The sequence below is a fragment of the Phoenix dactylifera genome, unplaced genomic scaffold (genome assembly GCF_009389715.1).
Source record: "Phoenix dactylifera cultivar Barhee BC4 unplaced genomic scaffold, palm_55x_up_171113_PBpolish2nd_filt_p 000146F, whole genome shotgun sequence".
NCBI classification, from domain to species: Eukaryota; Viridiplantae; Streptophyta; class Magnoliopsida; order Arecales; family Arecaceae; genus Phoenix; species Phoenix dactylifera.
In genome coordinates this window covers 635,726-700,729 of record NW_024067700.1, presented here as the reverse complement: position 1 = coordinate 700,729, position 65,004 = coordinate 635,726, and the positions used below count along the sequence as shown (strand labels likewise).

General features: G+C 38.2%; 2 protein-coding genes across 6 annotated transcripts; one reads left to right on the top strand and one right to left on the bottom strand.

The window, feature by feature from the left end:
* The first annotated feature begins 16,847 nt into the window (after positions 1-16,847).
* LOC103705600 (acyl carrier protein 2, mitochondrial-like) lies at positions 16,848-19,311 on the top strand. The gene is made up of 2 exons (XM_008789372.4): positions 16,848-17,259; positions 18,945-19,311. The coding sequence occupies exons 1-2, from the start codon at positions 17,020-17,022 to the stop codon at positions 19,119-19,121; spliced, it is 417 nt and encodes a 138-aa protein (XP_008787594.1). The 5' UTR covers positions 16,848-17,019; the 3' UTR covers positions 19,122-19,311.
* A 5,514-nt stretch (positions 19,312-24,825) lies between these two features.
* On the bottom strand, positions 24,826-55,062 carry LOC103705599 (DDT domain-containing protein PTM). Of its 5 annotated transcripts, XM_026804077.2 has the most exons (13): positions 53,684-55,062; positions 52,970-53,584; positions 49,297-50,422; positions 48,908-49,193; positions 48,691-48,815; positions 48,113-48,579; positions 45,672-45,700; positions 40,824-41,423; positions 39,721-40,482; positions 39,532-39,633; positions 39,394-39,421; positions 26,754-26,906; positions 24,826-25,136 (listed from the first exon to the last, which is right to left on the bottom strand). In XM_026804077.2, exons 1-9 carry the CDS (start codon positions 54,877-54,879, stop codon positions 40,022-40,024), a joined length of 4,905 nt encoding a protein of 1,634 aa, XP_026659878.2. In that variant the 5' UTR covers positions 54,880-55,062; the 3' UTR covers positions 24,826-25,136; positions 26,754-26,906; positions 39,394-39,421; positions 39,532-39,633; positions 39,721-40,021. The 5 variants fall into 5 exon arrangements, with proteins under 5 accessions (XP_026659878.2, XP_026659876.2, XP_026659877.2 ...); XM_026804075.2 differs by having other exon boundaries at positions 39,394-39,633; XM_026804076.2 differs by having other exon boundaries at positions 26,754-26,903; positions 39,394-39,633.
* Between the last annotated feature and the right edge of the window lie 9,942 nt (positions 55,063-65,004).

The window sequence follows — 65,004 nt, the reverse complement described above, 5'->3', positions numbered from 1 at the left end:
GTTTATCAGTATTTATAAATATCATTTTTATATCCCCATTTTAAGCATGATCTCTTATGAAATAATGTATGATTTCTATATGTTTAGATCTTGAGTGTTGTATGTAATTTTTAGTCAGATTTATGGTACTAGTGTTGTCACACCTTATAGAAATTTTATTTTGTTTTATGTCATAGTCCTCAAGCTGTTGCTTAATTCATAGGATTTGGGCACAGCAACTTCCTGCAGTAATATATTCAGCCTCAGCTGTAGATAGTGCTGCGGAATTTTGTTTCTTGCTAAACCAAGAAATTAAGTTTGTTCCAAGGAATTGACAAGTTCCACTTGTACTTTTTCTGTCTAATCTACAACCATCAAAATCAGCATCTGAATATCCAATCAAGTCAATTATAGATGCTTTAGAATACCATAAACCTAAGTGTTGTGCTCCTTTTAAGTATCTTAATATCCTTTTAACAGCAATTAAGTGTGATTCTTTAGGATTTACTTGATATCTTGCACACATACAAATACTATGCATTATATCAGGTCTACTTGCTGTAAGATAAAGTAAAGATCCAATCATTCCTCTATACAGCTTTGAATCAAAGGATTTACTATGCTCATCTTTTTCTAATTTACAAGAGAAGCTCATAGGAGTACCTATTGATTTTGAATCTTCCATACCAAACTTTCTTAAGATTTCTTTTGTGTATTTGCTTTGGCAAATGAAGATTCCATCTCTTGTTTGCTTGATTTGGAGTTCAAGGAAGAAGTTGAGTTTACCCATCAAACTCATCTTGAACTCACCTTGCATGAGCTTAGCAAATTCTTCACATAAACTTTCATTAGTAGCACCAAATATAATATCATCAATATATATTTGAACAATCAGAATATCAAAATTTTTCTTTCTAATAAACAGAGTTTTATCAACATTTCCTCTTAAAAAATTATTCTTTATTAAAAAATTGCTTAATCTATTATACCAAGCTCTAGGAGCTTGCTTCAAGCCATAAAGTATTTTGTTCAATTTAAAAATATGATCTAGAAGTTTATGATTTTCAAATTCAGGTGGTTGTTCTACATAAACTTCTTCAGTTATGAAACCATTTAGAAATGCACTTTTGACATCCATCTGAAATAATTTAAAATTCATGAAGCATGCAAATGCAAGTAATAATTTAATAGCTTCAAGTCTAGCTACAGGTGCAAAAGTTTCATCAAAATTAATTTTTTCTTCTTGATTATATCCTTTAGCAACTAATCTAGCCTTATTTCTAATTACAATTCCATCCTCATTTAATTTATTTCTGAAAACCCATTTTGTTCCAATTACAGAAATATTTTCTGGCCTTCTAACTAAATTTCAAACATTGTTTCTTTCAAATTGATTCAGTTCTTCTTGCATTGTCATTAACCAATTATTATCTTTTTCAGCTTCTTCAAAAGATTTTGGTTCTATTTGAGAAACAAATGCAAGATGATTACAAACATCTCCAATGGAGGATCTAGTCCTAATTTCTTGTGAAGGATCATCAATTATTAGTTCTCTAGGATGACTATGTGCATACCTCCATTCTTTTGGTAGACTAGTTTTATCATTAAGCATTTGATCTTCGTCTTTCTGATTTTCATCATGCTCTAAATTTTAAGATGCAGACACATTCTTTAGGGTCAATTCTTTGGCTTGCTTATTGAGTTCTTCTGCATCATCATCGAGATCTAAATTCTTCCTTGATGAAGGGTCATTAGATTCATCAAAGATAACATGTATTGACTCTTCTACGACTAGAGTTCTCTTTTTAAATATTCTATATGCTTTGCTTGATGAAGAGTATCCAAGAAAAATAGCTTCATCTGATTTTGAATCAATTTTTTTCCAAATTGTGCTTACCATTATTTAGAACAAAACAGAAGCAACCAAAAATATGAAAGTATGAAATATTTGGTTTCTTATTTTTCAAGAGTTCATATGAAGTTTTCTTTAGTATTGACCTAATAGTAACTCTATTAAGAACATGACAAGCTGTATTTATTGCTTCAGCCCAAAAATACTTTGGTAAGTTACTCTTACATAACATTGTCCTAGCCATTTCAGTAAGTGTTATATTCTTTCTCTCTACAACACCATTTTGTTGCGGTGTTCTTGGTGCAGAAAAATTATGATCAATAACATTTTCAGTGCAGAAATTTTTAAAATCATGATTTTCAAATTTAATTCCATGATCACTTCTAATCTTGATAGTTTTCAGTCCATATTCATTTGAAATCTTTTTATACAGTTTAGTGAAAGCTGAAAATGCTTCACTTTTGTGTGCCAAGAATAAAACCCATGTATACCTAGAAAAATCATCCACAATAACAAAGTTATAAAGTTTTCCTCCTAGACTTGCAATTCTAGTTGGTCCAAATAAGTCCATATGCAGAAGCTCTAAAGGCCTATTTATGGAGATAGCATTTTTAGATTTGAAAGAGGTTCTGGTCTGTTTTCCTAATTGGCATGCAGAGCAGATTTGATCTTTTTCAAATGATAATTTAGGCAAGCCGAAAACAAGTTCTTTTCGGATAAGTTTTGAAATTAAGTCCATGCTTGCATGAACTAATTTTTGATGCCATAACCAGCTGGCTTCACTATTTTTGGTCTTCATTGCTACTAGACAGTCCATATTTTTCATGAGTATTTGATCTAAATCAACTAAATATACATTTTCATGTCTATGTCCAGTAAATATTATACCACTATCATTACTACTAGAAACTAAGCATAATGATGATTCAAAAGTCACAAAATATCCTTTATCACAGAATGGATTAATGCTTAGCAAATTATCTTTCAATCTATCTACCAATAAAATATTTTTAATAAAAGTAGTTGGTGTAGTCTGAATATTACCAATACCAATGATTTTGCCTTTTCCATTATCACTAAAGGTAACTATTCCTCCATCTTTCTTTTTGAAGGATATGAATTGGGATTCATCCCCTATCATGTGTCTAGAGCACCCATTATCCAAGTATCATTTTCTGTTTGATACTTGGGATGCTAGACACACCTACAAAATAAAAATTCAATTCTTTATCTTTGGTACCCAAGCTTTCTTGGGTCCTTGAATGTTAGCAATGATGATTTCCTTCAGAACCCATATCTTTTTAATTAAAACATTGTTCATAAGATTCTGACTTATAGGATAGTAAGTGGTATATTTCTATTTCAGTTTGTCTAATTTGAATGGTACAGATTTCGGTTGAACATAAGTGGGTTTCACAAAAATGTTTTTCAATGATTTCTGTTTCTTCCAAAGATTATATCCTAAACCAGCTTTATCATAAACAGTTTTCTGACTTTCTAGAATTAAATTTAATTTTTCAGAACTTAGGATGAATTTATCAACTATAGGTTTCAATTTTCAACTTTATTAACTAACTTCTGATTTTCTTCATGCAGTTTCTTCTTATTATTCAGAAGCAGAGTATTTTCTTTTTCTAATGATTAGTTCTTAATCTTCAGTTCCTTGTTCTTTAAGCTAAGCTTTTTATATTCAATCATAAGCTCAGAAAAAGCATCTTGAAGCTCATCGAAAGTGAAATCATATTCAGTATTCAGATATACCTTATTTTTGTGTTCCATTAGACACAGATTTGTAGCTTCTTGTTGCTGTTCTTCTTCTTTCGAGTTGGATTCATCACTGTCACTCCAAGTAGCCATTATAGCTTTCTTCCTTAACCTCTTTGGAGCCTTTTTTTTAATAGAGGACAGTCTGTTCTAAAGTGTCAGACTTTTTGCACTCGTAACAAACATATTGCTCCTTATTTTCTTTGCTTTGCTCCCCCTTGATTACAGGCCTTTTTCTGAAATTTTCTTTGTTTCTTCTGAAGAATTTTCTGAACTTTCTTATAATCAGGGCCATTTCCTCACTGTTATCAGGTTCAGAATCCTCACTCTCATCCTCATGCGGAGTGGATTTAAGAGCGATGGTTCTGCACTTCTTGGGTTCATCCTCCTCAAGGTTCTGTTTCATTGAGAGCTCATGAGTCATTAAGGAACCCAGCAGTTCTTCCAGTGGGAGAGAGTTGAGATCTTTGGCTTCTTGAATGGCAGTGACCTTTGCTTCCCATGCCCTAGGAAGAGACCTAAGAATTTTCCAAACAAGATCACTGTTAGAGTAAAATCTACCAAGGCTTTTCAGGCCTTTTATAATATCAGTGAATCTAGTAAACATTTCAGTTATAGATTCACTATTTTCCATTCTAAATAATTCATACTTATGCACTAGCATACTGATTTTAGATTCTTTGATCTGGTTAGTGCCTTCATATATAACTTCCAGCCTATCCCAAATTTCTTTAGCAGTCATGCAAATAGATATATGATTAAACTCATTTTGCATCTAAAGAACAGTAAAGAACATGGCTTTTGCATTCAGCTGAGCCATTCTTTTAACATGGTCATCCCATTCAATCTCAGATTTGAATAAGGTGATGCCATCAACAATTTTAGTTGGTGTGTGAGGTCCATTAATAATAACAGTTCATAAATCATAGTCAAGTGCTTGAATAAAAATTCTAATGCGAGCTTTCCAATAAGTAAAATTTGTGCCATTGAAAAGAGGTGGTCTATTGGTAGATTGCCCTTCGGCAACAAAGGATCCCATAGTGGCTGCCATGACCTTTAACTCTTGATTGTTAGATCAAAAAAAATTTGGAAGTACCAGGCTCTGATACCACTTGTTGCCCAGAGGTGCAGCCAAAAAGGAGGGGTGAATTGGGTCTCTTTAAAAATAATTAAAGTTAAAACATATGGAGAGTATGAGTTACTGTTATCTTATAGATTCAGCAGCGGAAATAAGATTGCACAAATACGACAGTTAATAAAGTTAGGAAAGCAGTTAGAAATATACAAAGAAAAGGAAGAGAAGAACCACAATCACAAACACCAAGGTTTATAGTGGTTCGGTGCACTCCCAGCACCTACGTCCACTTCTCAAGCCTAGCTTGAGATTTCACTATAACCCAGCAGATTACAGCCTGATTATTTTTCGAGCTCACAATCAAAACCCGGTTGGTTTTTTCAGGCAACCAATCGAAAACCTTTTATTTTTCGGGATCACAAACAACCCAGTTGGTTTTCAGATAAACCAACCAAAAATTTTACACCGTTTATTTTTTCGGGCTCACAAACAATCCAGTTGATTTTCAGATAAACCAACTAGAAACTTTTTTCTTGCTGAATATTTTCGATTCAGCAACTTCCAATCGATGCTTGGAAGAGCCTTTATAAGTTTCAAATCAATGAAACTGTTAAAACAGCAATTAATCCAACTAAAAGAATGCTGTAACTAGAAAACTTAAAACTTCAGAGCATATAAAGAATAAATCAATGAAAGTAAAAGCTGAAACCGATGAAGAAGTTGGTTGTGGAAGGATGTTCCAATGTCCGAACAGCAGCTCTTCACGATGCAGTAAGAAACTTCGACTGATCTCCTTACAAGAGAAAGTTTCAGATTACAATGCTGGTGAGGATGATGAACTGTTAAGCTTTTCTTCTCTTTTTCTCAGTGGAAACCTTTTATTTTCAATAGAATCTTTTTCCTTTCCCTTGTTGTTTCTATTCTGAGGTTCCCTCGTATTTATAGATAAATTCTTAGACGGGATTTGAATTCCTTTCTTCTCGTTCTGATGAGAATCTTTTTCTGTTACAGAAGAAGACAAAAATCGTTCACGGCTTTCCATTGTAGTCCCAGCAGTGCAAGGATCGACCCATATAACTCAGGGGTCGACTCATGTTCATCGGCACTTCAAAATGTGGAGAAAGCTTTTGTTGTGTCATCTTCAAAGGGTCGACTCTTAATTCTTAAGGGTCGGCTCATCTTCATCAGAAGTCGCCTCTTTAAACACAAAGGTCGACTCATCGTCTTCAGGAGTCGCCTCTTTAAATGCAAGAGTCGACTCATACCATAACTTTCCGGCTATCGCTTAAACTGAGCTGGGGTCGACTCTTCAAATGCAAGGGTCGACTCATTTTGAACAAGGGTCGACTCTTCAAGCTTCTCTTAGACGGTAAAAACTTTCTGTTTACTTTAAACTACACAAAGATCGACTCATGTTTTGCGGGGGTCGACTTATTGACTGTGTTCCTTGAATAAAACTTATCAGAATCAACTTAAACTTGTCCTCTTTGCTTAGGGGTTGACTCAAGTTTTTCAAACAGAAAACTTTAAACTTCATCTCTGATCTCCATGGATTAGATTATGATCATTTTCTTTTGGAACATGTCCAATGAGATGTTTGCGAAGAACTTATGATTTTGCAATGCTTCATTCCTTCGGATTTTTCTTGACTTAGAAATCTTCATAATTAGGCCAATATCATTTGTACACAATATGATCTCAAGTGTTTTGTAATCATCAAATTCATCCTTTAGGGTTGACATCAAGCAATGAAGACGCCGATGTACGCAGTGCAAAAAAAATCAGCGGGTGTTGATTGCTGAACCCGGTTGTGAGACGAGGCCATAGGAGCCGCAGATGCTGATGGCACGTTGTTGGAAGACGACTCCGCTGGTGGTGGTTCAGATCTAAAGGCACGGAGGGAAGGAACCGCAAGTGGCGCATGAAGAACGGGAATCCTCTTTGGACTAGAATTCCTAGTTGGAGTGGTTTGGAGCTGTGTGAAGGATGGCATGAAGGATGGCATGAAGCGACCTCTTGCTGATCAAGGAGTCCTCTTTTGGTGGTTCACAGTAGAGATGAGAGAGGAAAGAGGCGTGATGGGGAGGAGTCCTTGTTGATTAAGGAGTCGTTGAAGGGATGGGCTCATGCGTGAAGTTAGGGGGCGGCAGCATGCACAAGGGGGAATCCTTGTTGGACAAGGACTTCTTGTTGATGGCGATGCCTTTGGGGAAGATGAAAATCTGAAGTAGATGTTCCTTTGATGAAGATATTCCTTTGAAGAAGTAGAAGAAAACTGGGAGAGAAGAAGAGGTTGTAGAGATGCAAGAAGAAGAGGCTTTGGAGACGCAGGAAGAAAGAAGAGAAGAAGGGCTCATGCCTAACGTGAGGAAGAGAAGAAAGTCGGCCAAGCCAAAGAATTTTTTTTTCTTTGATCAATGCCCTAATTCATAAGGGGTGTGGCCTTTATATAGGCCTTACATCTAGTCCATTAATTGATGACATACCAAACTTGGGCCCTTACATCAATTCAATCAATTGACTAAGTCAATTAATTGATTATATACCAAATTTAGACCCTTACATCAATTAATCACTTACCAACATTGATCTAATTACTTGATCTAACAACTAACCAAATTAACTCGACCAATAACAAAAGCAACTAATAATGCAATAAAGTAGAAATGACGCGGACTCGAGTGCACCCGATCTGGGGGTCCAACTTAAATTGATGTCAATCTCTGGTGCGACATGAGCTAGTGGCTCTAATGGCTCCATCATCTAAATGAAGGGCTCTGATGTTCCCATCAATTTCAAGGGTCAAACTTCAAAGAAAATTAGAGAGAAAATAAAGAAAAATTAAAGAAAAGAACAAAATGTAACAAATTCTTAAGATGTCATTCACTCATCTATCTATAAAAGGCTTGTAGGCAATAGACTATACAATAGGGTAGCCCTTCTCCTAATACTCCTAACAACTTAAAGTAAGGTGGAGATAGTATTTTACCATTACAACTAGCAAGAACTTTATCAACTTGTAAACTAGCACCTTCCTTGATACAGTCAGGGGTGGGAGATTGCTGAATCTTGGGATGATGGTGGCTGATTTTCGATCTTGTTTTTTTCTCTTCTTCTATCAATGGAAGCTAGGGGTCATGTGGATGGAGAAAGGAAGAAGAAGGAAGATGGAAGACGGCTAATTTTGGGTGCTATTGGGTTCAATGGATGACGACTGAATTTAGGATTGTGTTTGCTTGGAATAGGGCTAATGGAATTGGGTTAGGACCCAAGGTTGGATTGGGTTGGACGTGGGAAGTTGAATGGCATGAAGGGAAGAGGAGTCCTAAAGGGTTTACGAGTCTTGGTGGCTTTGGTGTGAGCAGAAGAAGGGGTTAGGGGCATGAGAATGAAGGGATAAGAAAAGATAAGTATGGATGGATGAGAGAGTCTCACTCTCAATCCAATCCAACGGTTGACATAAAGGGGAGCGTCTCACCAAATTCCTTCAGTCCTTCTTGGCATCGCAGCAAGGGAAGAAGATTCTCTCTTCTCACGTGAAAGATCACAAATTTCTCAAAGGAATCCAATTTGAATTTTATTCTTCAACCTCCTCTATTTATAGAGTAAGAGGTTGGGTTAAACATGAACTCTTACAATCAGAATTTTAGAAAAAAATCGAACTCCTATTTTAACAAGGACTTAATCATTTGATTAAATCAACTAAACTAAGACTTCTAAATAACTAGGACTCTTTAAAGACACATGGACTAATAGTCCAAATCAGCTAGGACTCTTTCAACGACACATGGACTCAATAGACAAGACTCCAAATAATCTAGGACTCTTTCTAACTTTAGACTGAAAATTCTGGACTCAATGTAGCATCAGACACACCCAATGTTGCACCCAAACTTCTTAACTCAAGACTCCTAATCAACTTGGACTCTTTAATTAACACATGACTAAGAGTACAAATCAGCTAAGACTCTTTCAAACGACACATGAACCAAATAAACAAGACTTCAAATAAGTTAGGACTTTTTTAATGCCTAAGGACTTAATTGAATTAGGCGTTGAAACCCTTAGACCCAATGTAGCTTGATGCTGGAACTTTTGGACCCAATGTATTCTGGCGTTGGAGCCCTTAGACCTGATATAATTCAGTATTAAAACTCTTGGACCCAATGTGTCTTGGCGTTAGAACTCTTGGACCCAAGTCACCTAATGTGTTTTGATGCTGGAACTCTTGGACCCAATGTGTTTTGGGCACGCCCAAGTAAGGATCCAAACTCCACTTATGTTCATGATGACTTAGGCTCTTGCTCCTGCATCATTTCTACTTTTCTCTTGGTATAAATTTGGTTTCTTAACGAAATGCTTTGGAAAAAAGAATCAAAATTTTTAGTAAAAAATGTGTTCTAGCTAAAGAGAAGGTGGGAAAACTAAAATAATGTAGAATAGACTTTTCAAATTTGACTACAATATTTACTTACTTGGAAAATATTTTTTTATTTTTTTCATTCTTCATAATTTTTTAAAAAACAAAACATATTCTTCATAAGTCTTTTTGTTGTAACTATTAAACACATAGCCTCCTATTCACCTTAACCAAACCTAGACTTAGTCCATATTTCCTCCATTCCTACCACTATTCTAGGGGAACAGGGGTTATATCTTTCATGCGAAAGAAGGATTAACCTTCCTTTCCATGAATCCACCGATGGATTGTGCAATGATCGCTTTGAGATCTATGCATGCGGATGAATGAGGGAGTTCAAAGTGCTTTGGGATCTGCATAAGGTATGATTAAATGGTGGGCATTGCGAAAGAAGATCAATCATTCTTTTGCACAGAAGATACAACCTGAACCCATCCCAAGGTTATATGGATGCTTAATTTTAAGAATTTATCGAATCCATAGTGACTCGTCGGAGGCCAAAACCAAACCAATCCATTGATGGCTGATTTTGGATAATCTAGCTGGATTATTTTTAAAAACTTACTAAAATCCATTTATTTAGCATAGATTAATGGATCCTAACCCGTCAACCTAATCGTGAACGACCCACTTTAAGCAGGTTTGAGTTTGACATCAATGGATTTGGGTCATAAATGGATCAAACTGTCTAAACCTATTTATTAAATAGGTTAGATTCAGGTTTAAGCCTTTGACCTATCGAACCTATTTTAACCCGTTTAATAATTGGGTAGGGTTATGACCCAACTCGTTTATCCTATTAAAAACTTGTGTATTTGTGACCTATTTAACCTATTTAAATGTATTTAACCCACTAAAAAAATCTATCTAACCTATTTAACCTATTTAATAAATAGGTTATATTGGTCGGGTCAGATTACCTATTTAATAAATAGTCATATTTAGATTTAAAATTTTTACATGTTTAATAAACAGGTCGGGTTCTAGTTGATAAATTTTTGACCCAACCCGATCTGCCACCTCTACATGCAATAGGAAATATGTTGTCATTACCATCTTTTCCCACTACAGCTAGCAGCTTCCCCCAAAAGGATCCCTTTAGTTAGCATCCATTGAGTCCAATGATGAGTTTGCAGCCTCTTACATGCCTATGCTTGCATGCTGCAAGACAGCAGTACAACCTCCTAAAAATGGGTTGACTAGCCTCATCCAGCCTCCTGACATCCAACAACATCGTGCTCTTGGTATTAATTTGCCTAATGATCTTGCAGGTTGGCGTACTATTCCTTGTGGCTCTCTGAATGATCTCTAGTGCTCTTGTCATGGCTCTATAGCACTGGATCCAAGAAACATAAATCTTGACATCCCCTCTCACTTGCTCCTTGAAGCCTTTGACACTCCACTTTGCATCAGAACTGATCTTCTCTAGGTACTTCTCCACAAAAAATCTAGATACCACATTATGATTTTCAAATTGCCTTCTACACCTGCACTAACGGGAAGGCCTTAATCTGAGAGGTCTCCTCCCTCTATACCAGTGAAGCATGTATCCTCCACCCATAGTCTTTCTTGCATATAGCACTAAGTCTGTTTCTCTCATTCTTTTTGTACACAAAATCAAATCCCTCCTGAATCGAATAAAGCTACAGCACCTTCCTAAACATAGAGGTGGAGTTGAACCTCATTCCAACCGCAAGCTTGATTGTCTGATTAAATTCAGGATAATCTAAATCCCGAATCCCATCATCAGAACCACTATCACTAGCCATGCTGCGGAGGTCAGAGCTATCACTACTCTCTGGTTTTCTCTCCACAGGCCACTCCTCTTCAAGAAAATCTGCATCTACGCTAAGCCTAGAATGCTCTTTCCAAGCTCTCATCTTCTCCTTAATAAGATCTTTGTAAACATGCTCATCAAATAAATCATTGTCATCCTCATCGTCCGACTCCCTTAGCTCACTAAGAGATGCATTGTGTCACTACCGGTGCCACTGCCATTTGTAGACTCGATATTGGCAACACCACCTCTCTTCTTCACCTTCCCAGCACTATCTCTTCCTTATGTGTGGCTGCAACTTCCTTCCCCTTGGCATCAACTACTTTACCATTTGACTACTACTCTTTTAATCTTGGTCTTGGGCTTGGATGCAACTGCTTCCTTGAAATGGCTATAGAACCTACTACCTTAGCCTTATTGCTCCCTTGAGGAGTCATCTCTCCCCTAGATGCTACCATGGCACCAATTGCTTCATCCACCTTGTGCCTCAACATCCCTCACTCACCTAGTCTTCAACATTTCTAAATGTCTCTATCACATCTAAGTTTCCTTGAGCCATTCTCAAAGGTGCGCCCTTGCATAAGGTAGTAGAAACGGGTATAATTTTTGTACCTAATTGGCCCAGCATATCTTCAATCTCTATCATACTGAAACTATCTAGGTCATAATTATCGTAGGGGCTGATAGATCCACCAATGTAATGATACTGGGGGAGATACTTGGTGGATCCCTTGTAGTGAATCTATATGGTGAATAAATAACTATCTATCCCTGCAAGAATGGCCATAAAATACAAGAACTTACATGAAAATAGATAACTTATAGAAATGAAAATGCATGAACTTAACATGAAATAGATAACTTCACAATCTTCTTACATGACATAGACAACTATATAAAATGGCACATTGCAACTTATATGAAACCAGTGATAGGTGCAGCCATAACACAGAAGGAACTATAGTTCCATTGCAAGAGATAGTTTTAAGTGTCTTGCGCTCAGTTGAAAATTATTGCGTGCATGCTTTGACTCATGTTTCAGAGGTTAAAAAATTGAAATACAGTGCTCCAATCAACTGCTTTTTATCGGCCAGTTTAGCATAAAAAAATGCAGCAGTGGTTAAGACTTTTTTTTATGCTTCCACCGTGCATTCAAAAAGCCACCACGTCATTCAAAAATCATATGCACTTAAGGCTTACACTATGGCTACCGGTCAAAAATATAGTTTAGCTTCCATGGTGGTTACTACAGTCAAAAAGGCTTTTTTTATGCTTCCACTATTGCATAGTTAGGGTGAAAAGGGAATTTACGCATACAAGACATAAGGGACCACAATATATGGGCATAGAGCCAAAAAAAATTCCTTAACAAGGGACTATCAGTCACCAATTGTTGGACCATAGGTAAGAGGGACCACAACACAACACATACCAGTGAACATTGCATGCACGTAAACATCATTAAACCATGGAACCATAAAAAATAATCAATCGCATGCATGAACATATATTGAGCACAAACAAACCAAAATTCAGCCTCTAAATCAAGGATTTTGATGGCTAAATAGAAGTTGACCTCCAAACAAATACCACAACGTGTGTTGTGCGATAAATCAAGATTCTTCAAGGAAAAATTTCATTGCTAGCCGAAGAAATGGTGAAGCTCCCTTCACGGCTCGATGGTGATTTCTCGAGCTCTTCGGATGCTTACTATGATGGTTCGTAAGAAAGGAGGGATGATCGGACCCAAGCGGAGGGTGGGATTGTCGGTGCTCACTAAAAAATTGTCGAAGAATGGAGGATAGGAGCAGGGGATTTAAATGGAGTAACCCTTGAAATTGAGAGGGGTAAGCCAACATCCATTGGCATCTTCATCAGCTAAAACGGCAGGATAACGTCATCTGCTGGTCGGAGAGCCGCAAGACAATTTTGTAATATTTTGAAAACTTAAAGGGTTAGTTTGGCATATCTTAAAATAAAGATGGTGTAAGAGTGGGTGGTTCTATATACACCCCCCCTATTGCTCAGGACACCCCCCAAAAATTAAAAAAAAATTAAATACTCTCTACACCCCCCCATTTGCTAAGGACACCCCTAAAAAATTAAAAATTCCTAAATTACCCCCCACCCTCCCCACCCCCTCACCTAAATTGCTCTCTACACCCCCCAAACCCCCCCCCACCCCGCTCTTCCCCTCCAAAACACCTCGCCAACGCCCAAAACCCCCCCGTTCCCCCTTCTCCCTCTCATCGCCGGCATTCTCCCGATCTCCGACCACCTCGCCGGCTTCTCCCGGAACCACCTCGCCGGCTTCTCCCGAATTTTTTTTTTTTCACGGTTCGTGCTCCGTTCGGCACTGGATCGCCGAACAAAAGGCTTCTGTTCGGCTGAACAGTGCCGGACAGAAGCCTTCTGTTCGGCACTGTGCAGCCGAACAGATCTGTTCGGTTGAGGGTTGCCGAACAGAAGGCTTCTGTTCGGCACTGTTCAGCCGAACAGAAGCCTTTTGTTCGGCGATCCAGTGCCGAACGGAGAACGAACCGTGAAAAAAAAAAATTTCGGGAGAAGCCGGCGAGGTGGTTCCAGGAGAAGCCGGCGAGGTGGTCGGAGATCGGGAGAATGCCGGCGACGAGAGGGAGAAGGGGGAACGGGGGAGGAGGGGTTTAAGGGGGGTTTGAGGGGTGTTTTTTTTTTTCTTTTCAAAACGAAACGGAGGAGGAGGAAGGGGGTGTATGAGAAAATTTCAAGGGCAATATGGTAATTACACTAAAGGTTAGTTTGGGTATTTTTTTTTTGGTTTTTGGGGGGTGTCCTGAGCAATAGGGGGGGTGTATATAGAACTACCCTGTAAGAGTGACTTGTCTATATTTGAAGGAGCATCTCAATAATTTTGTTCAAAAAAAATCTTTCTTAATCTTATATATATTGTTGGGGGAAAACCCAAGTCGCGCCAGCCCGGAGGCGCTTGACCAGAAGGCGCTGACCAGAAGGCACCCGACCGGAAAAGCGCCCGACCAGGGGGCGCCAATCTCGTGACACGGGAAAACCCAAGTCGCGCCAGCCCGGAGTCGCGCTGACCAAAAAGGCGCCCGACCAGAAAGCGCCCGACCAGAAAACGCCGACTAGAACGCGCCGACCTCACGACGCTCGAATTAGAGGCGCCCCACTGAGCAACTGGCTCGGCTCGGCACCCGGCCAGGTGCCGAGCCCTAGAATGCCTTGTTCAAATATTCGACCCCAGCCTGATTCCTTAGAGAGAATCTGACAACCAGATATCCAGCTCCATCGTACTCTGCTACTGTCGTCAAGCCATTAAAGCACGTGACCTTCGCAGGCATCCGGCACACCCGATCATTAATGCGTATGGTCTCTGCAGGCCTCCAGTGCACTCAACCATTAATGAACACGGCTCGAGATGATCTCCGAATCACTGGACCATCAAAACGTATGGCTCTCCCTGATCACCGGTTCACTCAGCAATTAATGCACTTACTATCTACGAATCCCAGGCCCACCACGGCCGGCGGTTGAACCATTCCACCAGGTCCGATCGACCATGACAATTCGCTGACTCTGGTCTGATCCGGTCTCATCCTCCACAACGCCATTAATGAGCATGATCGTGCCCAATTATCACGAAGAAGACAATTTTCCCTGTCACCTCCCAGGTAATATAATATCCTTCTATAAAAGGAAACCTGGGGAAAAGGAGAACGGGGACAAGAACAAACATTCTCCTTTTTTACTCCACTCATATACTAGCCCCCTCTGACTTAAGCATCGGAGGGCCGGCGCCGGAGATCCCGGCTACCGGCTTCTTGCAGGTTCTCCAGGAGGACGCCACCAGCTGACGCACCGCCACCTATCATTCCAGCAGCGGAGCTCCTCCCCTCTCAGCCGACGGTCGCCCCCGGGTCCAATTTCCAGCAACATATATATATATATATATATATATATATATATATATATATATATATATATATATATATATATATATATATATCATGACACTATGGGCTTTTTGTTGGTACGGCTTGGATGGAAAATTAGAGAAGAAGGCTCCGTGGCAACATTAGAACTCGAAAGGGTTTATCACCAGTTTTTTTTTTTTTTTGATACGCCGGCTCCTTACACCATGCGTATATGAGTACAACTAATAAAATCAGAAAAAAAAAGCTCGCTAAGCAAGTAGGGAATATCCGCCTAGTTCAGCCAGAGGAAACTCCTCGAGTAATGCGCCGCGTAGGAGGCCACCCAAGCAGCAGTTGTGTTACCTTTCTAATAAACATGAGTGGCTTTGAAGGAGCCACAGTCTTCTGCTATCCTTTGTATGTCCTGGAGCAAAGATTGCCCATCCATCTCGGTGTGTCAGCTGCGGATCCCCTCGATCACAAAGGTCAAGTCACCCTCTAGGTGGATGCAATTCGCAACCAGAGCGTGCCTCGCATAGGAGACGCCCTTCCATGCCTCCCTCAACTCTGCTCCTATGATAAAGGTATCATAGATCCGTCGTCTACCAGCCGCTACAAATCTGGAGTGGTATTCTCTGATAATAAAGCTGACACCCACCACCACCACCACGCTCAGCAGTACTGCCATCAAAATTCACCTTAAGAAAGCTAGGGGGTGGGGACTCTCAGGAAATAAAAACAAACCTGATCACTGACTCAACTGGATGAGAGACCCAGATGTCCCTAGCCGTCTCAGAAAAAGAGGATAGTGCACTGGTGATGAACTTTCGATACATGAAGAAAGACTCTGGCCGCCACTATTTTTTGATGTAGCTACCTATCCTCGAAAAGCCACGTTTCTATCCGATTAAGTATGGTAGGCCAAAAATAGGCACATCGGACCCTCCATCATATTTGGCCTTCTCAAAACGCCCTCAGCCGCATGATAAAAACCTCCAACGGAACCTGTTCGGGTGGTTCTATATACACCCCCCTATTGCTCAGGACACCCCCCAAAAATTAAAAAAAAATTAAATACTCTCTACACCCCCCCATTTGCTAAGGACACCCCTAAAAAATTAAAAATTCCTAAATTACCCCCCACCCTCCCCACCCTCTCACCTAAATTGCTCTCTACACCCCCCAAACCCTCCCCCCACCCCGCTCTTCCCCTCCAAAACACCCGCCGGCTTCTCCCTTCCGCCCAAAAAACCTCGCCTCAAGCACCTCGCCGGCGGCCAAACCCCCTCCGTCTCCCTTTGAACTGTTCCGCCCAAAGCACCTCGCCAACGCCCAAAACCCCCCCGTTCCCCCTTCTCCCTCTCGTCGCCGGCATTCTCCCGATCTCCGACCACCTCGCCGGCTTCTCCTGGAACCACCTCCCCGGCCATCTCCCGAGCAACGAGCACCTCGCCGGCGCCTCCACGACCACCTCGAGGTAGCTCCCCCCCGCCTCCCCAAATCGTTCGGCACTGGTTCTTTGAACCAGTGCCTTCGGTTCGGCCCCATGGGGCCGACCCGCTGCAATTGGCACCAGAAGCCTTCTGTTCGGCTGCACAGTGCCGAACAGAAGGCTTCTGTTCGGCTGCACAGAGCCGGACAGAAGCCTTCTGTTCGGCACTGTTCAGCCGAACAGAAGCCTTTTGTTCGGCGATCCAGTGCCGAACGGAGCACGAACCGTGAAAAAAAAAATTTCGAAACAAGGTGGAACACGTACCTTTGCGGCCGATTCTTCGTCCCAAATCACTAGTTGCTTGTCCATGCTTCGAATGGGGCTTAAATCTCCTTCAAAGATCGCCTAAACGATGTAAATGGATCGAGGGGTTTAAGGGGGGTTTGAGGGGTGTTTTTTTTTTCTTTTCAAAACGAAACGGAGGAGGAAGGGGGGGTGTACTGAGAAAATTTCAAGGGCAATATGGTAATTACACTAAAGGTTAGTTTGGATATTATTTTTTTGGTTTTTGGGGGGTGTCCTTAGCAATAGGGGGGGTGTATATAGAACCACCCAACCTGTTCCGTCCGACGTTGAGAACGATCCCCGCGCACCGCCAAATTTGGGAAACACGTGAGCTGAAGGGGGCATGGGAAACGTCTAACCCTCGCACCTCTGCCCGCCACCACCCTCGGGTAGTTTAATATTCGCTATAAACGAGAGGAAGTCATTCCTCGAAGTTCCGAGCTTTTCTCTTGCTCTGCTCTCTAATGGCGGCGGCGGCGGCGGCGGCGGCGGCGGCAAGAAGCGCTCTCCTCAAGCACCTCAGGGTGACGGCGGCATCTCCGGCGTCTCTTCACCGGGCGGCTCCCTTCTTCTTCGCCCAGCTCCTCCTCCGCCACCGCGGCTTCTCCAGCGAGGAGGTCAGGGGCACCTTCCTCGACAAGTCTGAGGTCGCCGATCGGATCATCACCGTCGTCAAGAATTTCCAGAAGGTCGATCCCTCCAAGGTAATCTCGATCCCAACTCCCCCAGTTCCTCGGGAGTCTAGGGTTCCTTTGATTTGAATGTAAGCTTGGAAAACAGTGTTCATTTAGGGTTTATTTCATTTCTGAGACTCTTCTTAGGGCACCGTTTTATTCTGATATTTCATGTGATTCGGCATTTGGAATTTCCCGAATTGTTGTAGTTCGTCACTCGATTAACATTTTGTGAGTATGGTTTAACGGTCTGTCACATTAGTTGTTTGTTTATTTTTCATTTATATATTTATTTTTCCATAGAAAGTGTTAGAGTTGGTTTGAATTCCTTGAGAGTGTGTTAATTTCATGTACCATGATCTTACTTCAAAACATGGACAGTAGAGGGTGGAATAATATCGATTTGATCCTAATTGAAAGAAAGTAGTTATAAAACTGAAATACCTTGAAAAATCTGTTGGAATGGCCTTATCCACATTTCCTACTGAAGCTGATAGTGAATATTGTTTGATAATATACATGTGGAACATTTTTATTATCTTTGGCTTCTAAAATAGTTAACTAACCTAGCATGCGCGATAGTAGGTATTGTTGCCTTGACTTCTTTCTGATCAAATCTCTTGGATCGTTTATCGAGCTTGTATTTGTTATTCACTACCTTAAACTTGTTCCTGTCCTCGTCATTGATATATCATATATTAGTATCTCTTAGTATTGTTGGGCTATGGATAATAATAGATGCCTTGATTTCTTTCTGATCAAAGTTCTTATGCAAGTTTGTTGTTTCTTTGTGCTCTTTCCTAGCTTCTGCTGCACTTTTTGAAAGCTTTATGCTATTCTTACACTCTTAAGGCTGTAGGTCACTTTTTGTAAATCTCTCTAGTTAGAGTTAGTGCTTGGGTTCTTGCTTAAGCATGCTTGTTATGATATTCTTGGAGAAGCTTGTTATATTGGAAATTAAAAAAAAAAAAAAACACGATCATGCAATTGAACAAAAAAACCTAGATATATGATATGCATAGGCAATTGATGGAAAAACAAATCCAGATAAGAGCAAGAATTGATGTCTGTATCGGCATACTGAACATATGTGATACCGTACATCAGAGGCAATTGGTTAATAGCATATATCGGAGATTGATCTTCATATTGTCACAGACATGCACGGAGCAATAATACATGCATTAAAGCTAGCTGTGACACCACAATGGAATATTTATCTAAGCCTGCACTAGTAATTGACCTTTAAGCCCTTGTCATTTTAGACTACCACAGATGGATTATTGATTCAGGACTATATTGTATTTAATTCACGAATGGTGTATTGTTTCTTGACGGAACAAATTTAATCTCCAATGTTAAATTTGATTTATCAAGGTTAATGAATCAAAAATTTAGAACTAAAACAAGGCATATAGAGTGTGGATAAGGTGGTTATTTAGACTTACTACCTACTTAAAAATTATGCCTCGATCATGGTCAAAGGAAGACATTTAAATAGAAACAAATGAGGCTACAGGATGTGTACCTCAGGGGTATCCTGCAAACTTGGGGGACTTTTTTGTAAAAATAGTATGAGTAACATGAGGTTCAAAATGTTGGGTGCATATGAATTTCTGGAGATAAAAAGAAACTCCAAACTTCATACTGCTAATTGATATTACACCTAATAAGATCTAAAACTACATTGGTCTAATATTGTGGTTGTTGTGCAGGTGACACCAAATGCTCATTTCCAGAAGGACCTTGGCCTGGATAGTTTGGACGGTGTAGAGATTGTCATGGCCCTAGAAGAAGAATTTAGCTTTGAGATCCCTGACAACGAAGCAGACAAGATTGACTCCATTAGTGTAGCCGTTGACTTTATTGCTTCACATCCTCAGGCAAAATGAGATAATGTCTGTATTGCTCTTTGTTTCCCTCTGCTTTTTCAGAAGTTTCCACCGGCTGTTTTGTTATAAAAAAACCAGTTGGAGCTCGAAGTTAGACTCTTTTCTTGATCATGTCAGTGCAGCTCAGTGCATGGCATTCATGATTTACAATCCATCAATTATGGTATTTTTAAGCTGAAGATATTATGGACACAATCTGTGTTGGGCTTCTTGTGTGCTTCTGTAGGTTAACAGGGGTAACATAAATTTTCATCTGATTTTTGCCAAGAAACTTTATATGTGATAGAATAATACCACTGGCGCTGTGTATGCCAAGGCAATTCTGTGATCCTCCATTAGACACATATGGCATGCTGTTGAAGTTCCCTGCTTTTATTTCAAGGGAAAAGGATGAAATTCCCAGCATTGTTTGATGGGAATAGTCTCCTGAAATAAAAGTGTTTCCCTTAGGTAATGACCTACAAGGTGAGGTGAACATCAGGATCGAGCAACCTGCGCTTCCAAAGAATCTTATCATGTAGGGTGCGGCAGTGGAAGGTGTGTATTTTCTTTGAAGACCTCGTCTTTCCCTTATGGTACTTTCAATGTGGCTGATAAAGGATTGTGAACGCATCAAATACCCATCCTCTCATTGACATATGGGATCAGCATAGTGAAGGGTTTGCTAGCCTCTCCTTTCCCGTGTCTTTTTGAAGCCCAACGAGACAGGAGACTAGGTGAGTAAGGTAGTGGCACTGGGTACCAATACTCGTTCAAGAATCTGCAAACTGTGAACCCCAGATGACATCCTTCTATCCCCCAGAGTAGCCTGTATCCCCACCTGTGTGGAGGGGGCAATCCAAGTCGACTAGAGGGCCGTTTCTTCCCATTTGCATCATTGGGAGCAGTCACTTAGGGTTGAACGTTAAATTATATAGCATGGAAAACCTAGAAGGATAAATGAATACTCCATGCCTTTGGAACACCACAATATTGGAAACAATGGGAGATAGATGCAAGAGATCAGGGACCTAGGAAGGAAACGCAAGCATTTGGTTCCGCCTAAATCTTTGCCATATGTCTCACAAAACAAAACAGAGGTCTCTTAAAAACACCAAGCACAAGCATCCTCTTCAATTAGGAAATCAGTTAAGCCATCCAGCTTCACCTGTGACTATAGTGTATTCAAGAAACCTGTCGGTCACACGAGTATCCTTCAATACATCGAGGATTTATTGGAAGAATGAAGAGGACTTTGGATACCGAGCAGGCAACTTCACATCAGGTTTGAGATGGAACGGGCTTGAAATCGTCCAAATACGTGTATGGGAAAAAAGTGTGTAAAGATTTAGTCACACTCCAAGGGCAGTATTAACATGCAGCAAGTAATTGCACAGAGAATTAAGGCGCTCGCATGCTCGAGGAATTGCTTCTACAATCTGATCCATGGAGGATGAAATCGCGATCTCCATTCACTAAATCATTTTCCCATCAAAACAGCTATCAGTTATGGGATACAACTGAAGTCAAGAAACACAAAAGGAATCTAGAGATGTCGCATAGCACCAATGCTGCATCATTAAGTTATGAAAACTGTTGCTGCAACTTTCAGACATACAGGTCAAGAGAGCCCTGATATTAAATGTAAATCAAAACCATACTTGCATGGAGGAGATTATTCAAACAAGATCATAAGAACAGGGGGCTCTGCTATCTATTGATCTCCGCGCCTTGTTCCTTCTTTGATTACATCACAGGCCAACAATGCCTTGTTGGGTATCCAAGTCTCCAAGGTTGGTTGATTTCAAAGATTTAACAACACTATTCCAGTGAAAAACTTGTACACAAATTTCCCACTCATTCATCTCACTTGTTTTTCATAATAGATCATTGTTTCTAAGCCCTCTTGGCTAGAGAACCCTAATTGCATAGGAGATCATAAACCTGATAAGCCAAGGGAGATTGAGTGAAGCCGAGAGAGAGGGGGGGGGGTTGGGGGCGGGGGGCTTGTTTTATGACATCCAAAGAAAGAACAAAGTCATTGATGATCTTAACAATCATGCGCTGAACATGGTCACCAACTTTAAACTGCTTCAAAAGCTTATATATCCTGAAAATAACACTGAATTGTCATCGTCTTTCAAATTGATTTCATATATACTGCAAGGCAGCTAGCCAGCAGGCTTGCTTGCCAACCAACCATCATAACTGAAATCCAGGATTCAACATAGAAATCACCTCAGCAGCAGCTTGCACAACCAGTTGTATAGATCAACCTGGCCCTTGTTCATTATGGATAAGCCCCTAAATGCTTACACTAATCAGTTGGTAATACATGAAAGAACTTCTATAGGTCAAAGAACGGGTCATCATTGGTTATAGGCCTCATAAATAAGGACAAGGAATGAAAACAAAATTTTAGTTTTAGGCAGTCTACAAAGATGGTTCTGGTTTTACCTAGATGAAATAAATGCCAATTATGGTAATCTTGTTCATAGTTAGCTGGATTGATACCTTCCAAGTTGGTACCGTACAGCTCGTACCGACATAAGGTTGGAGACACTTTTCACATGCCTAGGAATGGTACCATCACAAAGCGGGCGCTACATGGTACAATATGAAGCCGCGCAGAACTCGTATACAACAAACTGATCCAGCCCCTATGCAATACTGAACCTGTATTGGTACCCTAATAGTACAGTATTGTACAGCCAACATAAGGCGAATAGGGTCGGCACGGCAAACCATGGCCTTGTCTCTTATTTTTATTAAATATCATAAAAAAACCTATGTCAATCAAAATTAGGCAAAAATGTAAAAAAAGAAAATAAAATAAGTCTAGGAAATAAAGTATAAATCAGTTTAAGTTATGTCGTATTCTTTTAGGACCTTTATATTGCTTTTGGTTTTTAACTGAAATAATCAAAAAGTTGTTACTATACATAAAATATTGAATAACAATGCCTTCAGATGCTATTGTTGTCATATTTTTCCATGGTAATTTAACATGCAAAATACGATATTTGAGTTTAAGAATACAGATATCGACTTCCAAAAGTTGAGTTTTGAATTTTCATTGGAAAACAAAGCTTCTCAAATGTCATAAATTCGTTTAATTTTGAGAAAATGTCTCACAACATTTAAAATAGTGAAAAAATGAGAAGGAAATTTATACTAATACACCATATATACACTCAACTTGGTTCCAAAATTTTGTTTCAGCTGGGATTTTGGAATTGACCTTAGTTGCTGATAGTTTCCTGCCAGGACCAAGGTTCTGATTTACACTCATTTTGGTTCCATGAGTTTATTTTCGACCTGAATTTCAAAACTGACCCTACTAGTTTCAGATCAGTTCTAGCCAAACTTGCAACATTTCAGTTTGGGTTACAAGTGTTGGGTAAAACTTCAAAGTTCAAACTATGACAACACGGTATTGATTAAATAGTATGGCTGAAAATGGACAAGATACGGGTCGGATGCTGGTAAATCTATATTTTTTATCCATATTTTAAATGAAAACAGATATGATGGATATGGATCGGGCTATTAAACTGATACCTAATTAGTATCTGTTGTTGTTTTAAACAGAAACAGATAAGAATCGAATATTAAGCATATCCATATTTGTTCTAAACGAATACAGATTTAAGTTGGATATTATTTATATCCATATTTTTCTATCCCAATGTACATATAAGTCTAATATTATTCGGACATAAACCGAATTTTAGTGGAATTGGCTGATGAAAACCATCATTAACCATATCATCATACAAGACTGGGATAGAATTCGCTATGCAGACCACACAAGACAAACAAATAACTAAGGATTTAAGGCATGGTTATTAAGCTGCACAAAAACTAAGGTGGTCAAGTGTCCAAGTCACGATCAGATTTGTATCAAAATATTAAAAATCAAACATTATTTAATATAAAATATAATATTAAAATATCAATATTTTTTTGCATTCAATATTGTTCTTACTTTTAAATTATAGTATAAATAAAATTATATCATGAATTATCTATTCTTCGAAAACTTATAAGGAAAATTATATACGAATATAGGAATACATAGAGGTTCATTTTTCAATATTTTTAACAATAAATATTTGAAAATACCATAAAGAATAAAATAAAGTATGTCCATTTTTCATTTTTATCAAAGAGAAAATATTTTTACAAAAAATAATGATGAAAATATGAAATATCATAATATACATTAAATAATTATTTAATGATTTAAATATATGTGAATAAGATAAACTCATTAAAATAGGAATGTATAATGTAGCCTCTGAATGCTACGTTATACAGTTTATTTTTTAGAATTTTTTACCAAAAATCTGGATCTGGATTCAAAGAGTCTTTAAAATCAAAATTCTGATCCATATCCAGCAAGATTTATAAATAAATATCTGAATTCAAATTCAGATGCAACCAGATATCAAAATTTCTATATTAATCTGATCCACTTCGCATATGGAAATGGATGTGGTCGAATAAAATTCGGCTCATTTTCAGCTCTATTTAGTAGCATTAGGAAATTTGAGAAAGCTAAAATTCTGCAAAACCCTTCAACATTCATCATCCTTTATAACAGGTCTTTTGTTGGAAGACATGAATCATATCCTGCAACCAGATAAACTACTAGAACTGTATAATATAATACTATATAATCCTCAAATTAATGGAAAAGGTGCAATTAGATATTCTATTGCAACAATTTTGATCAGAAACAAAGTATGTATGATTCTATGGTCGGTTCTATAAAGGCTGTCACTAAAGCACACAAATTATACCCACAAAATGATCATCAAGTTCTCAACATTAAAAGCATCCTAAATGTAAGAAACGGAAAAATCCATATTTTGTTAGCCAAAACATGAAAAGACCTAAGGATCCTCATGCTGCAAAAATGCAATTGTTTCAGTTATGAGAACAAATACTTTGTTAGAAAGGCAGAGCAAAGCATTCCTTACAGAGGTTAACATTGTAATGTTGAATGGACCCTTGTTTTTTATATATATATTTTCATTATTTTTTCACAACAAAATAGCCAGAACATCTTTGCCATCTGAAACTAGGTTATTATGCATTAGAGTATGCAACATTCTACAGTTGGAAAATTGTAATGGGGTTGTCAAAATTCTAGTGAGCGTTCCATTTCTATTTTCACATTAGATGTAAGTCTGTTATGAATTCATTATGGAAATTTAGCAGATAGATATCTAGCATGCATATTCATGCCAATTATATTTATCTCAACATATCACGTTCCATACTCTTCTAATAAACTCTAAATACTGATTTCAAATTATACTGTACAATCATTTCTATACTAATTAAAATTGATGGTTATCAACTAACCCCTAAACTTGCAAATTTACTGAGAAATAGATATATATCCATGTTACCTAGCAATCTGATTTCCAACAAAGTCTTCCTGGTTTGTCAAAAATTGGAATAACCATGAATCCCAGCTCAAGAACAGCGACTTTTGATGCTCTTAACACATTTTAACCCACTTAAATAGGAAAATAAAAGTCTTCCTCTGGACAAAATGCAAACCTTGTCCCTAATCTGTCACTAGCTCTGCAGCAGATTACATGTAGAATAGGGTTGCAGGGGAACGTCCTCATACAAATTCAGTGGAAGTTTATATGCAAGAAGATAAAGCTGAATAACACTGAACCTGCTGATAACAAGAAGTTTCTGAATCTGATGTTAATCAATATCGAGAATTTAGCCATGTAAATTAAAATTTTTGATTCCTTGCTTTTTATATCCAGATAAATGATAATAATAAAAGGGTGTAAACCCAAATAATGTCCTTCACATGTCATAATGATATCTTTGAATAAACATTTGAGTTAGTAGATTAGCTGCCATTTCATACTGGGTAAAAGAATGGTTGGAAATGTGTCTGATTCCGTAGAAAAAGATAAACCAATTGTGGAGTGAGATAGAATGTCAAACTATGGTCTCCAAATACCAGAAAGATAGTGTTGTCCTTAACAGCATGCCCAGTTCCTGCCAAAAAGGAATGAAATATGAGCAACAAAATGAACTGTTCACCTTCCGTCTTGCTTAAGAATAGCTTCACAGTTATAACATCGGATGAGACAAAAGATTAATCAGGACATTATCAATAGATATCATAAATAAAAATCTTTTTATTATCCATAAATACATATCCCATGCCCAGGCACTAAAATAGTACTTGTATGCAGAAAATTTATATTATAACTTTACCCAACAAGCCTCATCCCAGTTAATTTGGGATAGTATTGCACAACCTACTTTGTCATTTATTACCATCAAGGTTTATGTCACAAGCATGGCAGACACATAGACAGCAGATGAATAATGTTATGGTCCTAATAATTAATAAATATACGGTCAGTAATTGCATGCATAGTAAGCAATCATCAAGTGGAAAGCAATACAGTGCTGGCATGTTAGAGTTGACTGCGAACCAAGAGACCAAAATTGTGGGCTATTAGTTATAAAGGTATGCTAAAACGCAAAATCTTCACGTAAGTAATATGGTGCCACATTTCCTTGCCCATTTTCAGTGGTTTGCAGTACATCACGTCCTCATGAGGACAAATAGATTGCCTTATGGTGGACTGAAAATTTTCCAGTTTCCTATCTAGAACAGTATGGAAAATATGTTGGCAGAAAATCTAACTTTGCTGTTAGCTTGCTTTACTATACTCGATTTCCAGCATAGCTAATTAACATGTAAAAGCTATCACTGAATTAAAAGAACAGAAAAGCTTCCTCCCCTAGAATAAGAATTACAAAATGTCAACTTAAAATTCCTGAATCCACCACAGGTATGAGTTCCAAGGGGTTAAGGAGAATAGGGCACTTCGCCTGAGAGGCTTCCAGAGCTAGTTTTAAGGAGGGTAGGAAGGATTCCAGGATACCCCATTGCCGTTAATACTAAAAGGAAAACATTAAGAATTTGTTGCAAAGCTGACCACAAATTACTATGAACACAGAAGGGACATGGATATCGTTTTTCTTGCATAAGCTTTCAGGAGCTCTTCAACCATTTTAAATAGATGATTAATCATTCTTTTAATGAAAAATGGGTGACGGCTGGTCTGCACCAGCTCGTGAGACTTTGGCATGTGAGAAAAATCATGGTGCAGACAACACATGGCTGTGAGTAGAAGAAACAACAAGCTTATCAATAAAGCATCAAGGTCACTAAAGATTCCCTGGATTTTTCCTCTTCCACTACATACACAGCTTGAAGATGATCAATACACTATGATCAAGTCAGCATACATGAAAAGGCACTCATTTGTGCGACAACCCTACAATTTTAGTAATATACTTTTCTAACTAGCATTTTAGGAAAATAAATGAAGGGAACAAGAGATAAGAATAAATATGAAAATATATTACTCAAGGCTAACACTGGTCAAATATATGATTAAAATCATCCAAGAAAATCACAAATTGGGACATCATATGCCACAAGAAGATTTCTCAGAGTTGACCCATAACTAAGCTGAACAGGTCATCTACTTTTAACCCTTTGAACCATCAACCCAGCATCATCATCAAAAACAAAACAGAAGAGAAGGATCTCCATCATAGTCACCTGGAGCTAAATGGTCCAACTTTAATTACCTGAAGCAGGAGAAAGCATGAAGCAGATTCAGGTGCAGGTGCTGGGAAGCAGATCTTTAAAAGTCTCTAGAATAGGAAATGCTTAGAAAACAGGTGCAGGAGAGAACTTCATGAGATATTTGGTAATGGGTGTGGCACCTTAGAAGTTTCCTGCTGTATAGATCCAATGATCAACAAAAAGATAAGTAGCTTGATGCCTTCTCAAAATACACCAGATCGATAAGAACAACCATGGTGACTCAAAAGATCTGTGTCAAAATAATGCTAGATGACGAAGATTAAAATGGAAAGGACATGATGTCTAATACATGTTGCACTTGATCTCACAATTGAGGAGCCTTCTCAGGCCTTTCTTTTAGGATATCGCATGGTAGGCATGCCAACGGCGACTGGTGGCACCATGAAGGGCCTCTACATGCATTGCATGCTCGGAAACAACCAAATAGATGGTCAATTGGTAATGAGAGTCATGTTTTTCCTACTCAACATTCTGTTTAAAGCCTCCTAAATCTTATGTCTTGAACTAGTTACATAGGCTTGCAGTCTTTAACATTAAAATGCTTAAGACTGGTGGGGATGTCAATGGGCCAAAATATAACAAGTGGCAGACTGGTATAACCCCCAAGTTATGATCACCAATAGTTGATAGACATGAATGAACCACACCCAACAAGGTAAAGATCAAATCGATTGCTAATACCTTTTTTTCTCACCTTTCATCTCGTGAATCAATAAAAAGACTAAGGCCCTATTTAGGATTGCTATTGGTAGTAGAGCTTTTGGAAATAGAGCTTTTAGGAAGTCAAGCTTTGGGAAGCAGAGTTTTTACAGAAAGCTATTTGTAATTTGGTAACTATATTTCTAAAGTACTTTGGAACTTTAACATGTGTTTGGTAACCAAACTTTGGTATGGCAAGATGGCAATAAAGGATAGTACATACTATTATATAGTAGAGTATAACACAATGTAATATTAAATATTACATATTAAAATATTATTACATAGTATAATATTATTATAATGAAATATAATATGATATAATATTGTAATGTAATATAATATTATTTTAATATAGTGTAAAGTAATATTGTATACTATAGCACAATAGTATAACATAATATGATATAATGTCATATAATATAATAAAGCAATGTATTATTACATAGTATAATATTAGTATAATATAACATAATCCAATATAATATGATAAGATATGATATAATATAATATAATTATATTATTATTATATGCTGTAATGCAATAATATAATACAATATAATATATTTATAGTATAATAATATGATATGATAATATAACATAGATGATGTCAATTAATAATTATAATACAATATTTTGATATAAAGTATTACACTTATTATTGATGGGGGGCAAAATGGATCGTCCTGCTCACAGCATGGGACCACCCCATTCCGACCAAGTAGACCTCAGCACCGACCAAGCGGGACCTCGATCCCGCTAAGAGCCAGTCCGATCTCGAACCTCACCGAAGGCCAACCCAACCTCAGCCAAATCTCTCCGCTGCTACGACCTGCAACAACCTCCTCTGGAGTCTACAACGACGACCTACCCCAGCCAAGTTTAGGGCGTCCTATACGACGATGCGCCCCAGCCCGAGCTCGGGGCGCCTCATACGACGACGCGCTTGGCCCGAGCTCGGGGCACCCTGCTGAGCAGACCTCAAAGTCAGGGAGGCTAGGCCGATCTCAGAACCCGCCAAGCCGACCTCACCGAATATATATCGTGGCCCCCATGTCGGCCCGACCTCAGTGCCCTGCCAAGCGGGCAAGGCCGACCTCGGCTCCTGCCAAAGGCCGAGCTAATCTCGCTCAGTACGCGTCGCAGCCATATCCTGCAACAACCTCACCGCACCATGCTTCACTTGATGGCCACGCTAAGACACGTCAACAAAGGACTACGCCTTGCTGCCCTAGCCATGTCTGCTGACAAGGGGCATACCCTGCGGCACGCGCAGCACCATACCATGCGCCACTTGGCCAGTGCCATCTCCTTCCATGATGAAGACGGGTTATATCTCCGCCACTTAGGCACCTCCATAGGGACTATAAATAGCCCCATTAGGTAACGCCTAAAAAACCTTTTGGCCAACATAAACTCCACGCTAACTTAAGCATCGAAGGGCCCTCACCGGAAACACCGGTGAGGCTTTGTGCAGGTACGCCGGCGCACGGAAGGTGGCGTCCTTTCTCGTCTCGACCAGCAGCTCCCTCGACTCCTCCAGCGTGGTCACACTCTGGCCAAATTTGAACCACAACAATTATTATTACATATTAATATATTATTACATAGTATAATATTTTTATAGTATATATTCATGGGCATTTTGGTCACCACAAAAATTTCATTAAAACCAAAACAACTTGATATCTACCTTTTGGAGAGAAGCTCCAAAATGGAGCTTCTTCCAAGTAGACCTTTTCAATTGTCTGACAGTCAACATCTTCTAGATTTTTTATCAAATACCACTATACCATCCAAAAATGTTTTTAGAGAGCCAAAAAATGCTTTCTAGCTCTCTAAAAGCTTTGCCAAATCCGGCCTACAGCGTTGATAATATCTAACTAAATTGTAAAATAACCAAGAGATCAGCCCATAAATGCTTCATAGTTTTTGATAGTCATTTACAATGTTCTGGGGACTTGTATCCCCACCCAAAAGTAAACACAACTATTCTTATCAAGAACTACATCCATTGGACAAAAACTCTCTTAGTTAGAAGTCAATTGATTTAAGTTAGAAAATGGGTACATTGATCCCAAGATGCACTTCTAGATGGAAAAATCCAAGATCTTAATCAAAAGGTTCAGATTATGCTTTTATATTTTTTTGCTAATTTTTGTTCCTAAGGAAAGTACTTTATGAGATTATAGAGCCACACCTCTTCCAAAATTGATTCAAATTTATTTGTTTCAAATTTGCTTAGAACTGAAGTCACACTCTCCACAATCAGGTCAGTAGCTGTAGAACAAGTCAGAATAGTTTTGAAGAGATACTCTAAAAAGCATAGTCTTTAACTAGATTAAGAAATTATTTTAGACCTCAACTGGAGTTGAGATAGCTGTTTTGGGAACACATGGGTGCAGAAAGGATTATGGACAAGGTATGGAACCTCTCTGGCATTCTACAATAACTGGATGCTTGCTCTAGTGGAAGTATTTTGAATTAATTGATCGATTATGTGGCCTCAAAGGACTTCCAGTAAATTGCTTTATTATTCAGTATTACTTTCATAATTTAAGAATTGTTTCATAAGGAATTCATTTGCTATATTTATGACGTTGCAGGATTATAAAAGATATGTTGTCTATCAATAGGATTGAAAAGGATTGTGCCCATGAGAAGTCTGGCAATAGCAGATATCATGCCATAACTTCTTACCATTTATTACTTGTTTTGCTCTCTTATTTTGAAAATCTTAGCTGTTTTTTTCAAACTCTTGTGTAAGCTGTTCCATGATGTTATAACAACTGTGAAAGAAAGACTAATGGTAGCATAAATCTGACAAGAGATCGATCAACAAATTTAAAGAGACTTAAAGAAACAGAAGGATAATTGAGCATCTGATGAGAAAGATTGACATCATAAATAGTGAGAACATATTAAACCTAACATGTTTTCAAAGCAGCTATGGCACGCAGTCGGTCAAGGGACTGCATAATGCATATGCAGTATACAGGTACACATCCAGTTACTTTTTTAACTATTTAAAAATAAATACAATATATTAATTACAATAAAATCAACAGCACTAATAGTATTTTTTTATGGATATATAATAGCAATATTAATATCAATGACTAAGAGGTAGTACTTGATACATACTATCTAAAACCCAATAGCAACAATTGTAAAGCAATAATTATAACATAGTCAATATTTTAGCACTATTAATACTTGTAACAAGCCCACCTAAACCCACATCAAACCTAACATCAGCTTGAACCAGCTTCACCTACACAAGCCTACACAAAAGTGAGCTATATACGTAGCTCTAGAATGCTAGATGAGCTCAAGTATAAAGCTATATGATACTATGTTTAAAATCCCATATTAAATGGGAAATGAGCTCCGTGATGCTTATATTCTCATGAGCCCATCCACCAATTAACTTAAGCTTTTGGGTTGGAATTTAATGGCATCAATTCCCATGATCCATGTTGCTTGTCGATCCTCCAACACTCTCACTTCCAATCAACATGCCGCCCCTTTTCTGGGTTTCCTCCCTCCTCGGGCTCTATACATGAGCAAGGGTGTTGAGAAAGTGGTAATCCCACATTGGATAGTGAAAGGACCTTGGTGCTGCTTATATACTCATGGGCCCATCCACTTACTAGTTTAAGCTTTTCGGTTGGACTTCAACACTAAGCAAGTTATATTTGCGGCACACAATGCTCAGTTGACATCGCTAGTATGACCCCATGTAGTACCGCATATCGGAAATGCGGTGAGTGTCAAGAGAGTGCATATGCATATGCAAGCATATATGCAGCATACTAAAACACCGGTGTAGAAAACCCTATCTAGGTGCAAGTGGGATTCAAATTGATGCCACCAATAACAGCCCCAGTGGTTTTACCAACTAAACCAGTCGGTACCCACAAATATATGGACATACAAATGGCAATCATCTTATAATCCATTGGATCTTGCCAAACGAAATTTAAGTGTGAGGATGCCAAAGATCAAAGGAGTTTTGACTCAAAAGGGCCATCCAATTACATATTGCAGTGAGAAATTAATAAGGCACGAGATAAGAGTAGTTTGCCTATGATAAGGAGTTTTATTATGTTATCTTGAGATATGGAAAACATTATAAATACTAACAATCAAGACTTATGCCATCCAAATACTCATAAGAATATAGGCCACGACATATTAAGTGGGTCAAGTTCCTTTGGCAATACACCCTCATTCTTAAACCCCAACTTGGGTCAAAGAGTAGACTAGCTGAAGCACCAAGACCTAGTTTTGAGAACACGATAGGAATTTCTAGGACAATCTTTATAGTTAATCATAGAATAAACAGGATAAATCTTTATATATATTTGCACAAAATATAGTCATTCTCATTTAATGATAGAATTGAAAAATATTAATGATGTAGGCTTTTTCAGGGATAAAAAGACAGATGCCCCAACCTTACTCTCATATTAATTGCAAATGAAGTTTTTGATTATCTCAAAAATCATGTGAAGAAGGCTGAGGCAGCTCCATTTTGGAGCAAATCTATCCCAAGATAACAGTGGTTGACCAAAACTATTGAAAATAACAATCCAGAGCCTCTTTTGATTTGTTTAGAAAATATTCCAAGGGCTAACTAGCCTCATCCAGGGTTTCTCCTTCCAAAACTTGGGTTTAGTATAATGGTATTTATCTGACAATAGCATAAGCAAGATATGATAATTATATATATATATATATATATAGAACAAGGTCTATCATACCGACCTGTACCATCTCATACCAACAGTATCATACCATGCCTTATCGAGGTCCATTTCAGTATATGAGCCAAACTTGTTCATACCAGTCTAAACCATGTGGAAACACATCGTACCACCCAATTTCAAGCGGTACCATGACTGAAAGTGAGAACAAAAGTATTGGAAGCCTATATTGGTATGGAGTACATACTATACTATACTGATTGTACTGTACCAAACCGATACTTCTTGGAACTAGTTTTGGGGACCTTGTGTGTGCGTGTATTGCTTGTCATGATTTGATCTAGTCCACTCATGACTCTAAAGGAAGGTTCTTAAAGGAGTATAGACAATCAATTAGACAGTCATTACGAAACCACATCAATATCCGCTGAACCGGGACCGAGACCCATACCAGTCGGCACCCGGTACGGTTCAGTACCGGTTCGGTGCCGAACAAACCGGTAGGGCGTGCCGGTCAATTCTTTCTTTAGGAAAGTATCCAACATATGGGGCCGCCTCTGTCGAGCATATCAGACCTACAGCAGCTAAAGCCTCCTAGGATATCTATTTTCCGTTAATCAAGAAGGAAATGAAATTTGCAAGGATGGGGAAAGATCTATCAGAGGTGGAGAGCAAATGAAATTGGCTTACTGGGCAAGCTAAAACATCTTGAGTCGGACTCAATCACTGCTGACTTTTTCGAAGATCGTTCGTTTTTCATTCTATTACTATTACCCATAGGGAGTGCAAGTGAATGAGTGAAAGGCGTGGCAAGAGAGCGAGTTCAACTCGCGAACGATCTGCAAGTGAAGGACCTCTGTTGCTCAATAATTTGTTGATCCATTTTATCTTTATCCTGCTGGCACTCTCTTACTTACTATTTTTTTGGTGCTTTAGCAAGCCTTACTCATGTATGAGACAGATGAGATAACAGCTGGGCAGTGGGCTACAATGGAGGAGTGATGAGGGTCGTTTGCGTACTGTATGTCTTCCCCCGGGTGTTAGGATCCCCTATGGAACGATGGAGTTGAATCAAGGCACCTGCTTGCTTGGCCGAAGCTCCATGTCATGACTGAATCAAGCAAGGGAGTCTCCGTCCTTTACGGTCCATTACGTCTTTCTCTTACTGATCCCCCTCCTCCCTCTCCCTTCTCGTTGCCTACCAAGAAAAAAAGGACTTTGAAGGTTCTGTGCCGATCGTGTTCTCTCGTCTTTCAAATGGTGAATCACCGAAGCCAAATCCATCTTGCGCAGACGGAAGACAATCATCGAAGTCAGACTTGAGTATGGGACGAGAACTCGCTGATTTGGATTCGAATCAAATGAGACTGAAAGCACCATTTCTTTTGACATTGGACTTGCTCGTCAGCCTCCTCTTTATAGAACACAAAGTGGAAGCTCGCTCTCTTCTTAATTTTCTTGATTAGCTATCCAAAGCTCTCACAAATCCCAGCTGTAGTAGCTGTTCTCTTCCCAAACATCGATTGAGCTTTCTCTCGTTTAATTCAATAGGGCCTTAGTAGACCGGTTTTAATTCGACAACTCGATCGCTTCTTCCTTTGCTGGAATTGCCATCTTTGCTGCTCTCGGCTTCTGAATTCGTACCTTTCAATAGCCAGTCTAGAAGCCCTAATGTTGTAAGGCACGTGACTGCATTCCTAAATTCTATCTCTGCTTCCTTCACTGCTTCCCGAAACTTATCTACTTACACTACACTCCCTAGTAAACCCAAAAAAAAACCATTTTAACAATCTTCTAGACGGATAGCAATAGAGAACTCGTTAGTCAGTAAAGCCCATGGCAGGTGCTGCTGTTAGTAAAGCAAGTCATTTTTGTTCGGTACTCGGTTAAACAAAATCAATTCCAAAAATCTTAATTTCATAGTAAAGGAAAAAGTCTTTACTAGTAGGGGGCTAGTGCGCACGGACCAGCACGCCCTTTTTTTTTAGTTCTCAAAAAAATTAATTGATAATCACTCTTTTCAAACTTTTTCTATGAATTTAACTCTAATTAATTGTTTCTATGATTCCGGTTTAACCTAGATGATGCATCTTATTGTTTTAAAATGATACAAATCATAAAATGAACATAAAATATCCTCAAATCAAGTAGTGACATAAAAATTAAAAAATAATACAATCAATTACATACTTTTAAAGTCCAACGTACATACCGATATTTAAAATCGAATCGAGTGGCGATGTTTCTCGCAGATATCCGGATCATCAGCATAATCAGAAGGCATATCAACCCACCCCTCTAACCAAGCGGCGTTATAGCCTTGTACATTCATCCCATAAGAAACGTGCATCGGATTAGAAGCACTCACGAATCTCTCACTGAAGTTTTGGCTCTAAGATGTGTCTTTTGCTGATAATACGGCTGTGGAGGGGTCCATCCGAATATACCAGCAGCAAAATCTGACCCATAAGATGCTCCGGACTGCGTAGGATAGTAGCCACCGAAAGATGCCTCAGACGCACCAAATTCATATCCGTATTCGAATTGGTCATAGACTACCTGTAGCTCTTCCTTCTGATAGCTTGATTTGGTGTTGTTTGTAGATTTTTTAGAAAAAGGAAGCTCTGGCTCTGTGTCATTCCGTTGGGGCTTTTAAAGCCACCTTGCAGCCACAGTGGCACCAAGTCGGTATCGAACCGGCTGATTCCGACCCAAAAAGGACCGGCCGGCCAATCCCATTGAGGTTCCGGCCCGTAGGGGCCGAAATCGATTTTAAATAGCACCGGGTCAGTTCGGTACTGCCTGAACCGAGCGGTTCGGCTCGGTTCGGCAGACCTGGAACCACATTGTGTAAGAAATGCATGTCAATGGCTCTACAAGATATTTGAGTCGAGATAAGACTATCGCTATGTGCAAGTTAGCTTATTGTCTAACCTAGCATCAAGAGAGAAGTGGTATGTATCGTTTACAAACTACAGTATGTGAGAAATGCATGGTAATAGAGCTACAAGACATTTTGATTAGGACAAGAACATTGTTATGGTGGACCCTTTTTTTATTCCAGCCAGATTGGAACAAATTGTCTTTTGGCACTATATTTGTCAATTGGCAAAGGAGACAGTAAATTGTATGTGCCATTATCCATATAACACACACCATTAGAGGATATCACCAGGAACCTTCTCCTGGGTCTACCCCAAACAATAGTGAAAAAGCTTTCTAATTTAGCAGAATTCATCCCTTGCAACAGAATTTTCATCCCTCTCAACTCTTAAGTAGCCAAGTTATTTGTAAGGGAGGTAATCAAGCTACGTGGTCTATGAAAGACCACAGTGTCTCATAGGGGTGTAAAGTCCATGAGTTCTTTTTGGAAAAATTTATGGAAGATTCTAAATATGAAATATAGGATTCATGGTCATGTTCTCTAATGTCTGGTTAGTGACCATACATGAATGAGGCTAGGAACTCCTTTTAGCTGAGTTTGCATACAATTAGTTGTGTAATGGATATATGATCATAAGCTTTTTGATGTATATGCAGGAAACCTACCCAAAAACCCATTAACCTAATTTCTATCCCTCCACAAGTCAAACCAAGTCAACCTGCAAAATTTTCTGCTGGCACATACATGGCTTGCAAGTTTTCATGTTGAAGTTTACAGCAAATTTAATAAAAGAAATTAATTATACAAGTCTATTAGCAATTTTCATCACAAGTTAAAACCTGAAGGAATCCTAAGTTCAGCTTGAGAGATTCTTGTAAGGAAACTTAAGAAAGTTCATGCTAGAAACTCTGGTCCATCTAAAATAATATGGAGATTAGTGCAAAAGCCTAGAGCCTCACCTTCCACTTGATCTAGGCACTAATCATGTGATCATGTCAAAGATCTAATACCATACAAAAGGTTAAAAAATAGTACCAAAAGGTACAGCTTAATCCTCCACCCATGACTTACAATTTGCATAATCCCTACAATTATTGCCTTAATTGAGAAAAGAGGACATCCAGAATGTCTTGGATAACCACTTACAAGGGTCTCAAAATTTCCTTGAAACAGCTTGCATCAAAATACCCTGGATTACCACAGACTAATTGCAGTGGCTCAGCATGGAACTCTACGATCTATGATGTAGCATTCATTCATTGGGGATTAATGCATCTAAGATAGGAAGAGTTGATGAGGATATAGGGCCCTACTACACTACACAACGCGGCAAAAGTTACAGCATCAATAACTATAAGTTCGAGATGCCAGTATCTTCCATAGATTAATGGTGCACTCGAGCCGAACCGAGTCAAGTAACTAGAGGCTCGAGCTTGACTTGATTCAGATATTCGAGCTCAAAACTGAACTCAAGATCGACCGAGTCCTAATATCCAAGCTCAAACTCTTGATAAAAAAAAATCACTACTCAAGATCAACTCGACTCGAATATCAACCAAGCAATACTCGAGCTCAAGTTCGAGCTCAAATTTGAGCCTCGGTCATATTAAAAAAATGTATAAATATTATATTTTTAAAATATTAAATTAATAATATATATTACAAATAAAATATAATATTATTAAATATATATACTCGACTAGGTTTGTGAGCCCTCGAGCCGAGTATTTTGCTACTCAAGCTCGACTCGAGCTCGATAATAGTTGAGTCGAGTCGAACTTGGACCCGAGTTGAGCTCGAGAAGCTTGAGATCTGCTCGGCTATTTGCACCCCTACACATGATTAGAGCTCGTCAAGGCCACAATCAAATCTTAACTCAAGCCCTTTGGATCTATTTTTTTAGTATTCTTAGCTTTCCTTTTGAGTCTTTCTTTTTAAGTCCCCTGAATAATCCATTGTAATGATCTTTATGTGTAGTGAGTTCCTTTTTCTCAAAATAAGTTGCCACATGGAATCATCTTAGTTGTTCAAGGGGATAGTACTGCGATGGCCGAGGTAATCTTATAAAATGGCTGAAAGAATCTCTTAAGGTAGAAGAATAAGAAAGAAGAAGGATAGGCTACAAAGGTGATCTACCATCAAGGACAATTTCCAATCAAAGATCCAACTAAATGTTGAAGAATCTCCAACCAAGATCTTCAAGATTCTAGCAAAAATAAAAATAATCTTCTACTCAAGGTCCGCTGTACCGGTACCGGTCGGCGTACCGGTGACGGCCCGGACCGGTATGTACCGGTCCGAACCGGTTCTGTACCGATTCTTCAACAATAAACTACCGGTACTGGATTCCACGCTGATCCGGTACCGGTCTCAGGCTGGACCGGTACGTACCGGCCGGTACGGGCCGGTACAGCAGACCATGCTTCTACTAAAGATTATATTATATATCGAAGACGGTGAGATTCAATGATGTTATTCTGACAATATGGAAGATGATGAATCAACACCAGGATCCGTAATTTCATTTCAATTTTCTTTGTTCCTATATAGTTTAACTTTCCCTTTCTAGATGGCAAAGAAATGCCATAAAAGACAATTGTTGGTCATGATCAAAGATCAATGAATTTCTTTGAGTGGTCTGAGGTCATTGAACCCCTCTCTAAGTATGTCTCAAAGATGCGGACAAAGTCCAAGATTTCCCTCTTCTGACTTTTTCCCTCAAGCCAAATCCACATTTTCTCCCATGCCAATACCTTCAAACCAAAAATCAATCACCAAACCCCATTTCAGGCTGCTATCTGAACCAGTAACTATGTTCAACTATTCTATCACTCACCAATCACCACTAAACACTTTTCTCCCATCATTCTACCTTAAGATCCCTGAAATACTACATCAAAATCAGCAACCAACAACCCTTATTAAGCCTCTAAGCACAAGGCCTGCTATCATCTCATGTAGGGAAAACATGCAGCAATTTTAGCATCAGATTGAAGACATAGCTAGTCCTATCATACGCTTGTTCTATCATTTGCAATTCTTTACAAATGAAGCATGATATCAATACGCTAGTCCTATCATTTGCTGCTTACATCCATTTAAATCCCATCATTTGTTTGTTGTTCATGCTCAAGGCCCAAAGGTCATAAACACCGCCTGTTGTACCGGTATCGGGGAACCATACCGGTTGCCCGGCGGCACGAGTCCGTACGGGCCCGTGTCGTGCTGTGTCGAGCTTGTACCGACACAAGAGAGGGCAAACACAAATCGTGGGAGAGAGGAAAAGAGAGAAAAGGGGGAGAGAGAGGTTCGAAACAAGGGACCCGACCGCAGCCTCCGCCTCCTACACCAGCGCCGGCCTCTCTCCCTCCCTCCCTCCCCCGCTCGCTCTCTCTTTTCTTCTCTTCCTTCTCCTTCTCCACCTCCGGCGACAGCATCTCGGTTTCTTTGCCGGAACCATCCCAGTCAGCCGCCGGTACGGCTCGAGATGCCCCGAACCAAACGGCTCGGGATGGTTCCACTGACCGTGGTCCTAAACCTGGACTCAAATTGCTTATATTCCAACTAATTAGTGAACCCTAGCATCCAATTGTTGGTTTTCCTACTACGCAAGTCATCCATCTTCTCACATAACTTTATGTCATAAATGCGGCAAACAAGCAAAAGCATATTTGTCTTCTACGAATAAGGCAATTCATTGCACAAAGTCATGCAAGAAAATATTCATAACTATGACAAATAAGCACGAACCTCAAAATTAACTTGCATTATTCTACTTGAGGAGATTCACAAAGACACCAAAATGAACTAACTAGATCTGGAAAATCTTATTCATCGTATTGAGTTTCTGTTTGACCTTTAAGTCAGATTATATTTCATCTATGTTCTAAGAATAATTTATATTTTTCCATTCTTCTTTCATCTGATGAATCTCTTCCCAAGTTTCACACTACTTAAGAATTTAACAAAATTAGCTAAACTTGCCAACTCATGCTTACAAGGAAATATCTCGTTTCATTCCTTAAAATAACACATTCTTAGGTTTCCTTGATTTTCACAAATTTGTTATGTAAGAAAGCAATACGCAAATGGATGGCAGAAATAGGTGATATGGACAGTTTATGCACTCACAGAGTACAAACTTCTACAATATCAGGAATCTTCCAGTAAGTTAAATATCATATCATCATTGGCTAATAAATAACGCAGAAGTTGGCCTGATGAATGACTACTTAGCTCAAGCTTGTTTTACAGTATTGAAGGAGAAATAGAATTCTAACAAAGATAAGAGAAATGAGATGGAAAACACACAGTAGCAACAATATTTACCTGGATAACATCTGATGGTCCGATGTTTCTGAGTCAGAAGAAAGCCACCAAAATTCTTGAACAATTTAGCAAATCTCAGATAAGTTCACTTGCAAGTTGAAATCAAACAAAATAAGCAGGAGCCAAAAAATGCTTAACTTCATTAAACTTGAAAGATTAGGAACCTCTGGAAGTTGGTCCATTGCATGCAACCCAAAAATGGAAATGATGAGCAAGAAAATCCACCATGGACTTTATAAGCTGAGAAAGATTAGAATTTGCCAATTAACAGAAACTCAACATACGACATATGAACTTTTGGACAGTCAGGGAATGAATGATGCTTACACGACTCATCAATCCATGAGTGCGTAACGAAACGAAGAGCATTAACAGCAAAATCCCAGGTCAGATTCAATCTAACAAGAATAACATGAAAAACTGTTCTCTAACATGTGCAAGCTTTTCCCAAGTTGGACCATCCCAACAAATTGTAATCATGAAGTTGCACCACATAATGATAACTCATTTGCGTCAACAATGTAGAAAACATCTTTTACTTCAATGTCAGCCAACTATGGTGCTGATAGAATTGTCTGTTTTTGAATGTGGAACAGCAGAGAGGCCATGCATACCAGCTACAAGAAACTCATGTACTATCACCATTTCTTTCAAACCCTCCTGTCTTATCCGACGCTACCAGTATTTGAATTTCATTCTGATGTCCAGAAGATGTAACCGTTTCCTCTGCATTTTCAAGCAACTGATCAGCAATAGGTCCTGCTGTTAACCCAGTTTCACTAGACAACATAAGTTCCTCTTCAGCATGTTTAGTGCCATCTTTTTGCCCCTCATCTAGATAAACCTTATTATGAACTATAGCTGCGCAATCTTCATATATTCCACTGTGAGATTTTTCCTTGTCATTTTGATCCTCAGTACAAACAGCTCCTCCAATGCATTCATCAAGTGATTGACCCTCACCAATTACTGAATTTTGTGAGAATGGACATGCAGGGATGCTTCTTCTACGGCATCTATGGCACTTAAAACCAATCAGGTTGTTGATATTCTCAACAGTAAGGCAATAAACATCTCCATGAAACCAATCTGCACAGAAAAATAAATATCAAAAAGATTTCCGAAAATAAATTATGTGTAAAGCTTCTGGATGCTGCAATGAGGAGCTATGAGACTGTAGTATGGTATCATTCAGACTCAAAATAAGAGGGATAAAGCTTGATAGATGAGGTTATGCAATTAGAACATGACTGTATAAGAAATAAATTTTGTGTTTCCCTTTGGTATTGAATTAAGATGTTTTTTTCCAGAAAAAAGGAAAAAGAAAAGATGTTGGCTAGATTGTAATCAATAACTGGACTATCTGCTGCCAACCACAAGAAGCATAAATCAAGCAGAAGGCAGCGGGGGCATAAGAGAGATGCAATTACCTTCACAACTTTCGCAACCAATATAGATGATGTCTGAATTGTATTCTTTGCCACAAAGGCAGCACACTGGTTTTACAGAGGGGTCTCCCAAATGTTGGGATGGCAGAAGAACTTTTCTTCTTCTAAAACACTTTCCCTGTTCATTGTCTACTTTCCCAGTCCACTGAAGACCGTCTAGCCAGTAGGAATGATGCACAATTGTTCTTTTTCTCTTCGGCCAGGTGATACCATTATCAGATTTTCTGGACTGACTCTTTTTAGGTTTACCTTTTCTACCTTTCTTTTTTCCATTAAGCTTTTTCTCGCTTTTCACCACCGCATGCTTTCCTTTCTTAGGCAACAGCCGTGGCACATGCTTTCCTTTCTTAGGCAACAGCCGTGGCACATGCTTTCCCTTCCTAGGCAATCCCTGTGGAGCACGCTTTCTTTTCGTAGGCAAACACTTTGACTTTTTACCTGTCAAGGTTTTTCTTTTCTTTGAAACTCCTTTATGGCCTTGAGCTTTTATCTTCATAGTATTTTTATCCTTGCATCTATAGCAAATGTAAGTTGTAGTGATGGCACCTTTAGGCACTCTGAAATGCCTTCTGTGAAAATAACCTGCAAAGAAAAAACAATCAGCTAATGAATTCGCAAATTTACCAAAGTGACATAACAAATTCTGCACTTTAAGCACTCAGATTTATAACTTAATGAAAGAAGAAAGAATAATCAAGTATTTTCCTTTTCTCCCTCGATAACTAGGTACCTTTGAAAGGAGGAAACATCATTAAAAAAACATAGCTATATGGAAAACAATTCTATACGAAATATATTGCTTGCATGCAAACTGCTTCCCAAAGATTTTATTAAAATAGGATAATCCAGGTTCACTTGTATTTCCAAATGCAGTAGTCATGACATGATAACATTATCTATGAGGAACTCTATATAGAAACTGAAGAAAAATCAGATACATGTAGAACCCATGTATATTTGAATAAGCATTAGAGAAAGGTGTCATGACCAATTTTTCCCTCCAATAATCCATACTGATAAATGTCAAATTAAAAGGCTTCAGACTTAACAAGGGAATCATGATACGGTTATTCTCCTATTTATCCATTATGTTTTTAGATAGCTGCACAAGTTTCTACAAACATTCTAAATTGTAATTGTGCCATAAGATAAAGCAGCAGGTCCCTCATAGGAAAGTTATGTAAAAATCTTAAGAGTCACAGCATGAACACCTCACTATTCCACAATAGTACAATATCAAGCCCAAACCAAATGCTGGGTGATTCATAGGAGACACAGTTGATAAGAAAAACATAAAGGAAACCCAACCAGTGAGTCAACCTTCCGACACAACAAATGATAGATAACTTAAGAATAGTCCCTTTAAGGCATATAATCTTGTCAGGAATTATTTGTCTTAAATGTTAATGCTGCAATAGAAATTTGTTCTTGAAACTAACGATAAACCATATGAACACAAGAGAATGATCTCTCTTTTCTTTTGTAAGCTTTCTCTTGGTAGATCAAATGCTTCTTGATGGTGATTAAAACTCCCAGTGTAAGGTTGCAGAAGTGCCTAGGTGAAGACAGGCACTTTTGCAATGGCCAAGGCAGCCAGCTAAGGATGATAGACAGCAGAAAATTTGAATATCGCTTCATCATAGACATGGTCAAAAGAATTAAATAAAAGGTGAAGACAGGCACTTTTGCAATGGCCAAGGCAGCCAACTAAGGATGATAGACAGCAGAAAATTTGAACATTGCTTCATCATAGACATGGTCAAAAGAATTATATAAACAACATAAAGACACTCATTTTTGGGGGGGCTATATTTGGCACCATTGAACCCATTTTCTAGTAAAAGGCCCCCATCTCCCCAAACAACCAATTTTCAAATTACACAAACACATGCATCTTCTCATGTTGTTGTCCTGTGTATAGCTTAAAGACAAATCACATATATATGTTGTTGCTTTGATGGATGAAATTGCAGCTAACCCACCACATAAATTATTAACAAAGCATTGATGAATGTAACACGACTTAAGTAAATGTCTGATTGAATAATATTGATAGGTTTTAAGACAAAAAACATATTCACTTGTTAAATCAAAACAAAAGAAAAAAAGTAGTTTTAAGGCCTGTTTGGCCAAACTTTTGGTGAGCCATAAAGCACTTTCTAACCCTCCAAAAGTACTTTTGGATAGAATAAAGGTGTTTGGTAAAATAATCGAAAAGTTATTTTAGCTTTGCAGAAAGCTAAAACAGCTTCTTGGAAGAAGCTCCAAAATGGAGCTTCTTCGGAAAAGTACTTTTAGCATACGTCGAAAAGCTATTTTAATTTATATTTTTTTTCTTTTTGGACCAAATATCCATGATAAAATATTATTATTACAAAAAATGTCCCTTTATATTATAAAAATCTGTAGGAGTCCCAACAAAAAAAAACAAGTAAACCAAAAATTAGTTGCTAAAAATATTAAAATATTAATATATAATGATAATAATTATAATATTTTATATATTTATTATTGTATTAAACTATAAATATAAAATTATATTGCATTTATCATAATACATTGATATGTATATTATATAATATCAAATTATGTTATATTATTATGCTATAGTATACAATATTATATTAATATATTATAATAATGTTATATTACATTACAATCATATTATACTATATCATATATTTATGTATTAAAACATATTATATTTTATTATGGTCTGTTGTATAATACTATGCAATATCCTTTATCGTCATTTTGTCATACCAAAAATACTTTCTCAATTTGTTTACCAAACACATATTAAAGTTCCACGGCACTTTAGAAATGTAGTTACCAAACATCAAATAACTTTTTATAAAAGCTCTACTTCCAAAAGCTCTACTATCAATAGCTCTACCAAACGAGACCTTAGTCAGTTTCAGTCGAAACTTCAAAACCAAGCGAACTGACTGAAACTGACCAAAACAGAAATTTTCAGTCTCAAACTCCAGATAGGTTTGCATCCAAAACTTAAAACCTTGGAAAAAACATGGCTAAACTGACCAGTGGAAGAAGAGGGGAAAATACCAGCTGCAACACTGGGTTGGGTCTAGAAGAAGGGGACCAAGGGAAAAAAGAAAGCAGCATAATTGGGCTATGGCGAAGGAAAAAAAAAGAAATTAAAGAAGTAGGAACTGGTCTGGTTTAAGTGCCTGGACAAGAGCCTATGACAACCCTAGCCCAGTTTGCAATCGTCCTTGTATTTTTCTTTGAACTTGTTTCACTCATTAAGTTGCCTAGCTACTTTTACAAGATTAAGAATCTATTGTGGACATCAGTCACCATGATCGGACACCATATGTTGCAGCTAAAGGTTATTGATATACCTTAAACATAACATGATTTAACAGGTAAAAGGAAACCAAAAGAAACAGCAAACAAACCACATTTGAACTTACATACAGCCAACGCTGGAGTATATATTCAAGCTGATAAGTTGCAAACTGTACACCCAATATTTACATGTATGTATCTCAATTCTGCATCTATTATATTAGCATGTAAGCTTAATCCATAGATAAAGCGTCCTAGATGTCGGAGGTTGTAAATAAAGAAGTCAAAAGTGCACCAGATTTGTGTTTTTGTTGGAATATAATAGAAACCAGTTCAAGCCTGTTTCACTTCCTACTAAGAGTAGGTTAAAACCAGAGCTTGGACTGGTTCCATCCTTCCACCTCTGTTTTGGCTTGTCATATCTTCATCTAGTTCTAAAAATTTATATTAACCATACCAAGTTGGATGTTGAATGTTTAAAACTGATTAAATGTTGCATCATAGTTGATCAACACTCTAGAAGCATTTTCCAACTGCTTTTGATAGCAAAGTGACAAAGCCCTACATTTGGAACCTCAATTCCATGATCCTTATGTTTTCACCATAAGTAAATAAAGAAGTCTTTCTTTTGCCCAAATAAAACCTTCCTCTTCTAATCTCACATTAGAAGAAGGATATATCTCATCAGACTTATAATTTAAGCAATCCAAAGAAATCTGAAAGCTAAGGTGTCATGACCTTGAATGACCTGCTCATTATCCCAGTCCAGCCAATACCTCCATTATTCTTCCATGAAAAGGTACTAGATAACAAAATCATAAATATAATACAGCAAACTTATGCCCATGAGCAACATATATATCAATAAAGATTTAAGATTTTCTATCTTTTAGCATCTTTAAGATGGTCAAGGCTTTTCAAATCAGTCCCATCTACAAACATCAAATTCATAACTGCCATGCTTTGTTATACACCACTCCTATTCCAGCCATTATCTCCATTCCTTTTCAGTATGATGAGCAACATAGCAAAAACCTCATTTTCATGAAAAATGAACCACCAAAATTTATTAGACACTTCCAATTCGACCTTCCTGAAGAATAAGAACATATAGACATATATATGCAGCGAATTCAAATCAAATTTTCCATTAGTACTGAAGGATAAACAGCACAATCATCCCCATGAAGTAGCTGGGTAGCACATAATTAGTTTAACTACACCTCCTGATAGAAATGCCGGACACAGATATGTCATCGTAACCTTTTGCTTGATTCCATGACCACCATTAATCATTAAATAGAAATTTTATAACCTATAAAAGAGTTAATAACTGCCGCATAGATTTCAGGCTTTTAAAGGTGTTAAGCATCACAGTCTACCATTTGATCAAGTTGTGAAGTAACATGATCAATTCATAATAATAAGTAAAAACATCAGCAACAACAACAGAAACAAAAAGGCTCTTCACATGAAATGCTAAGAAATCAAAATCTGAACAATGTTCAGAGTACATACCTTCACAAATTTCGCAGCTCACAGCTTCTCTGTGTAACAAAATTGAAACACAAGTTATCATTTGTATTAAAAAAGGAAGAAACCAATATGTAGCATAACAGTAAGGAAATGATACTTTTGAAATAAGTTATGTGTATGCATTTATATTTCTGTGCATGAATATATGCATGAATTTAGTAACATAGAAGAGCTTGATGTGCATAATCATTGGAAGCATTGCTTGGAATTTATCAAAAATTAAATGATTTAGAAATTGAAGAAAGCAAAAGAAGTGCAAGCTAGAACCAAAAAAGACTTCTCACTTCATTTTAGAAAATCCCTGGGACCATTGGAACCAAGGCAGCTAAGATAGCTTCAGTTTCATTACTCTTCACCCTTAAACACTTGTTTTAGAACTTAGCAACAGGAAAACAGTTTTCTACATCAAATTTAACCAATCATGAGAAATAAACTAACAATTCAGCATGAATTGGAACTTTAATCTGGAGCTCAAATGCCCAGGTAAAACCAAAATGATCCAGCATATGTCTCTCTCAATATTATTTGAGATAATCAACATATTTTATGCTATTGTTCCACTTCAGCTTAACACTATTAAGAAGAAATAAATTCCACCATTTAAGACTTGCAAATGTGCCTTTTTGCAGGTAATCTAATGCTAGTTGTTTCATTAGGACCACCTCATCTCATTGAGTTTCTAAATGTTCAAGTTAATTATTAAGAATACCTACTTCCATGATGCAGACTTTCAGTATTATCTAGATACCAAAGCTATGCACATCAGTAATATTTCTAACCTTATCTAAGATCTAGAGGTTCTTCCTCATCTATCTTTTAGTGAACTAAACATAAATACTCAAGCATATCAAGAAGTTCGTCCAAAAAAAAAGGTCCAAGAAAAACTTTGCCATGTCACTGAGATAATTGCTAAGAACACTCAAGACTCCACCTCTTGCGTGCACCACATTAACTGTTCTTGTGATGCAACTTCTATTGTGAATGATACCTCTTGCACCCCTTAACCTTCAGGAACTGAAGTTCAAGGCTCCACACTACAAGCTCTCCATGCCATTTGCTTGCATGATTCACACGTGAATAGGATCCCTTACTCTATCTAGGGATGGTAATCTGGTCGGGACAAGTCAAAAATTTGTCAGCCCGAACTCGACCCGTTTATTAAACAGATCAAAAATTCAAATCTGAACATGACCAGTCTATTAAACAAGTAAACCTGACACAACCTACATAACCCGTTTACTAAACAGGTTGAGTCAGATTAAACAGGTTAAACAATTTGCGTGGGTTTTTAATGGATTAAAAGGATTTAAACATGTTAAACAGGTTAAGCATGCCAGGTTAAAGAAGACAGAAATAGGTTAAGTAGATTTTAAATGGGTTAAACAAGTCTTAAATGGATTAACATGAGCTGAGCCAATTATTAAATGGGTAAAAAAGGGTTAAGCGGGTCAAGGGTCTAAACTTGAACCCAACCCATTTAATAATCGGGTCTAGACGAGTTGACCCATCATAACCCAAACCCATTTACGTCAAAACCGAATATGCTTAAAGCAAATCGTTCGCGGATCTGGTTGATGGGTCAAGTCATAAATTGCCACCTCTAAATATATCTAGTAGCATGAAGTCATTGCCCCTTATATAAATATCTTAACCAATTCTCCAGTACATGTTCCTCCACTTTCTCTATACTTGCTTGTCTTTTGTAAGTTAGCTACTTTGGGCTTCCAATTTCATGTTTTGCCCTTTCTGCCCATACAAGAACTTATGATCTTGGATTCAGTTCCTTGTTGATCTTGGTCTTATTCTTACAAATCCTTCCCATTCAACCTTTTAAAAAATAACTAGGAAGTTATCTCGGATATGAACTTTCTTTTCAGAACTAAACTTAATATGAGATTCATTTTTACAGATTCAATTGTAAGACCAATCTACAAAACCTAATATAATACAAATTGCATAGGTGAAATCACATATTGAGTTTGTGCATATCATTTAGCTATTATGAAGTTAATAAGTGAATCATTTTTCAAATACTATTAAAAAGGTACCATCAAGCGCCTTATGTAAATCTACAAGCTACAGCTTTGAAACTACATCTCTGAGTTTCTTCTCTATGCAACCTAATGTACAACCTAAATATATGCTTCCTACAAAACATCCCACCAAATACAAAGTTACCAAACCGTTACTTCCACAACCAAATAGCATATTATGTGCATCATAATAGAAACGAATGCTAAATATTCTAATTTTATGGCTAGAGCTTGACAGCATCAAATATGTACTAACCAAAAATGCAAATTAGACTCATAACAGGATCACATCATATGGACAATAATATATGCTGTTAATGACTGCAGGTATATATGAGATTTAAAAAAAAGTCATAAAAAAAATGTGAGTGCACGTATATGATGTCATACCTAATCAGTACATCTTTGTTACAGTACCCACAAACTTGGCTCTCTAATTTTTCTGCTTTCAATATTAGGTGAGAAAGTCCTTTCGATCTTTTGCGCTTCTTCATGTGGCAGTTATTTACCTTATCGGAAAGCAGTCCAGAATTTGCCTTTTTAAGTAAGCGAGCAATTTTTTTCTCTTCAAAAGACTTCAGAAGGTTTAGAGGAACATGAATTTCATTCAACCAATATTTCTTTCTTTCACTATTGGGTTCTTCAAACATAACCCCATGTCTGGCAACAACAGGAGGAACACACTCTCTCTTGCCAAAATCAAGTAGATATTTCACATTTGTTCCCTCAATACACTTTCTGCGGATCATCACCTTCTTGAATAGCCTTGCTAATTTCTTGGATTCATTAGTCAATTGTGGGAAAAGATGACTGTTTGAAAGTTCAGTCCACCTAATATTTGAATCAAATTCTTTAATCTGAAAACACATTAAAGGAAATAGTAAGAACTGCTGAAATATCCAACTTATACAACCTTTCTACTTAAATAATTACTCCTTGACTCCTGCATTTATACAAGTGGTTCTTACCTGAAAAATGAGCTGTGCAACACTCTGTGACATCTCAACAGCAGCTCGCCAGGCAACAAATTTGCTTCTCCTGGCAAACTCTGAACCATCAGGATATAATATATTTGGAATTTTCTTACATCCAGCTGCAATTTCAAAAGATGTTTAGCATGTTTTCTTCATTTGGTCATACATAAGAATCACTGCAAAATATCAAAACAATTAAGAACATCCTAACCTTGGCGACCACCCTTGGAAGCCAAAGATCGAGGCAATATCTTCCAGTGAAAAACTTGCCGGGACAGTCTTCCACCCCTCCACCAAAAAACACTTCCAGCAGCAGGGTCACGAACACTCTCAGAAACTGATAGGGATTTTTTGCTCTGTTTTCTACTGCTACCATTATTTGAAGACATAAGCACTGAACCAGTCACTACATGAGATGCTGAACCAACTATTTCAACAGAATCCACTGGTTTCAGCCATTCTGCTGAAAGTGCAACACGACGCAAATTTGATTCTAACTGCAGCACAGGAGTTTCATTAATTATATTTCTAATATATTAAGTAACAACAAACAGAAACAGCACAACAGTCAGCTCCTTAATAGATTAAGCAATCACTTACAGTAAGAAGCAGGTGTTTTAGTGATGCAACATCCGATGCCTTCAGAACAGCCTTGCGCCAGAGGTTACTGTAATGTGGTTTCTCCCATGGACCAGATAAAAAGCAACGCAAGCGGTCTTCAATCGACAAAATATGATGCATAGCAGAAAGAATGTGACTTTTCTTTTTCTTTTCAGAACGAAGGCCAACTATCCGGGGCTTAGAACTTTCAAGATGCTTGTCATCCATAATTTTAAATAAACAATTACTACCATTCAAAGTTTTGCAGGAATGACACCAACCACATTTTTCTTTCTGTGCATCCAATGATAGCTTCTGGTTAGTGCACCAACAAAATCTGATTGATTTCTTAGAGATTGCCTTTAGTTGTTGTGACATCATATCCTCAACAGGCTTCTTAGACTCCTTATTGCCACTCTCAGATGATTTATGCATTAGCTCTTGAGCAACAGAGAAAGCTATTCGACCAAAAGTATAATAGTTCATGTAACAACCAGGATCAGATTGCAGCCGAGAATCTGCACCTTTCCATCGGTCAGTTATCAATGATGTACCAACCCCCCAACCAGGGAGTTCCACATATTTTTCATTATCAACAGATAACTCCACAGGATTCACAGAAATAAATTCTTTATCAGGAACATTTTCGTTCCTAGAACAATCATTGTAAATTTGCCGGGAAATTGGATCACAGGTGGCAGCATCGGCCATTTCATCTGCAGATTCAGAATGTGCAAATGGCTGGTTTATTTCTGCAGACTGACGAGAGTCCATCAAATTCAACTGTCTTAAATCTGAAGTACTAAGACGATTAGGTTCAGAGCATCCAGGTGAAGCAGAATAATCCTTCGGTGCCTTTTCAATAATGCCATCAAAGGAAACCTCTTGCTTTGAGAGTGTCAAGTGTTCAGAGTGCACACTAGCATCCAAGACTTCATGCACATTAGGAATCTCGTGGCCATGATTGCTGGAATTAGAGGCATTTACAGTAACTTTCCAATATGAGGATATTGCATCCACAATTGCACTATAAGAAGCATGAGATGATTTCAACAATCTGATAACAGCCACCAAATCATTTTTGTTATAATAATGAGATGGGGCAACTGTATCACATGAATCAGACCTGCAAGTCCACCATTAATAAAAAAACTTGGTAATATCAAAGCCAAAAAAGATGGCTCACATACCAATCAGATAAGAAAACTATCTAACAAGGACAGATAAAATTCATTCAGAGATATCTGACTCATGAAAAGATCATTAATGACACATGTGGCAAAATCCTGTAAAAAAATGATATAAAATAGATAACAATCATTCAGATGCCTTAATAACTAAATAAATTTAAGTTGATTAATATGAACACAGGATTACTACATCATAAAGTGAAAGAATGTCTCTCACATGCAATGTTGCTTAGACACTGGAGCAGATTTCAGTACCAGGCAACCTTTAAATATAGAACTAGCCATGCACAATGAGTCTGTAATTAAAGTTGAAAAACTTTCCTACTGAGCATTGAAATCGATAGGCAAATTACATAAAATTATCATTTACTATGTCAAAGCACAATATAGGTAGCAGCAATTGGCAAATACGGAAGACCTTGATAACAATGATTGGAAAAGAAGGATTCATTCTTTAAGCCAACCTTAATTACTTGGGTGAAAACATCATGATTATTGTTTACATGAACAAAGGCATGATCTGCAAACATATTACATCAGAAATTAAATCTTATATTGCAGGAGCCTAGAGGTCATGCCCCTCTGTTTAGCAACCAGGGGTTTTGGTTTGAGCCTTGGGTGATGCATCACCAAGTATTTGAGCTTTGGTAATTATAGTAGAGGTGGATTTCCTTCCCTTTCTATTAAAAAAAATAAAATCTTCCATAATATGAATCAAATCTTAGATACTTAGGTGAAGTCTTCGTGGTTATTGGTTACATGAAAAAGACACGATTCCTAAACATATTAGATCAACAATAAAGTCTTACACAAGGTACGCCGACTTAGTATCGGGCCCCGTACCGATGCTACTCTGTTACTATATTACTACATCCCATATGGAGGCCGATTCGGCGTACTAAGTATTATTATACCCCCGTGCCGCATAATGGTACCGACCTGGCATGGTACGGTACACCCCGCACTGCCTGGTTCAGTACGGTATGGCGTACCTTGGTCTTACATGAATTAATCAACAACTGTTATATTAAGCATTGTTCAAGAAATATAGTCAAATTTTGCATTCATCATATTATTATTCTTCAACACAATTCCATATAATTTCCAAGAACTTAGAAATTAAAAGAGAAAAGGGGAAAATAGCAGAAAGAAATATGCATTGGTAAAAGACTCTAGCTTTACAAAAAAAGCCTATATTGCTCCGCAGAAAAGTAAAAATTCAATAGAGTGGTAAGAAAATGTCATTAAGGCATACAGGCAAAAAAGCAAGAAAACAGATGAAAACAAAGAAAATGTTCTAAAAATCAAATTCTATGATGACATTGTAAGAAAAGTAAAAATTTAATAGAGTGGTGAAAAAATGTCATTAAGGCATACAGGCAAAAAAGCAAGAAAACAGATGAAAACAAAGAAAATGTTCTACAAATCAAATTCTATGATGATATCGTAAAAGATTAATTCGAGTAAAATCACAACTCATAAAGATTAATGAAATTGACCTCAATAATTCAAAACCATATTTACTCAAGTAATTTTTGAATATTAGGTTCTATAAGATTCATTAAGCAAGAAATTGATTAGCCACATATAATGCATTCACCCACTCTACATTAAACCAGATCCAGATTTTCAATGATGAATGAGCCCTGTAGAACTTTGTATCTAAAAAAGGGACTTTTCATAATGACTACTAGATCACTCAAGGTCACCAACCCAATGGAATTTATTTCTCAAAAAAAATACAATATGCAAGTGGGGATCAAAGAGCAATAAAAACTTTACTCGTTTTTACTTGTTCCCTCTTTGTTTTGGGCTTCAAAATATATCAGATGGGGGTTAAATCATTACGTCATCTTTCTTCTGCGAAAAACCTAATGGTCCATAAAAAGCATGCTTTCTCTTCCCAGTACGACACAGCTCAATCATGAAACTGTAAAGACTGGCATACTCCTAACATAATAATCATAATTTTCTCAAAACAAGTTATGACCAATTCCTGATAAAAAGGTATTATATAGGTAGTTACAAAACCAAATACATCAAACTTGCCAACAGGAATGTTATAGAGCACCCTAGCCACTTACTCACAGCAACATATATGAAGCCCAGATCCTTGGATAACTAACTAAAATTGTTCGAGTTTTCTAGATTCCTATGAGATAATCTTTCCCTATAAGATAATTTTCACCATTTCTACTCTCTGTGAAAATTTATGGATTCTCCCTTCCTATATACAAAAAAGAAAAGCAAGTTCTGTTTAAGCGTCACTGTACTTTGGTCCTTTGGTCAACAACAGAATTTAAGATCAGTTTCAGACCTCTATATTCCAAATTGTGCCCCAGAAGAATAAAATTCTATCAGTTATAGTATGCAAATACAGACTTTTTTTTAAGAAGCTAAAGTTAAATTTGTATAAAAAAAGACAGTTCAGCAAGAGATAAGTAGAGCAGAAACTACTGTGCAAGATTTGCATAACGACGTACACCAAAAGATAGCCACAACATCTGAAATATAGGCGCCCATGTGGATCTATACCCAAAATCTCTGCTCCCTGGCAAGACTTTGACAAATTTACCAATCCATCTCCTTTCTCAATCAAGCACTCTGGACAATACCAGTCGCCTTCAGGCAAAAGATCTTTGGCCACTCCCACGCACCTAGAATGAAAAGCAGCAGGACAACCATCACAGCAAATTAAGCTACCATCCATCTTACAGAGGCGACATTCATCGCTATTTCCGTCCGCAGTTTCTTCAAATTCCTCTTGAGCCGAAGACAAGTTTGCCAAACCATTCGTGGACAAATAATTCTTTTTCCTTACAATGTTCATGCTATTAAAAACATCCGGATTAGGTTCAATTTCTATCATCCTCCTTGCATTAAGTTCCGATCTTATCATTTCAACTTCATTGACATCATCACACAGGCAACGAAGTACCTCAAGCTTTACCCCAGCTGGCTGTTTGTAGTACTCCATGTTCAAAAGTTTCAAATGTGTAAGCTTAAAGTCACACCTCACGGATGGACAATGAACTAGTAAGTATTCAGCAAGATATACAGGCCATGTAATTAAGTCTAACAGCTCCCAATTTAGATTCCTACAAAGATACGTGAGCAGACAGCAATTTTTAAAAGATTAAACAACAAAATGATCCATTTAAAAGGAAGGAACTCATAGAATAGTGTATGAGAGGTACCTGAGACAATCAGCAGCTGACCTTGATCCTTCTTCAGAAAGAAACTCCAAATGCTGTTTCAAGGCTTGCAAGAGAGAAAGATGTATGGAATCAATCAAACTATTAACAAATTTGCATCTCAACGCTGCCACAAAAGCTTCAAGGTGAAATGGACTCAAAAAAAGCAACCTACTGAAGGACCTTAAACAAGTATAAACAGAGAAGATATCAAGAATGGATAGCCCATCTAAATTCACATCATTTGAAGATGGAGGAAGCTCCAGCTTGGAATCCTCAGCAATCAAGCCATAATCTTTTCTATTAAACACGGCATTCTCAGAAGCCAGAACATTCGTCTCCACCTGATGGGGAACAGAATCCACCAGCGATAACAGAGCAGCACTTGCTCTACGAGCACTCCTCCTCAAAGGCATCTCTGGAGGGGACTTGGGTTTCTCAGATAGCCTTTGCCTTTTCTTTGGGCCCTGCTCATCCTCATCTACCTTATAGGCGCTACCCCCTCCTTGACTTTCCGAAGACACATAATCAGAATTGCAATCTTTCAACAAAAGTTCCTCCACTGGGGTATCTTTACAACCTTCTAAATGGGTTGTTTCCACTGGATGCGCCACCAATGCTTTGCTCTTCATCTCAGAGCCATCAGTACCATCAAAACCATCCTTCTCCTTCAATTTCTCCATTTTGGGAGTTCCTTCGAAAACCTGAAGTGAACCAATCTCCCTTATGTCCCCATTTGAACAATCCCCATTCACATGGGCTGCTCCACCAACTACCAAAACACCATTTTCCTTCACAACCCCATCAGAAATCCCACCATTTTCCACGGAAACCCCACCCACCTCTACTACGTTTCCACCCTCCCCAACCAAACCCTTACCCATAACCTTACCTCTCAGAAGCTCATCCTCCGCTCCGCCACCGGAACCCCCACGCGCCGCCCGATCCGGCTCGCTCCGGCGCCGTTTCTTGGGCCTCCGCCCTCGATTACTCCGCCGGGCCGGCCCCTGCGGCAGCGGCGACGATTCCCCCATCTCCGTCAGCATCAAGGCGATCTCCCCAAAGTCGACCTCCTCCGAGTCCCCATCCTCGTATACCACCTTGAAGTAGCCTACCGACGGATCATAGGACTCGACCACTCCCTCAAAGATCCCAAACCCCGGAAATCTCTTCCTCACCGCCCTCCCGACCAGCTCCATCACCCCAAAAAACTAGGGTTCTGAGCGCTCCCAGGAATTGAATCGATCCAAATCGAAGAAACAATTGGAGGAACAGGAAGAAATCGAAGGGAAAGGAGGGAGGGGGGAGAGCGAGAGGGGCGAGTGTTTGGCTTCCGATCTCTTTCTAAAAGGGGATTCAGGAGGGCGAGAGAGCAAGCTCCTCCTGGGCGAAAAGGGAGACAAATGACAACACGTCGTTCGGATCCCGCTTCTGCTACCCCGCAGGAATTTTTTACGTTACACTATTCCACTCACCAAATAACGGAGGTTTCTTAATTGGACAGCTGTGATTCTCGGAAAAAATTATTAGAACGGTGTTATTCATCTTACTAGTTGTGACGGTGGAGTACTAGAACAGGGGAGGGGGAGCGAGGGGAGGTTGGGCGTTTTGCATTTTGTGCAGACGAGAGGACTGGGCACCGTGGGATTGGGATTTTCAGGCTGCGATTTGGAGGGGAGGGATGAGGGGGGCTGGGTGAGGGGAGCAAGGGTTGTAGGTGAGGGAGGGAAGGGTGTAGCTGATGATTTTATTAGCCGTTGGGGAATGTAGGGTTTAGACAGTATTTTGAATGAGTAATGGAGGGAATGGCAATTGATGGACATGCTTTCAGAGTCAGTGAATCATGTTGTGCTCAATTGGCTAAGCATTGTTGCTGGTCTATAGCTCAACCTCTCGCCTATTAATTAGAGATCAGTAATCTAGCTTTGACTTGTAATTGATTTCAAATATGAAGTTTGATCAGTTGGATAGCCGTCACCGGTCGGACAACTATCACATCTCAAAATAAGAGCATGACAAATATTGTATGCCTATAAGGCGGATGACAAAGACTTGCAAGGCTATCTAAATAACAAATCTAATCTTGTAAAGCCAAATATCCGAGCCAAATACTCTTGCCGATCAAATAGATTGGGCCCAAATACTGGATATCATAAAATTACTATAAAATGATTAGATTTATTATATATATATATATGTGTGCGCGCGCGCGCGCCGTGCATATGCGAGGAGGGAAAAGATTTCCGATGGAAGTTTTCTTCCTCTCAAGTTCATCGAACGGAATCCAACTTCGAGTCAAATTTCGGTCGCAGCTGAGCTCTATTTAGAGCTCCTCCCTTCCACCCCCATTGGGGAACCAGCCCCATTAGTCGTAGGATTTTGCTTCAATTTCTTCCGAATATTGACCATGTCACCACCGTTGCCGCAGCCAAATATTGTCGAAAACCAAGCAAGGACCTAGCCATCTTTAATTTACTTCGCCTCTCTTTCTTCTAAACTCTTTGGAGCCCCCATTAGTCGTAGGATTTTGCTTCAATTTCTTCCGAATATTGACCATGTCACCACCGTTGCCGCAGCCAAATATTGTCGAAAACCAAGCAAGGACCTAGCCATCTTTAATTTACTTCGCCTCTCTTTCTTCTAAACTCTTTGGAGCCCCGATATCAGCACGTGATTGCCGAATTTTGGCCGAAAAGGGGGACAACCTTGTTTCTCCTGTTTTGATAAATCAACCCATATTTCTTCTCAATTTCGGTTGTTCCTACTGCTGGTACTTGTCGCCAAGGTCTACCTCCAATCCCTCGCGGTGGCTGAAAGCTATGGTCAGAACTCCAGCCGCTTATCACCATCGGCCGCCTGTCGTCGTCGTCAACCTTCTGTTGGTCGGTCGTGGGTCCCTTGACCTCGGGCACTACTCGCAGCCACCTCTTTCCTTCCTCTTTCTTGGTTAGAGAGAGAAAAACTTATTCTCTCTCTTTCCCTCCTTTCTCTCTCTTATTTCTCTCTCTACCTAGATTGTCTCTCTACTCTCTCTAGAATTGTTGGACCAATAAGGATGTCTCTATTGGCTTTTGGTTGGCTCTGATGAAGTGCCTTGATTCATGGTCGTCAGGCAGTATGTCAATCCCCACCCTAGCCCTTACCAGACATCGCTACATTTGGCCGCCTCCGATTTTTATTAAACCACCTATATCCTAGTCCGAACATGATTAGTCGAGTTTCACTCGGATCAAACCGACTAGGATGTTGGACACTTCTGCTTGGTCGGCTCTATGAAAGTGTTGAAATTTAGGATTTTTATTTTTTAGAATAATCATGATAAAATTTTAATAGAAAATATAATTTTTGAATATTAGGCTTTATGCGGAACTTTTGAAATTAATAGGACCTGAAATCAGATTGTGGTTGTAAGGTAGGTAATGTAACTCTTTTTCTATATTTATCAGCAAATTATAAATATTTTTTAATCAAATTATCCTTGATTTATGAACTTGATTTATGGTATTTTATTATTGTATATACCTCTTTCTAGCATATTCTATGATTTTTGATAGAACGTAAATATGCTTTGAGAAAAAGGGTTTTGTTTCGAAATGGATTTAGATTTGCAGCTAGACTATGTAACGATACCCTACCAATGGGGGTTATGCACTGGTATATTGATGCACTGGTAGTTGGAGTTATACATTGGCACATCGATAGCCTGCTAGTAGGGTTTATATATTGGCACATCAATATCTTGTTAGTGGGAGATTATATATTGGTATATCGATATCCTACCACTAGAGGTTATACGTTGGCACATTGTGTTAAAAGTATGCCCTAGAAGCCAATGTGGCTGATACATATTTGTAATCCGGGACATAAATTTGTAATTTGACTCTTATTAATAAATAAGATTGGGTAATTTGTTTTTCATTCATGTTTGTATGTGTTCATGAATCGTCCAAGAAATTAATAGATGTTGGCACATATTCTCAAAGAGTTGAGAATTTGAGGCATGTGTCATTAGGGATTAATTTCTAAATGCTCCTGATCGATGGATCCATCACAAGGGACGATGATCGATCCGCTAAGATTAGTGCACAAATCACTTAGTCAGATGGACGAGTCTCGAGTCCACGGTGTAGAGACACTAGAGTGATTATGCGAGTACTTGTTAGAGAACAAGGTACTGAGCGTGACCAAAGATAGTAGTCACATGGATGTCTATCCACTCATCAGTGACTACTTATGCTGCAGTTGTATGACTGGTCCTTTGACCTGTGATGTCTCAGCTATTCACTGTGAGGTTGCTGTAGTTTGACGAGCATGTAAACTTGGGCCCTATCCATTCGGGTCCTTGTAGTGCGGATTGGCTACAGTAGGTTCATTTTGGAATAGGGTTGCATCTAGATGGGATCTATCGATCTTAATAGATTAGGAGTGATCCTATGTGATTTATGAGACTGAGTTTGATAAATTTCTGGCCAGGTATTTTGGAAAAAGAGGTTTCCATATCTCGAACTGGAAGTCGTATAAATTTGACATATGATGGACGATGAGGTTTGACGAGATATCCATAACCTCCGTCACGTCGGAATCCATGATAGAGGGACTGTATCATACGCTAACTGCACCTAGAGGTTCAGACATTCCATTCTGCTAGGTTGCCACCACATACTGCTAGGTGTCACTGATACGGCATGTCTGGATCTCGAAGAAGACGGGGACAGAGCTGGAGATGGATGCCGAGTTGGGTTACCGGTTGTTGGGAGCCAATCACGGCTTGGTGCTAGGAATCAATCCGGAAGGGAAGACGTCGCAGATGCTCGGGTGCTGGGCGATTGCTGGGTCGGAGGTGTCACGGGCAGAAGAAGAGGCGGGGGATCCGGTTGCTGGCTGCACCGCATGGGACTCGCAGCTGGAACGGGAGGATCGACGGGTGGCGACTCGATTCTCGGTCGTGATCCACTGCGGGAGGAAGAAGATGAACAGTGGAGATTTTATCCTGCTGTGAACGCGCTGGGACGAGCGGCCGGTCTGGGATGCTGCGTCTGTAAATGGAAGGGAATGATCTGGGAGGATTAGGAGAAGACGACGATGTTGGGGCGTTCGGCTGGGAGGAACTCCTTTTGATCGCGCGGGGGAGGATGCGGAGAGGATCACGCGGTATGTTCCAAAACAGGGAGGAGAAGAGAGTAAATCATGATGTGGGAGATGAATGCGTGAGGGGTGGTATGAGAGTTATTATATATATTTATATTTATATTTATATTTATATTTATTTTTTTTTCTTTTTTGAAAAGTGGTTGGGGTCCACTCGGGTAGGTTGGAAGGGCTTGGTCCTGAATCTAAAATAGAGGAAGTTTGGACACGTGGAGAAAATGGGAGAGGCCTCTGTCTTGTTAAGTTGGGAAGCTTGGTGCCCACGGAAAATATGACGTGGATAAAGGAATGGGTAGCTTCATGTACATGTGGAAGAAAGTAGTCCACACATGGAATAGATTGGGACTAGTTCGTGAATGGGTTGACTCGACCTGCACACATATTAGACTAAACTAATATAGAAAATTAAACCAAACTTGAATTACCTCTAATAATGCAATGAAGAGGGGAAACACATTGTCTTATGTTTAAATTTAAAATATGTGCATAACAATAATAATAAGTGCCATGTAAAATAGATAAATTTATACATTATTTAGCACTTATCAGTCACTAGTGGACGGTGAGACTCGAAGGCATTCACTTGGTGATCAGTGAACCCTGAGAGTGGAACTGAAATCGTTTCAGTCCACTGAAAGGAGTTTCAGTGATATTGAGATAGAGATATCAATATATCTCACTACCAGTCAGAAAGAAACCTACGGGGTCACACACATAGAGAATTTAATTAGTCAGACTATCATAATCGTGATTTGAAATCACAATAGAAGACAATCATCAATATGATTGGTGATTGAATTAACCCACCAAATGTTAGTAAGTTAATGGAAGAAAAATTAAGTGGAATTGATTGCAATTGGATTGCAATAGGGCTGATTAAATGAGCCAAATTAAATTGGGTTTGATCCAAATTGATTTGGATTCATGATTGGGTCAATTGAATTAAACCAGGGTTTGTCCAGATTTTAAAGTCCACATGTCGTCATAGGATCAAATGACTTAAGTCGTGTTCACACCATGCGGACTCTAAAGTCCCCATGGCACTCTATCATGCATGGCGCCACACCATCTCTCTCCTAGCTAGCCTAAAGTCCTAAAAAGATTAAGAATTGGGCTTGTAATTGGAATTGATCAAGACCTAATTGGATTAGGACTTGATTATGGCGCCATAGGGATTAAACCTAATTGGATTAGGCTCTAATCATTGATTAAGTGGACACATGTCATGCATTGATTTGATGGCACCATGGGCACATGGATTGGACATTTGGCATTAATCCAAGGGTGGGTTATTTTGAGAAGTTTGTTTCCTACTCATGATAGACTTTGGAAAAAATCCTAAACCCAAATCTGTTTAAAGGACCCTTGAGGCGGCATTAGTTCTCCTCTTCCTCTCCACGCCTCCTATCCTCCTTTCTCCCTTCTCATGGCAGCAAGAGGAACTCCTTTCCTCTTGTCTCACGGCAGCAAGGGAGTCCATCTTCCTCTTCATCCAAGGTGTTGGAAAGTTGAATAAGAAGAGCTAAAGGAAGAGAGGCCATCACGCCAAGGAAGAAGGAGTTCTTCCTCCACGCCTAGCCCCCTTCTTCTTCCTTCTCCACGGCAGCAAGAAGTCATCTCCTTCCTCTTCTTCCACGGGTGCAAGGAAAGGAAGATCCATGGTTAAAGCTACATTCCTCATCTTCCTCCATCGGGAGCAAGGTTGGAGAAGGAAGGATTCTTCTTCAAAGAAATATGTTGCAGATTTTTATCTTCCAATCTATTTGATAGTCATGAGAGGTCTTTATAAGAAGCTAGCACTCCAGTAAAACCCTATCTCAGATGATTAGATTCTCGTGTGAATACCTGTAAAGGCCGGACACATGTGCGGCTTAACCAACAACCTAGAAAGATCATCAGGCTGCGGTGTTCATAAAACCGCACAAGGTTTGAAGATGGGATCTTCAAATTGTTATCTCTGAATTTTGTTTCTATTTACATGAATGTTAACCAACCTCCTTCAGATCCTAATCTTCCTCTTTCTTGAGTTCAAGGATCTTCTGAATTTGGATTCAGAAAATTTTTTGAACTCTATGATTTTTGGCACGTTCATACGATGAACGACGCCCCGTGCGGTATTTCGCTACGATTGTCGCATCACGCGGGGCGTAACTCAGCACATCGACACTCTGCTAGTGGGAGTTATAAATTGGCATATTGATACCTTGTCAGTGGGGTTATACATTTGCACTTTGATGAGCTCATATTCTGGAACTCGATTATTCTTGCGCCATGAATGTTAAGAGATGTTTGCTGCCTTAGGTGACCTAACTGTACAGTTTGCTTGGCTCAAAGCATTTTATAACAAAGAGAACAATTATCCACCTACCGGCCGAACTCCTTAGTTTTAAATTGTTTCAATTTTTTAGCTTTATAATGCAAACTTAACTATTCAAAACTTTGTTGGAATTGTTATTCGAACAAATCTATTATATTTAATGTATGATGAAAATTATATTCTCTCCAATTATTATTTGGTTAGTTTTGAAAGTATTATTGTATACTTGGATGATTTGAGCCCCTTTATATTCTTAGAAATAGGTTGTTATAATTTTATAGAATGGGGATGTGGTAGAAAATGATAGTATTAGTAGACAAGAACGATTTCAACATTTCAAAGAGACTATTAGTAGATAATTTTACAGAGTTCTTAGAGCATCAGAGAAATTTGTATTTGGCATGACAAGGCTACCACTAGATTATCATGATACCATCACTAAATACATTCGATAAAGATCGCAGTTTTACCCATATTTCAAAGTAAGGGCTCAACATGATATCTTATTCTTGTATACTTGAATTGTGCATTTTTCTATGATTATTAGTGTCTTTACTTATAATATAATACATAGGACTGTATTGGATCCATTGACAGAATACATGTTCGTGTGATGGTTCTTGCGATTAAGCAAATTCTATATATAGGGAAGAGATCTTATGGCGCACAAAATATTATGGCAGTATGTGGGTTTGATGTGTTTTACATTTGTATGGATTGGATGGAAAGGCACCACTCATGATACACGTATATTCATTGAGGCTTTTCAAAGTCTAAGATTAAATGCCCTACATCCAAAAGGTGGTGAGTGCAATAAATAAATTATATTTCAAACTTTATAAGTGGAACGAATAATTCTTATAAAGATGTAGCATTATTTATGCTTTGGAATAGATAAATATTATATCGTTGAAGCCGGATATTTGAACATGAAAGGGTACTTGACACCATATAAAGGAGAAATGTCCTATGTTCTTCAATTTTGATGTGGTAGTCAACCAATACGAGGTCCAAATGAAGCATTCAACCAACCTCATGTGTCACTCCGTAATATTATATTTGGAGTTCGGAAAAATAGATATTGAATGCTTCCCTCTATAATATTGTAGAGCGTATATTTGGAGTTCGAAAAAATAGATATGCTATACTTAGCCGAATGCTTGTGTATAAGCTAGATGACCAAATAAGAATCATTATTGTTAGTATGGCAATCCACAGCTATATTAGAAAGCGTGCAAAGCATGATGAGGAGTTTGATAAGATTGATAATGTTGATGATTGTGTACCATTTGTTGTAGGCGATATTAGCCATGAGGTTACTATATAAGAGCCCTTACAAAACATTGTGGCACAAGATGATTACTTCGTAGCTCAAGTATGTGATAGCATACATGATATGTTAATGTATAGATAGGTATTGTAGTATATTAGTATAACCTTCTTTTGATAAAATGTGCTTCATAATTATTTATTTTATTTTTTTCACATTGGTAGTCTGCAAAAAATTGTGTTATATGAATTTTATTAAATTTATTTGCATCGTTGTACTCATTTGTCTTATATCTAAACAATTTTAAAATTATTTTAAGAATTTATCCTTTTTAGTCATTTTGTCATTCAAAAGCAACTTTTGGGTTTGCCAACCAAACACACAGCAAACTACTTCTACAATTTTAGAAACGCTTTGGGATCTTGACAGCCAAACACTTTTATAGCAAAATATTGCTTCACCCCAAAACAACTTTTGACCTTAAAATACCGATTTTACCAAATACTACTTTTTGGCCAAAAGCTATAGCACCTCTAAATAGCTCCTAAATTGTTTCAACTAAAATAGATGTCTACTTATGTCTTGAGTTGGATCCTGGATCTACCACATGCTCAACAAATTTAAAATTCGGGTAAGGAAAAGTGACCCAAACCCGATCCAAATAGGATTAGGTAGGATTGGGTCAATTTTTACCACCCTTGAAACTTGCATATCCTTCTCATCAATATCAGTCCAATAGATCAAATATGTAATTCATCCTTGATATAGATCCAATTGATCTTAGTTTCATTTAAGGTTAATGTGAAACCTGAGCCTATGGCCCGCCCAAATCCACCTGAACCATAGCCTAGGCCCATTCCACATGAGGGAACCGTCCTAGATGGTCCCGTCTATACGCACAAAGGGAGAAAAGAGGCACAGTCTATTAAAACAGAGGCCGCACCCCCTGTTTCTTTTATTTCCCTATGCGACCATCACCTCAGCCTCTGTCACCCTCTCTTGGTCTTGCTCGCCCTCTCTTGCTTTCTCTTGCATTCTCTCTCTCTCTCTTCCTTTTAATCTCTTGCTTTTGTTCCCCTCTACATATTTATGTGGGTATTAGCAGGTGAGAGACCTTCTCTTCCATCCCTCCACATTTTCTCTCTCTCTCGCCCTCTCCATTAAATTCTCTCTTATCTTTGAGCTAAGCCTTAGAAAGATTTCATTGTGTCACCTCCCCTCTTTCATCTTGTGATAAGAAATAGAGCAAGATTAGTGGGTCACTTTCCTGTTATAATGGTGGTTGGTTCAAAAACCATGATTTTAAAATTTTTGAGACTTTTTAGAAATTATTTTAAAATATTAGTTTGCCACTGACTCTCTCTATATATGGATAGTTTTTGGATTATTAGGTCACAAGGAACCCCAATGAGGTGATTAGGTTACCTAATTGTTGACATATGTAAGGTATGTGTCCTAACGCTTCACAGTATTTGCTTAAAGATCTTAAAAAATTATAGTTATATTGTTTCGATGAAATAGTTTTTATGATTTCTGCCTTTATTTGATTAAATGGTCAAGCATGCTATATTTTATCTTTGAAAATGATATACGTAAAATATATATTTTACATTCCTAAAATTGAGTTATTTTGAATGCATGATCTATTTTGAAAAAGTTGATTGGGTAACTTATGAATATACTTTTATTTTTATATATTCAACATGGTAATGATGCCAATGGAAATTATATGTTGGTTTTGTCAATTTGTAATATGAGAAACTAGTTTTGAATCTTTTGACACCACGTCATCAATGATTAGCATAGTGGTTACTTGACACTTGTTATTTGTTATCTGTTATCCAACCATACCAATGGTTTACATAGCTATGGCCAAATGTTAAATTTAGTAACATTTTGCAAAAAGTATATTTTGAAAAAAAAATAAATATTATTCACTGAAATTTGATCAAAATAAAATTTTGCCTACTCAATAATATATTATTGTATTTAATTTACTATTTTTTAACATGCTTTGACCCACTATGAAGTGTTATGCTACTTGCTGGGCTAGTGCAGCTCTTTCTTTTTTTTTTTGTGCTTTTCAGATTCTTATTTATGATTGGCTACATGACTTGGGGTAGTGCTTTAGATTATCAAAGTATTTGGTAGATCTAAATTCTCAAGAATCAAGGTTAACTTGTTATTGATTTAAAATTTGCCACGCTCCTGATCCGAAATCGCAAGCCGAGGGTCACGACAACCATTGCATAGTCATAGAAAATTGTCCCCACAAGTATACAACACATCTCAACATGATATCATATACAAGTAGCGGAATAAATTCAAATAATAACGTTCAAATTCTAATTAAATAACAAAATTAAAAGTCTCAAAACTAATAATATTCTAAAATCTTGCATCAACTCTAAAATAAAATCTAGTTTAAAATAAAGATGTAAAATTTTGGTCTCTAATCGCTCTCCCATAATAAATCTCCGAGTTAAGCTAACTCTTCAGATTTGTAAAAACTAATAGAAATCATATAATGAGCTAAACAACCCAGTAAGCAATAAATAATTTAATTAGATAAATCGAGCAATAAAATAA

Excerpts from the sequence above, each read along its gene's own strand:
- LOC103705600 (XM_008789372.4), top strand. The coding sequence starts at position 17,020 with ATGGCGGCGGCGGCGGCGGCGGCGGCGGCGGCAAGAAGCGCTCTCCTC. Across the intron at positions 17,260-18,944 it reads AGAAGGTCGATCCCTCCAAG|GTGACACCAAATGCTCATTT; the intron begins GTAATCTCGATC and ends GTTGTTGTGCAG.
- LOC103705599 (XM_026804075.2), bottom strand. The coding sequence starts at position 54,879 with ATGGAGCTGGTCGGGAGGGCGGTGAGGAAGAGATTTCCGGGGTTTGGG. Across the intron at positions 41,424-45,671 it reads GAGCTGCGAAATTTGTGAAG|GTTATTTTCACAGAAGGCAT; the intron begins GTATGTACTCTG and ends TTTTCTTTGCAG. Across the intron at positions 40,483-40,823 it reads TGGTTGCGAAAGTTGTGAAG|ATTGGTTTCATGGAGATGTT; the intron begins GTAATTGCATCT and ends TTTTCTGTGCAG.